The 72,089-nt window shown below is 36.9% G+C and overlaps 2 protein-coding genes and 1 long non-coding RNA gene across 4 annotated transcripts; 2 read left to right on the top strand and 1 right to left on the bottom strand.

The window, feature by feature from the left end:
• Positions 1 to 16,194: 16,194 nt before the first annotated feature.
• On the bottom strand, positions 16,195 to 17,620 carry LOC147496784 (uncharacterized). The gene is made up of 3 exons (XR_015196659.1): positions 17,391 to 17,620; positions 16,714 to 16,789; positions 16,195 to 16,419 (listed from the first exon to the last, which is right to left on the bottom strand). It is a non-coding gene; the product is annotated as an uncharacterized LOC147496784 (long non-coding RNA).
• Positions 17,621 to 38,528: 20,908 nt separating this feature from the next.
• LOC147496783 (clast3-like protein) lies at positions 38,529 to 48,593 on the top strand. Of its 2 annotated transcripts, none has more exons than XM_086559663.1 (7): positions 38,529 to 38,681; positions 38,753 to 38,912; positions 38,998 to 39,056; positions 40,987 to 41,105; positions 41,191 to 41,425; positions 43,038 to 43,161; positions 48,211 to 48,593. In XM_086559663.1, the coding sequence occupies exons 1-7, from the start codon at positions 38,616 to 38,618 to the stop codon at positions 48,288 to 48,290; spliced, it is 843 nt and encodes a 280-aa protein (XP_086415789.1). In that variant the 5' UTR covers positions 38,529 to 38,615; the 3' UTR covers positions 48,291 to 48,593. The 2 variants fall into 2 exon arrangements, with proteins under 2 accessions (XP_086415789.1, XP_086415790.1); XM_086559664.1 differs by having other exon boundaries at positions 43,025 to 43,161.
• Positions 48,594 to 49,399: 806 nt separating this feature from the next.
• Positions 49,400 to 55,656, top strand: LOC147496782 (wall-associated receptor kinase-like 14). Its single transcript, XM_086559662.1, has 3 exons — positions 49,400 to 50,479; positions 53,787 to 53,861; positions 54,229 to 55,656. Exons 1-3 carry the CDS (start codon positions 49,741 to 49,743, stop codon positions 55,506 to 55,508), a joined length of 2,094 nt encoding a protein of 697 aa, XP_086415788.1. The 5' UTR covers positions 49,400 to 49,740; the 3' UTR covers positions 55,509 to 55,656.
• The last annotated feature ends 16,433 nt before the right edge of the window (positions 55,657 to 72,089 follow it).

Raw genomic sequence — 72,089 nt, 5'->3', positions numbered from 1 at the left:
TCACCCGAGTCACTCAAACGCCAATAACTATGACTATCAAACACCATACCAACCGGACCCACACCACCAAGCTTCCCTCGCCTAACAACATTCGATGAAATAATGGCCCAAAACAAAATAATACTTCGGGAAATAAACCGGAACCTAAAGATACTAGGTTCACCCACATGAACATTTCTACCATGCCGGAGATCGACACTATTCCCATAACTAAACCCGGTCAACCTAGTTCACACCTACCCTACATTTCATGAACCATTACCTTTAGAAGACCCTCCCATTAACCATGATATTAACTCCACACCCCACCTAGATGAGGAAATTCTTGTAGGCGACTCTTTAGGACTAGTTTGGATGACCACTCAAACTTGAGCGATGTCTCGAGGAACTTCCAGCGATCCACCGACGATGAATATAATGATGACACTTTAGAAGATATTTATAAAGGTGTGATGAAGGAATAATTTGATAACTATTGGCATTCTCGTAATATGGACCCTCTGTTGAGCATGTCCGGGCGCTTTGAGTTTGCTAACCGCACTCGGCTGGATGATGTCTCGACACATTCGAATGAGGCCATTGAGGATACTTGTAGTGTTTTAGAGGAAGAGGGTGAGGACATGGAGATTAACAATTCAAATCTAAGGCATGAACAAGTTAATGTGCAAGAAAACGAGGAAGTTACATCTTTAGAGCAATGTGAATCTCAATTCAGGTTTGGCGGTGAGGAAATAACAAGGAAAGAAATAGAGGAAAATCTTAAAGATAAAGCCACGAACCACAACCTTGTGGATTCAGCTAAGCCAGATGTAGAGTTCTTAAGAGCATGTGAGGATCCACCACCCGATGAACCACCATCCACCTGAGTTACCACCTCCTATAATCCAACCATCTACCACAACTAAGCCATCCATTCACCCACCATTTAAAGGGAACCTCGATTTTGCCCTTGAGCCAATTGCCTCAGAGACCATCTATAATTTTTTCAACCCTCACAGTGAAGAGTGTTTGCCTAGCACACAATCCCATGAGTACACCATTCCGGTAATTGAGAGGCAAGCTCTGACCGAGTGTAGTGAGAAACCTAGTTTGTCTTATTTTTCCTCATCTGAGCTTCATGAAAGACATCAGGATCCACACTTCATTCCCTTCTCACCTAAAGTATCGCTAATTCATCTTTTTGGTCATTCCAACTATTTAAAACAATTACAACATGATGGTTTGCATATGTTCTTTGATAGGATGCATAAGTTTTCATTCCTTCGCTTACATGTTTGCTTCCAATTATACAACATTATTACGTTTGGGGTGCATTTAGTATCATGTTTTTATAGCTAGACCCCAACTCTTTCGACTATTTGTTTATAGTTGACCACGCATCATCCACTTTGTGCCACCCCAGTTTCATGCTTGTTTGGGGGTGTGTAATGCGATCTAGGGAATCGGCGTAAAATGACCCCACATTAAGTCTCGGGAATCGACTTTAAAAGACCCATCGTTTTAAAACAATTTTTTACAAACCTGTTTTCAAAAATTTGTTTGGGGGTGGGGTGTTTGGTTTTTCCATTCTTGATCACTCAAATTCCTATTCTTACCCCCACCTCGCTCCCTTGAAGAGTAGCTAGATTTCTTCTTGTTTGTTGTTTTGATGTTGTTTTTTATTATTTTTAGTAGATAGGATGTTATGTTGTTAAATTCCGTAGTTAACTTTAAATTTGGTAGTTAAATGTTGTTTGAATTTCAATTTTAATATAATGTAGTTCTTTTCAAATTGTGCATAGATTTTATTGTTAATCCCACCTTCCCGAATTGTTTGGGGGTGGTATTATTTATTCTATCATGATTTGTAGAAGATCCTCCATTTTAGAGTATGTTTTGGAGTGAAGGTTGAGAATATTTTCGTAATTGGCATACCTATAATTAGATGTGGTGGTAGGATGAAATCTAAGAGAGTTTAGAAGTTACTAGTCTAAATCCAGTATAAAAGATATTAGGGTTGTTATAGAATCAAGAATATGAGTTGTTTCCGTTTCCGGTTTTGGAAATTTCTGTTTCCGGCAATTGCCTTAAAACGTTTTGGAAATTTCCCGATTCGTTTGTGGAAACCTAACCCTATATAAACTTCATTCATTCTCCACACACACACATCTCTCACATCCATCCCTCATTTTTCACTCCCAATTTTCGCTTAATTTTCCTTCGCACTTCGGCACTACGGCACCTCGAGTGCACCTGCGCCCTAATTTGTCGCGGAAATTCTACCCGAAAGCACCTCCGCCCCAAGTTGAGCGACTTCGCTACCAAAACACTGTAAATCCAAAAACACCCGAGCGCACCTACGCCCAGAACTCAGTAGACGCGAAATTTCCGATTTTTTGCGTGGGTTGTTCCAGGATAGTTGCAGCTATTCCAGAGAGTAGTTTTGTGATGACATCCCCGCGTATCATACCGGAACAGTCTTTCGAAGACTTGTTCCAAAGTGACACCTATGGTGCTTGGTTTCGCGAAGTAATCATACAAGCAGGATGGCAATCTTTAATGGTAAGTTTTGATGAACTTTACTCCCCTGCACTTGCCTCGTATTTTTATAACCATTGTACATTCTTTTATCGGATGGAGTGTTCTCCATCAACATTGATGACGAAACAATGGAGATAACTAAGTCCCTGTTGGCTTTTGTTATTGAGATTCCTATGCCTACTAAGATTCAAGACCCATGGGGCTACATAGTTGATAGTTTCTCTGCCTACAACTATGAGCTTTTACATGAGAATTATGGGTCTGGCATTTTCCGTGTAGAGGACCAAGGGACATATAACGTAGCCCTTGGTAGCTTGTCCCTTAATGTGATACGGTAATGTTCTTTATCATGCTAAACATATTAGGGGAGTGACATTTTTCTTCCGCGAATGATGCCACTTGCGATGTTTTCCTTGCTTTAGGCTGAGGCGCTGCTATATATGACCTTCCTAAGACCTTAATGTCTAGTTTAGCACGAGCCCATAGCATGAGGCATAAGTATCTTCTTATGCCTATATTAGTTTGCCGTATTATGCTATGTTTCTTCCCACATTTTTTTGTGCCGTTTCGCACTGGGTTGGGTTAAGTCGACATTGTGAGACCCACCGATTCTATTATTCGATCTTTTCGTGCAATGACTTGGCAAGGGTGGAGGATACAACCTCATCAGGTTGCACCTTACACCCCATCCGACCAAGTGGGCTTTAACAAGTTAGCATCCGTAGATGATAAATGGCGCAAGCTTGGCAAATTATAATGGCATGGCGGGGATCGAAGGAACCTCACTTCTTTATAGAAGAGGAGGATGGCGAATAATTATTTGGAGTGGAGGTAAGTTTTTAGTTTCAGGTTAGTGTATGCGCTTATGTCCCAAGCAATTTAATTACGTTAACCCCATAATGGGTGAAACTCTTATAGAGTTCGTCCGCTTTTTTTTATTTGCTATATTAGTATGTTCTAACCTTGTTTTGCGGATGTTCGAATTTCACGGCGTTTCTATGGTATTTTTTACCCTCTTTATTTAAATGCTTTGAGGACAAAACATGCTTCTTGTTTGGGGGCATAGAAACACGTGTAATTAAGGCATCTGTTAGGATATAGATATGTATAATATGCATTTGTTTTCAAGTTAAAATTTCAAAAATATAAATAAATAAGTTTATGCTATACACTTAGGAATATTGGTATTGTTTTCTTTCTCTATGCTCTTAACAATCTAGAAGTCTCCGTAGCTTTTGCATCGGGATGATTGTTAGAAACTTAGGTTAATATGTAGGTAATAATCTTTGCATCTATCTATAAATATATTACATGAGTATCTATGATTGTTAGCGATAAGTTTATGAAATCTAGGCTAGAGTACTTATTCTACAAATCTGTGAGAATATAGCCTAAAGCCTTATATGAAGCCGAAACATTTGAGAAATGACACAAGGGAGAAGTAAAATCGGATAGAGAAATCACCGCGTCCACTTGCTTGATCACTATGTCATATCTAAAGCGAGAATTTAGGCCCTCTTTGGATCGATATAGCCAGAAATTCAAACCTATGAATTATTTTCCGCTAGTAAGCCCTCCGAGCCTTTCTTTAGCCTTCCATAAACTACAATTCCTTTACCCATTGTTAAAAAAAAAAAAAAAAAAAAATCAACTTACCCAATCTAGAATAAGTCGAGAATAGAATGAGTGAAGAAAGAAGAAGAGAAAACACTGTGTAAACAAAAAATTAGTTAGTTGCTTGAGGAAAAGAAAAGAAGTTTCCATCAAGGAAAAGAAAAAAAAATAGAAATAAATAAAAACTCCAAAAATAGAATAAAAGGGAGTCAAAAGCCAAAGAAAAGAAAAGAAAAATATGGCTAAGGATGGAAACAAAGTATAGAAGCAAAAGAAAATAACAAGGTTTTTTCTAAGTTACATAATATGAAGACTCTATTATCTCAGACTTGTCCTTTTGAATATCCATTTCCTTCCTTCTTAAACCATCTCCTAATCCCCGCAACACCTAATAAAGACCTCTAGCTCAATTAGGAATAGGTTAGTGTGATAGTAAGTGGCAGATGTATTTGATCGACTCCGGCTTCCTTGTTTGTCATTGAGATTGTAAGGTAAAGTGTGCCCACTGCACACTGGAGTAGCGAAACTTGAGCAGAAAAATCATAGTGGTTTTTGTCTTGACATTTATGTGAGGACCTACTTAAGGACGCTATTCCGAGTTTTCAGAAAACGAACCTGCTATGCATTTCATATTATTACTCATAGTATATATATTTGTATCATAGATGATTGATTATTATGCATATATTAGCTTAGGTTTTTGACTTGGTTATTCTTATTCATTTGCTAGTGAGATGTATAGATAGTTGAGACATGAATGAGGAAACGATAGTTTTATTTCTTAGTTGTTGTAGTATAGATGAAGTTTGTGAGTACCTTCACTGGAAAACTCTCACGAGGCTATAACTCGTCCACTAGGGAATTCCTAGTGGTTTAAGGCCTTATTACATATGGTAAATGCAATCGCACTCAGCGAAACGAGAGTGGTTAGAACTCCATTTTTGGTCACTTATTCTAATTTCTCATATTTGCTTGAGGACAAGCAAAATGCTGTTTGGGGGTGGTTTGATAAGAGCCCAAAACTGTAGTTTTAACCCCTTAACAATCGTACTTTTAAACCAATTATGTGAATAATAAGTAAGAGTTAATCTCGACACGTGTTTTTATGCATTTCAGGCTTCAAAGTCCATTATGTGCAGAAATGTGCCACTTTAGCGAGTTAAAGGAGCAAAGGTCGGTTGCTAAGGAGTTTTGTGATTAAAGGCCAATTTTCAAGAAGACAAAGCCTCTGTAAAGCCCGGTCAAAAGATGAAAAGTCAAAGTCCACGCGGCTTGAAAACAAAGACAAAGTTAAGAACTTAGAAGACCATATCTTTGGACTTAGACCTCGGAATTGGGCCTACCTTACGTCAAAACGACCAGCTCGGAAAGAGCTTTTCAATGGTCTAAGCCTTGACCCAATCAGAGGAGCAGAAGTAGACGAAACGTTTGTCAAAGCCAATTGCAGCTGAAAAGCCCATTTTCGACTAAAGAAATTGGGTTTTGGGCCCGATTTTCCTGCCCAAAACATGGCTCCAAGCCCATGCACGATTTTTGGATCTAAAAGTATAAAAAAAAAGCTTGACTCTTTGTTAATGGTAGATAGTTAGGTTAGAAAATAAATTAGGTTAGGATAAGAAAAGTAGCCATTAAACCTTAGTTCTAGATCTAGTTTTAGATTAATTAATTAGTTTTTATTCTTGCCTTAAATTCAGTATTAAATTATTGTTATTACTATTCATTAGATAAATAAAGTTAATTAGTTCTCCATAATCTAGTTTCATTTTCATTTATTTATTAGCTTAAATCCTTAGATTTACTTATTTGTCATTATCAGTGTAATTCAATTATTGCATGAGTAGCTTCGAATTGAGTTTAAACAAGTAAAGTTCAAATCTTTATATTATGTCTTGTTTAGATTCCATGAGAAATGATAGTCTTATGATTCTCGGCTAAACCTCCATTAGGGGTTGAAAAACCTTGATGAAGCTTGATTTCGATTAAGCGTAGAATAGTCGTAATTTCCCATTCAACTCTAGAAGTAATTAGTCCACCATGAGAATGGGGTTGAATACTTCACATGCTAGATGTTAGTTGGTAGAGATTACCATGAACACTAGGGATTAGGAAGAACCAATTGTTAGCGTAGCGATTCAATTTCGGATTACGACGATTCGTCGTTAGTAAATTAAGTCGAGTTAGGGTGGATTCAAATCCCCCCTAATTCCTTATCATTGAATCATTTTAGTTCATACCTTGTTATTTAAATTATCGCGTCTTGTTAGTATAAATTGAATCCGTAGTATAATCGTAGAATAGAAATTTCACATAACACATTACTCTCACCATTGTTCTTTGTATTTGTTCAATTGAATTTGTTTAAGTCTTGAGAGTTAATAGTGGAACGATTCTGTACTCTATATATTGCATGAATATACATGTGAGAGTAGGAAATAAATTATTGATACCGTAAGAATAAGGTTAGAGTAATCTAATTGAGTTTTTACGGGTTATCATATCTCATTGTCCATCATATACCGAATTCGAGTGTACTACGGGAAATCCTTATAATTATGAACCTCAATTTTCAAACTTCCCGAGTACCCAATACACTCAAGAGTTTTCTAGTCATGCCGACAATTCATGGAGTTCCACCACAAATAGTCAACCACCATTCCAATATCTATATGGTCAGTCAGAGTACGTCTTCACCCAAAGCCATTTACCATTCACATCATATCACCATCTATATCAAATTCATATTCCACTCTAATATATGCCTTTTGCTACGTTAGAGATTTGAATCTCTTCTTTGGCGAAAGTGCGAATTCAAAGATATTTTTCCTTACTCATGATCTTCGTGTTCATATAAAATTGGAGTAGGGATTCGAACCAACCAAAATTTCTAGGACCACTTACAACTTGGTTTTTACTCTTTTAGGGAACTAGTGAGTAAGTTTAGCTATGATTATATTAATACTACAGACTTGGTTTCTTTACTACACAAAAGTTAAAAAACATTAAGTTACGTAATCATACAACTAAGACACAATAAAATTTTACTAAAACAAAAGTGGAGAGTTAATTCTCCTCATGTGAAGATAACTTTTGTTATTTGATTTTTGTAAGTGTATTTTTATCTTCCTAGAACTCATACACAAGTCCTACTAAAAGAAAACTTCATCCCTAACATGTATGACTCATCTCTAAGCTCATACATGCTAGCATGTGGAACCAAAGCAATGACTTATCTCTAAGCTCATCACTTGATCCCTAACTAGACTCTACACCAACTATCATTTTGGGATATGATGTAGGTCTAGTTGTTCTTCCTAAACAACTTACTGAACCAAAATAACAAGAATTTTCCCTTACATGAGTATTATTAACTCCCCACAAAGGGAAGGTTTAGCTCATGATCCTTGGGCTAAAACTAAAACAAGAGTGGAATGTAAAAAGAGAGAGAGCAAAAAGAAGAAACTATCTATTTATAAACTCACTTGCATGAAGAAGTGAGAATTTTTCAAGAGGAACACAAGGTTTTCTCCATTAAAACTATTACAAGCTATTTTTTTCAAAACTAAAAACTAAATAAAAACTAAGGCTAAGGAACTAAAATAATACATGGTAAAGGAAAAGAAGTCAAGGGAGTAAATGGATTGTCCCCCCTTGTTTTGTTTTCTTCTCCGTTTGAGAGAAATCGCATGTCCTCCCACGTAAAACACCAAACCACAATTACTTCATTTTTATCCACCACATTAAAACAAAGTGACACCTTGCCTTTTTTTCACTATTAACACCTAATCTAATTAATTACATGCAAGGTATCAACTTTGCACCAATAATTTGGCATTTTTATCTTGACATACTCCATGATTGATGACTCATCAAATCTTGCAGGCCTACATAGTGGGTCCACGTGCAGTCCAGTGGCGGTCCGATCTTTTGACAATTTTATAACTTCCCGCCTATGCGTAGAGTTCATCACCCTGATTGTCTGAGCAGCTCACTTGTCGCATTCGGAGTCCTGGTTCAAGAGGTAGGAGCTTCAAAAGTTTGATGCTTATGTGCGGATTTGTTGGGATTTACATGGCTGATTTGAAAGAATTCATATACATGTCGTTCCCCGTGCTTTAACGCAGGTTTAACCAATATTTTCATGTTTACTGCGAATACATGCAAAAGTACGAAAATATATTTATTTCATGATTATTAAACACATAATTAACCAAATTTATATGTCTCAATGGGGTTTCATATTACATTTTTGGGTGCTTATCACACTACCCCCAAACAGCACTTTGCGTGTCCTCAAGCAAAGAAGAAACATTAAAACAGATAAGTGGCCAAAATGTGTAGTCCTAACTAATTCTCGTTTCGCAGAGTGCGGTTGCATTGACCATATGCAACAAGGCCTTAAACCACTAGGAATTCCCTAGTGGACGAGTTATAGCCTCGTGAGAGTTTTCCAGAGAAGATACTCACAAACTACATTTATACTACAACGACTCAGTGACAAAAACTCATTTCCTAAATTAATCTCAGATATCCATACATCTCCTTAGCAGGGAACGACGATTGATTTCTTTGAAACTCAAGTTAATATGCATCCAATAATTAAAACATCTACATATGATAATTCATACAGTGAACTTTGCATTGAAATGTACTAGAAAGGTCGTTTCTGGATCCTTTGGAGAGCGTACCTAAATGGGTTCTCACAGGTATGTGTTGAAACACAATTCCAATCAAAATTTTACCACTCAGGTTTTGTTAACTCCAGTGTGCAGTGGGCACACGTTTTCTCACATCTCAATGACAGTCAGAGGAGCCGATGTCGATCAATCACGACTACTACTTATTATCACACCACCCTACTCCTAATTGAGCTAGAGGTATTTATTAGGTATTGTGGGGATTAGGTGATAGTATACAAGAAAATGGAAATGGATTATCAAAATTTACGAGTATGAGAGAATATGGTCTTTAAGATATTTATACTAGAGAATTCCTTGTTTTCTTTCCTTCTTCTAACTGAGTTTTCCAACCTTGTTCTTAAGCCTCTAAATACTGATGATTTTTTTTTTTTTTTTTTGCTTAAGAACATGATTCTATTTTTCTTTCCTGAAGCAAGTAACTGACTTTTATTTGGTTTAATAGATGGGTAAGGAATTTTTGGTGAAAGTGAAAGGTTTGATGAAAGGTTCAGTGAAGTGACTAGCGGTAAAATTTGTAACAGGTAAGAATTTTTAGCTATGTCGATCCAAAGAAGGCCTAAATTCTCGCCTAGGGTTCGGGTGGTGATCAAGTAAGTAGACGCGTGATTTTCTCTAATCGGAAAAACTACTCCTTTCTGTCATCACACACAAATCACTCATGTCAAGGTTTTTGGTTAGATTCTCACAGGATTTATAGTTTAAGTAACCAACCGTTGGTTCTAGAAACTTACTGCTATGTATAATCAATGATACTTAGTGCATGAATGTTCATGAAAAGATATATAAACTATTGCATACGTATTATCTTAAGTTTCTTAAAACAAATCCTAATTCGAATACTAATGTGAGATTTCTAGACAATTTTCATCATTGAAAAGGAAACCAGACTTTGTCACTAAGTACAATTATTAACAAGAAAAAAACTATATACAGGTTACAATTTGCCTAATTTTTGCTACCGGTTAAAAGCACCCCCAAACAGAATAATGCTTAGTCATCGAAGTATCAATAAATAAAAAGAGAAATTACCTGAGAACCGTGAGCAAAATTAGGACTAGATTGCTGGAACAGAAAGGTTGGATAACATAATATATTATTCAGAAAGAAACAATAAAATGTTCAATAGCACACGAAACATAGCACACGGAATAATGAAAGACAATAGCACACTGATAAGCACCCAAAACTGTAATATGAAACCCCATTGAGACATATAAATTTGGTTAATTATGTGTTTAATAATCATGAAATAAATATATTTTCGTGATTTTTTGCGGTATTCGCAGTAAACATGAAAATATTGGTTAAACCTGCGTTAAAGCACGGGGAATGACGTATATATGAATTCTTCCAAATCAGCCATGTAAAGCCCAACAAATCCGCACAGAAGCATTAAACTTCCGAAGCTTTTACCTCTTGAACCAGGATTCCGAATGCGACAAGTGAGCTGCTCAGACAATCAGGGCGATGAACTCTACGCATAGGCGGAAAGTTGTAAAATTGCCAAAAGACTGGACCGCCACTGGACTGCACGTGGACCCACTATACGGGCTCGCAAGATTTGATGAGTCATCAATCATGGAGCATGTCAAGACAAAAATGGCAAATTATTGGTGTAAAGTTGACACCTTGCATGTAATTAATTAGATTAGGTGTTAATAGTGAAAAAAAGGCAAGGTGTCACTTTGTTTTAATGTGGTGGATAAAAAGGAAGTAAATGTGGTTTGATGTTTCACGTGGAAGGAAATGAGATTTCTCTCAAATGGAGAAGAAAACAAAACAAGGGGGGACACTCCATTTACTCCCTTGACTTATTTTTCTTTACCATGTATTATTTTAGTTCCTTAGTTTTAGATAGTTTTTAGTTTTTGGTTTTGGAAAAAAAAACTTGTAATAGTTTTAATGGAGGAAACCTTGAGTTCCTCTTGAAAAATTCTCACTTCTTCATGCAAGTGAGTTTATAAATAAATAGTTTCTTCTTTTTGTTCTCTCTCTCTCTCTTTACATTCCACACTTGATTTAGTTTTAGCCCAAGGATCATGAGCTAAACCTTCTCTTTGTGGGGAGTTAATAACACTAATGTGAAGGAAAAGTCTTGTTATTTGGTTTAGTAAGTGTTTAGGAAGAACAACTAGGCCTACATCCTATCCCAAACTGATAGTTGGTGTAGTGTCTAGTTAGGGATTAAGTGATGAGCTTAGAGATAAGTCATTGCTTGGTTCCACATGCTAGCATGTATGAGCTTAGAGATGAGTCATATTTGTTAGGGATCAAGTTTCTTTTAGTAGAACTTGTCTATGAGTTCTAGGAAGATTTTAATGCACTTATAAAAATCAAATAACAAAAGTAATCTTCACATGAGGAGAATTAACTCTCAACTTTTGTTTTAGTAAAATTTTATTGTGTCTTAGTTGCATGATTTCGTAACTTAATATTTTTAATTTTTGTGTAGTAAGAAACCAAATATTTAGTATTAATATAATCATATTTAAACTTACTCACTAGTTCCCTAAAAGAGTAAAAACCAAGTTGTAAGTGATCCTAGAATTTAGGTTGGTTCGAATCTTTACTCCAAACTATATGAACACGAAGATCGTGAGTAAGGAAAATCTTTGAATTCGCACTTTCGCATAAGAAGAGATTCAAATCTCTAACGTAAAAAAGGTGAATATCACACACGAAACATAATTTTTAGCTAGATATATGTACAATGACAAGCTCAAATTTACCATCCAGCGGGATGTGTAGGTCTGGCGTCCTCAATAAGGAAATGCATTTCCTTAGCATCGCGCCAAAAGATAATAGTCTGCCAAATTTCTGCCCATTCTTTGTCTCCGAATTTCCTCAAATGTTTCTTCATATTTTCATCCGTCGGGTAACAACAAACATGCCTCAGGTACCGAGCGGGACGCTTCCATTGCCTAAACCTTAATGAACGAATGATTTTGTTTGCTGGGCACATAGAATCTACCTTGACCCAGTCATGAAAAGTAGCTGCAAACTGTGGGAAATGTGTTTTCATGATTCGACAAGCAGTTACAGATAAAAGAATATACTGATCCTGAAAAGTGCGAGCTCGTTTCAGGTTGGAGATAACACAACCTAAGATGTTAAATAATGTATGACCTTGAGCCAGTGCACTGAATACTACGCAGGCAGTCTCATTGGCAGTAGAAAAATGCCAATCTCCCATGATGTTTAGGAGTACAAACAACATCGCAGTCCCCATGTTCATGGTCATGCTTGCTAAGGGAATGGTGATGTCGCGCCATGATACATGGCCGTCTCCTTCTCGTTTAATCTCAAGACCATCACCATAAGTTTTGTGAAACACTTGCCACTGAAAGGAACGGTAAGAATTATGATAGATGTAGTGTCATGATGCGGCCGGTTCGTGATATGGAAGATCCAAAGTTAGGGCAAGCTGTTGTTCAAAAAAAATATGATGTGTGTCACCAACTAGGATTGTGAACCCGTCTAAGTAGAAGCCATACACATGATTGAATGCTGGTGTGTCCTCCATATTAGCATAAAAGTATGCGGCCAAACTCGGAGAATAAGTTTGGTCAGGTTGAAGAACTAGGGAAGACCACCCAATATTAGTGATGTAGTCACGGAAGAGATGGCCATAAGTATTGGAATCCATCATAGATTGAAAGGATTGCTCAGGAATGAGTTTTGGAGGTGTCATGTTTGATGAAGATGCAATGTTTGATGAAGATGCCATGGTGGATGAAGTAAAGAAATGGGCAATGAGAAAGGCAATTGGATGGATAAATGAGTATGGAAGAAAATAAACCCTCCTGTAATGACATTGAAAATCATATGTTAAAATTAGTTAATCACAACGTAAAAGATTCTAGCAAGCATTTCTTACAAAATATGACACAAAGATAAGAACAAAATTAATAATACGACAAAAAACGTAATAATATATACGATTATTTATTTATTCACTTAGTATTATTATTCTATTTTTATTCAATAAGGAAATCATGGATTATTATGATGCTACTGGAGACGCATATCGTGCACCACAGTGTTTAGTTCTTCAATTTGTTGTCTGAGCTGCATCTGAATGTCCCCTTGGCTGGCAGAGAGTGTAGTTTGATTTTCTATTAGGAGAGCGTGATTTTGCAAGGACTAAGAATGATTTTCCAAGATTTCCTCCTGTTCAACATCATGCATTGCTTGATGTTCTTTGAATTCCTTAAGAGTTGTAATGATGATATTCTGACGAGCGTATAGTTCCCGCATGCCGTGATGAAGAAATTGAATGCCTTCCATGGGATTAAAAATGTTTATCATGGCATTTTCATCAAAGAAAAGTTCAGAGTTTGAGCTTGGGTCGTTCTGTTCATCTGTCAGCGTGTCAGGAGTCCAAAAACCAACGGAGTAGTCTGTTTGGAGCACACTAATATTTGCTCTTTGAAGGGGTGTCTCTGGAGAAATTATTAAATAACTCCAACACATCATAATCTGCGCGACTAAAGTAGGTAGAGGTGCTGACCTTTTTGTTTTCCTGGTGATCGCGTTCCAGAGGTGTTGCATTAGACAAAAATCATCCCTTTGAATCTGCAAAACCCAAAGTAGGTGAAGTTGAGACTTTGTGACTTCTGATTGGTATGATGTACCTACCACATTGTGTCCCAACCAGTGGAGCACAACTCGTTGATTCTGTTTCAAAGAGCGTTGAAGAACAACGTGATGTCTATTTCCGACTTCGCCATGGGATACGGTAGCTCGTAGTAAAGTTTTGACGGAATCAAATGATGACTCTAGAAAAAGGAACTCCTGGGTATTCATTGGGATTTGAAGTATATCGGAGATAATTTCCCTAGTCAATTCCAATCGTCGTCCATAGGCATTGAAATAACATTTTTCATTTTCAGTTCCGCTAAATTGGTAGAACATCATAACCAGTTCTTGGGAATAACCAGCTGCTGAATGATATAGAAGAGGCATCCATCCTCGACGTACAATTTCAGTGTCAAAATAAGGAGAAAACCGGCCATCTTCAAAAAAATTCAAGTAGTCTTTCTCAGGCGTTATTTTTCTTGGTTGATCCATTTGGAAGTATTACGGAGGGAAGTATAGTGAAGAATGCTTGAATGGGAATGGCTGAAAAGAAGAGATTTATAGGCAATCTATGAGTCTGTACCAATCAGGATTCCAAGTTTAGGTAAATCCAAAATTAATATATGAAAACACAAGTGACTCGTGTGTTGTTGTGACACCGACCTTTATGAATAGTAACAATGGGTATCCATAGTAACTCTTTTCATGTCAGATTTCCACAAACAATTAATGAGATGTTAAAATGATAGAAAGTATGGGGGAAGGTTTCACATGGCAGTTAGACCTACCCATAATTTCAGAATTTATGATCATGCCTCAGTAATAAAATATGGATAGAATAATCGAGTTGCGTGTGTGACAAGTGTTATGCGTACCGTATAGCGTGCGCGATATTCTCTGAACACCATGAGTAGAGATAGAATTAGATGGTAATTTCTTTGTTATGGTTTTCTTAGTTGTTTATTTTTTTTGTTTTTTTTAATAGGTAAAAATACAACTAATACACACAAATATTTAATACGGACTTCTCCATTTAATACGTAATCCATACAAATGGTGGAGAATTATTTAACACACCATAGTAATATACAAAGCGACAAAGGGAAAGAAAGATGTCGGTTACATAGATCTAGATATTCTGGAGCATGTTATGCATGAGCGACAGTAGAACAATGATAAACACGGTTATCATGAATATTATTACAGCCCATTCGCGTTGCTCTTTTTCCCATCGCTCAAGTTGATTCATTATGTTGAAGAAAATGAGAATTTGTGAAGAGTGAGAGAAGGGGATGAGTGAAAGTGGAAGAGGAGAGTTGGATTTATAATGGAAAATCTGACCGTTGGGCATCTGACCGTTGGTATCTGACCGTTGGGATCAGTCCATTGGGTTTTGACTCGTGATTTGGGTCGGGTTCTAATTTTCGGCCCAAGCCCAAATGATTTCCAGAAATTCCCCTTATGTCCTGAAGTGTCCCGAAATTTCAACCGTGAAATTTCGCTTTGTTTTAACTCCAAATTGAATGAATGAGATGTGAAAATGATCGGCATTAAAAATGCCATCCAATGGAGTATGGCTAAGGCATATTCAAACCTTTTTATTTTTATTTGGGGTTGAATCTTGTAAAAACAGAACGCAATCCCCCATTTTTTTTTAAGAAGTTTTTATTTATTTACAAATTTGATATACAAATGTACAAGTCGAGAGGAACGTGTCGACAACACCGGCAGTCAAAAAAAACAAAACATCACAAACAGCTTAAATCAGGCAACTTTCATGTCGGCTCTGGGGCGAACCCAATCCAGCCAAACTGTGGCTTAACCTTTATGTTTTTGGAGCCTAGGGTTCAGGACGGTACCATCCCTGACTAATGTGCAATGGTCTAATAATAATATTACCCTTAGTACATATGGTATAGCCTCAAACCACCCCGAAATACAGTCACATAGAAAACCGATCGGGGTTGGCCTGGGTGGAATCCATTGCCTGCACGAACTAGGAAATGTCTGATGTTGCATATCACGACTCTCTTTGGGCACCATGCTTGGTGCTAAAGGAAAGATAAAAAAAAAACGAGTATATACATGTTGAGTCTTTTTACGTCAAATCCTCAAGACGAATGCGAGTCTTTTAACGTCAGATCCTCAAGACGAATGTGAGTATTTTAACGTCAGATCCTCAAGACGAATCCCAACCTATGGGAGCAACAGGACGACGACGAAGTTTATCCTGCTGAGCTGGTGTCAAACAATAATATACCTTATACAGGCTCATATCGGATAGTAGATCAAGACCTGGACAGAAAGGTGTTTGACAATTCATACACCACCCCATCCTTTTCGCCTGTCGCTTTCGAGCAAAAGTACTATGACCATTACCTCACTACAAGAAAAAAGGCTTTATATCACTGTTAAAAACAGTGACAAAAGGTCTTTTGTCACTGTTTTTTTTTTTTTCCAAAACCGTGACGGAGTAGGGGTCATTTTTTTTTCCCCAAAACCGTCACAAATATTTGTTCCAGACTAGCCTATTTCCACTGTATAAAACAGTAACAAATAAATAAAAACCGTCACAAAAAATCAACTCTTTTGTGACGTTTTGGAAAAAAATCTTTGTATTCATCTTATAACCGTCATAAACAAGTCACCTATTCATGACGGTTTTGTTAAAACAGTGATTGTTTTTGTCTTTTTTTTTCAAAAAAAAATTGTGCTAATAAATGAGAACATTCCACATAGACCATAGAATTGGACCTGTAATATACTACACTCCTGAATATAATCAATTAAACTTCAAGTAGCATTCATAAAGTACTAATTCCATTCATTCCCTTGGATAACCAATATATATTTTTACTTAATCATAAAACATAATGAAGTAAATAACGCATTTCCAATCTAATACATATAAATTTAATCAGCCTAATCCAAATCCAAATAAAAAACCTAATCTCGCATGAAGCGCATTGGGCATGAATACTCATTGTTTCCTGTCTGGTTGCATAGGGCCCTGAAAAAAATGAAATTGAATTAGGGATTTTATACTTCATACTTCAACATCACAGTTCCCACAAACACGACTTAAGAAAGTGACAATACACAAAGCTAGGGATGCTCTAGATAAGCAAGAACAACAAGTATCTTGCTGACCTGCACCTATCAAGTTAAACTTGACCAAGAACAAGAATTTCCTTCTCGTTCTTAAACTTGAATCTTCCAATCACCCATTTATTTTAAAGTGCACAAGCATGTATACCATTAGACAAAAAGATTAGAAAGCATCCCATAGTTTATAAGAACTAACCTTTATATTTGGAGGTACGCTTGGCAAATGGGTGGAAACCGAAATTAATAGCACCCCAAAGTCGCTGATCTAACATCTGCAAAAATAAAAAATGTGTTCAACATGCTTAAATCCATATAAATATACATTATACTCTATACCCTATACATATATGCAACTTATATATTGTGACAATATATAGTCTATCCCCTATACATATATCAGCTTCAGGTGTTCGTAAATCAAGTAGTTAAAGCCATCCATGGAGAAATTTCAGACCACACACATGAGACAATACCCATTGACTAATAACTAGTGTAAGAAAATGGGGCTCAAGGTATGATACATCTCTACCACATATGTCTATGTTCAAATCTCCAAATCCAAATATGAGGCATAGATAAAGGTCCCAAGTCATGCACTATCAAAAATTGAAATAAACATTGATAAAACCATAACCAAATATCCATCCTTGCACATATAACTATAGCCATATATCGACGACTAACGATGAATAAACCTACAATTAGAATGGAGCCATTAGCAGATGAACCAAATGAATGTAGACTAGCTGAAAGAAGAAAAGGATCCGCATAAGTTTAGGATGACAGGCTTACAACAAGGCTTATATATCCATGAAAACATAATTTGATGCAAACCAGAAAACCAGAAAGCGAAATAAAGAGGCCAACATGTACATTGAGTGTACATCGAAGTCCAGTTACCATCCATGATCTGAAACATATGTTGTAACACCTTTACCTCCACCACCCTCCATTTCATATCCTCCATTGACCAGCCAGTAACACAGTCGTTCATGGTCGAGTAGTGAGAGTACTGCCAGATACTTAGTCGTCTTATCTACCTCGCCATTAGCTCTTGCTGCCTTCAAGTAGAACCTATAAGAAACTCTTTATCACACTTTTGGTCGTGGCTAGGATATAAACAAGTGGCAGTTTATTCTATAGTATGTAATTTCAGATTACACTACAATAATTTCTATGGACGAGAAAGCTCGTTTCATGGAAGTATGTAAAACACTTTCTGACATATGTGCTCTGTTCCAAGTAGTTGCCATGGAATTGTGCCCCATTCTATAGATACCAAGTATAACAGAAAAGTTGTAGTTATATTTTGAAATAGCTCAAAATTCAAGAGAGTTCTAGGACTTACAGCTCCAATCTTTGATTTAACTTCCGAATCGATCAAGGGAAAAGGTTATGGATGAAACATTCACAAAGCATACTCCACCATCGGCGTCTTTGATCGAAGAACAGTGTCATCGTCTTCCATGTATGTACCAAGTATACCCCTAGTAAAATCAGTAAAAGTGTTGATGCACCTATACACAACGTTAGAAACTTTAGAGTAACTGGAGGAAGCTAGTCCAGGCAGTCTTGAAGTTGCTTTGTAGGAAATTTAAGAGAAACGAAGGATCATCCGCTCTTTTTGAACAAAGTAAGTAATCGCCCATGATTGAATAACCATCACCAAGTGCATGGTTCAGCTTGAACACTATTGTTCCAGCTGCATTAGATGTTAGGTAATTAAACAAATGCATATTAATAACAAAAAAAAAACTAACTAAAAAACCACAATTCCAATAATATCCATACCTTTGTCGCCGCATAAAAGTAAGGCTTAAACTTATACTTACACTTAAAATTTGATCCATCCTACAATAAATAAAAATAAACAAACTTATCAATTATCCCTTCAGAATATGATTAAACCTTACCACTATTGTGCAAAACTCACATCTGAAACCCGAACTTGACATGAAACCCCCAAACCTAGAACCAAACCACGTCTTCCTATATCAAAAGAAATATCACCTGCCACACCATCTCAAACCAAAAGAAATATCAAAAGGTCCTTTTTTAAAAAAAATTAACAATTTCCAAATCCCAATTGCGCTCTTGTTCGATGGTACATCCAACCAGAATGTAGTAGTATCAAACTTCATTGAGAATGGTCAATGTACAATGGGCATTTCCAAATCCCATAATACGCCAGCAAGAACTAGTACTTTGAATTTCCAAAATGGGCATAAAAATAAATAAAAAAAACGAAAACCTTTTAGTATGACAAATTCAAAGGCGAAGAGAGAAACGAGAACTAACCTTATCATCAAACCACAACGACTATTGGAGTTTGACTGAAAACTTGAACGGTTATTAGAGTTCCCAACCAACCAAAAAATCTTTCTGAAATTGGAAAACCTAACAGCTAGAGTGAAGAGAAAGTGGGGGTTGTTCGAACCTTTTTTCTTTTTGTGTAAAGGAGAGCGAAGTGTTTCAAGGAAGCGGGAGTCTGAACATGGGGCTTCACTGGGCTGGGCTGGGCTGGGTTGGGTTTGTGTATCTAAGTAGTTATGTTTTAGGGGAGTCGTGGGTGCACGGGACCGAAAACTAAATGGGTCATATAAATTATAAAACACGGGTGACATAAAGAGGGGAGCATAAAGAGGGGAGCATTTTCTAGAAAATGGGATTTGTGACAGTTTTAGATCAGACAGTCACAAAAAACATTTCAAAACAGTCACAAAAGCCTATTTATGCCATTTGTGACCATTTTGAACAGAATAGTCACAAATAACATTTTAAAACAGTCACAAAAACCCTTTTTTCTACTAGTGCCTATTCAAGATGGGTGAGATTTACACCAAATGATGAGCTGAAGTTCGCGAGGAAGAGAATAGAAAAGAGAAGAGAAGGAAGGAGTTGAAATTTTTGGTACCCAGTGTTTACCAGAAGGCACGTTTGCTCGATTAACAGAAGACATTTATACTCAGTTCTGAATAGAGTTTTTGTGGACTAAGGTTCCGGCGCTTGCAACCACACACTCTAGGGATTTTTAGAAAAGAAAATAGAAGAGGGCCCGGCTACCCTAATGGCATACTTTCCCTGTTTATATCACATGGAAAAAAGTACACCAGTGAATTTATTAGTCTGTGTAGACTGGATCTTTGAGAAGAGTCTCTTCGATATCTGGAGAGCACAACTCATGATAATGTTTAACGCGTTAGCCATTTACTTGAAATTCGCTGTCATCATTTACGTTTTTCAAAGATATAGCCCCATAAGGGGTGACAGCAGAGACAATGAAAGGACCAGACCATCGAGTTTTTAATTTTCCTGGAAAAATGTGTAATCTTGAGTTGTACAACAAAACTTTTTGACCAACTTTAAAATCTTTTCTCAATATGTGCTTGTCATGCACTCTTTTCATGTTGGCTTTATAAGATTTTGAGAGATCATAGGCATCACTCCGAATTTCCTCGAGCTCATTTAACTGCAATTTTCTCTTTGCGCCTGCCGCATTAGTATTATAATTGAGGCTTTTGATGGCCCATAGAGCACGATGCTCAAGTTCAACCGGCAGGTGACAAGGTTTTCCAAAAACGAGGCGATAAAGAGACATCCATATAGGTGTCTTAAAAGCTGTTCTGTATGCCCACAAGGCATCAGATAATCGTAGAGACCAGTATTTTCTAGATGGATTAACAGTTTTTTCCAAAATGGATTTGATCTCTCTATTAGAGACTTCTACTTGGCCACTGGTTTGAGGATGATACGGAGTTGCCACTTTGTGCGTGACTCCATATTTCTTTAATAATGATTCAAAAATTTTATTACAGAAATGTTTTCCCCCATCACTAATAATAGCTTTTGGAACGCCAAATCGAGAGAAAATATTTTCTTTTACGAAAAAAACGACAGTTTTATGATCATTAGCACGACATGCCAATGCCTCAATCCATTTTGACACGTAGTCAACTGCTACCAGTATGTAAAGGAAACCATGAGAATTTGGAAAGGGACCCATGAAGTCGATGCCCCATACATCAAAGATTTCCACAATTAAAATGGGATTTAAGGGCATCATATTGCGTTGAGTAATGCGTCCTAGCTGCTGGCAGCGGTTGCATGCTTTGCAATGCTCATGTGCATCTCTAAACAGTGTTGGCCAATAAAATCCACATTGTGGAACCTTGGCCACTGTTTTCTTACCACTAAAATGACTACCACAAGATTGTTCATAGCAGAATGATAACACGTCATTGTGTTCCCAGTCGGGAATGCAACGACAGATTAGTTGGTCGGAACAATACTTGAAGAGGTAGGGATCATCCCAGAAATAAAATTTCACAGTGGATAAGAACTTTTTTCGGTCATTACGAGACCAAGATGAAGGTACTTCCTCGGTAACTAAGTAATTTACTATGTCAGCGTACTAGGGGGACAAAAAAATGGAATATAAGTGTTCATCCGGAAAGGAATCATAGATAGGTTTGGTATCAGTATCAATATCACTGACAAGTCTTGATAAATGGTCAGCAACCACATTTTTGCAACCTTTTTTATCTCTAATTTCTAGAGTAAATTCTTGCAAGAGGAGAATCCAGCGGATCAACCTCTGTTTTGCATCTTTTTTCGCTAATAGGTAACGAAGCGTCGCATGGTCAGTGTAGACAATTGTGGAAGAACCCACTAGGTAAGGACGAAACTTATCCAAGGCATATACAACGTCTCAGTGGTTGTATAGTTACGTTGAGCTTCATTAAGGGTTTTACTTGCGTAGTAAATGACAATTGGCTTATCTTCTCAGCGTTGCCCTAGATGCTAGACTCTAATAGCATAGTCACTTCGCGTCACACACATTAATTCAAAAGGTTTAGACCAATCAGGTGGTTGAATTATCGGAGCGGTAGTTAAGGCGGATTTTAAAGTCTCAAAAGCTTGTTTGCAATTGAAACTGAAGTAAAAAACGGCATCTTTAAGCAAGAGATTGGTTAAAGGTCGAGCAACCTTTGAGAAATCTTGAATAAATCTCCTATAGAAACCTGCGTGTCCTAAAAAATGCGAATGTCGCTTAACTGTTTTGGTATAGGAAGTGAAGCAATTTTTTCTATCTTAGCTTTGTCGACTTCGATTCCGTCTTTTGAAACGATATGTCCTAAAACTATTCCTTTTTTAACCATGAAATGACATTTTTCCCAATTAAGAACAAAGTTTTTCTCTTCACAACGTGTAAAGACCTTTTCAAGATTTGATAAATAGCTATTGAAAGAATCTCCATATATTGAGAAGTCGTCCATGAATACTTCCATAAAACGTTCAACCATATCACTGAAAATGTGAAGCATGCAGCGTTGGAAAGTACCAGGTGCATTGCAAAGGCCGAAAGACATTCATTTATATGCAAATGTACCAAAAAGGCCAATTGAGCGTAGTCTTTTTCTTGATCGCCAGGATCTATGACTATCTGAAAATATCCCGAATAACCATCAAGAAAAACAATAATACGCATGACCGGCTAACCATTCAAGCATCGATCGATGAAGCGGCGGTGGAAAGTGATCCTTACGAAGTTACTGCATTAAGTTTTGCGATAGTCAATGCATATTCGCCATTTTATTGGAATACGAGCGGAGATGCATTCATCTTTATCATTGCGCACAACTGTAATGCCAGATTTCTTTGGAATGACGTGTACTGGACTCACCCAAATACTATCGGATATAGGGTAAATAATATCTGCATTGAGTAATCTTAAAACTTCCTCCCGTACCACATCTTTCATGGTTGGGTTTAAACGACGCTGCGATTCACGCGACGTCTTAGCATTTTCTTCAAGATGTATGCGATGGGTGCATACATTAGGGTCAATGCCTTTAATGTCATTGAGGGACCATCCAATAGTAGAACGGTGTTGTTGAATGACATCTATTAAACATGATTCTTGATCATCAGTCAATTGAGATGATATAATAATTGGATGACTACCATCTAGATCAAGATGTACGTATTTTAATTCCGAAGGAAGAGGTTTTAAGTCAGGGGCGGGTGGAGTGGGTATTAAAGATTCTTTAGGAAAATCGTTTTGCATAGAGTAAATAGATTGATGTTCCTCCAAATCACTAGACATCACGGTCGTAGGGTCAAATAATGGTATTGACTTTAATAATTCGTTTACTTCTTGTCTATAATCATCGTCCTCAAATTCAGAATCGCTAAAGGAAAGAAATTGGTATACTTCATCTTCAGGAAAAGTGTTTGTTAAATACTCTTGCACAATGCTATCAACCCTGTTCACCTCACCATCAATGTCAGTCTCTGGAATTTGTTTCATCATTTTGAACACATTTATCTCGACCGAAAAATTTCCGAAGGACATGGTCATGGAACCATCCCTACAGTTAATAAGAGCATTAGCAGTTGCTAGGAACGGACGTCCTAAGATGATAGGAATATAATCACATGCAACTTCAGTATCCAAAATAACAAAGTCGACAGGATAGAAAAAGTCTTGGACTTTTACAAGGACGTTTTCCACAATTCTTTTTGGATACTTAATGGAACGATCGGCTAACTGTAGAGTCGTGGTGGGTTTCAGCTCATGAAGACCTAGTTGTTTAAATAAGTAATATGGAAGTAAAGTTCACACTAGCTCCTAGGTCTAGTAGCGCAGTAGCCGTATATTTGCACCTAAGGTGCATGTAACCGTTGGTCTACCAGGGTCCTTGTATTTGACTATACCATTGTGTTCAGTGATGGATGGAAACTGTTCGGTGAGGAACGCTTGTTGAGGAACATTAGTTCTCCTTTTTGTGGTGCACATATCTTTCAGAAATTTTGCATGTTTTGGCAATAGCTTTAAGGCGTCGAGAAAATGTAAGTTGATTGTCAAATTCTGAAAAGTCTCTCGAATTTCAGCAAAATTCTCATTAGGTTTATTCTTTTGCGTCGCGAAGGAAAGCGGTGCCTTAGCATGAATTTGGCAAAGGGGTCCGCTTGCTTGTTTCCTAAATTCTGAGATGTTGACTTTGTTGTATTTGGTGAATCCTCCGTAGGTTCATTATTGGAAATAGATTATTTGGAACCGTCGGATTCCTTTGGTTGATCATCTGGCATACGTATTTGATTGTCTACAATTTTTCCAGATAGAAGAGTAGTGATTGCATGCACCTCACCTTGGTTGGGAGTACTTGTACCAGGTGCATTGGTGAGTTCAAAGGCAGTGTTTGCTGGCTTAGGGTTTGGAACTGCTTGTCTAGGAAACACGCCTTTCTGACTTTTTTCTTGCGCCAATTGTTGAAGTGATTGTTGAATAAACGTTAAAATTTGAGATTGTTGGTTCATGTAAGCTAAGAAAGTCTCACTTGTCCTATCCGTAACGAGTGGCGCAGGTTGTGTAATAGGTACTAGATCACAATTATTACTGAGAAGTTGTTGATTATAGTTGGGATTTGGATTGGCTGGAACAAGGCCACGGTTGGTTTGATAGTTAGCATCTGAAGTATTTTGAAATTGATTATGACTTTGTTGGTATTGTTGATTGTTTCCTTGGTGGTATGGAATAAAGTTGTTGGTTGGTCGAGCAGTGGATTAAGCTTAAACCTGAAGGAGCCCCGGTACCGTTGGTTATTCTGGCGCAAAGTTTAAATTCGGATCTTGTCGCCGCCAAGGTGCATTAGGAATGTTGAATGCACATGCCTCTTCTGATGGTTGAGAAGGGGAGGCATATAACAAGGGACAATAAGCATCAGGATAGTCAGGAGTGAGACAAAGAACACATGGGGATGTGTCAACGTTCATGACCTGTTTTGGGAGTTGATCGTTTACTTGAACTGCAAGGGCATCTACTTTTTTAGTTAGGGATTCTATCAAATTTTTTAATTCGGGATCGATTTTTACCTCAAAAATAGATGTAGCCTTTGTTACAGTATCCTTTGATGATCTAGACGACTCAGTGTTACCCCAGTGTGTACCTTTTTTCGCTTGTTTTTCAAGAAAAGTATATGCTTTAGTAGCTCCTTTGTCCATGAAGCAACCACCGTTCATTATATCAAGAGTTTCTTTTTGGTGATCAGAAAGTCCATTAAAGAAGGAACGAACAAGGACGACTTTGTCTAGTTGGTGATGAGGACATTCTAAAAGAAGATCAGTAAAGCGACTCCATGCTTCCGTAAAGGATTCATGAGGATTTTGACGAAAGAATTGAATTTTTCAAGCATTTGGTGAGTTTTTCTTTTGAGTGTAAAATTGAAGCATGAAAGCTTGAACAAGTTTATTCCATGTGTCTATGGATTGTGGCTATTGTCCTGCAAGCCAAATTGACACTTTTTCTTCTAAAGTGAATGGAAATAGCCGAAGCAAGAGTTGTTTCTTAGAGACAGCTGGATGGTGAAATGTTGTGGCCACTTGTTGAAGCCTACGAAGATGATTGTACGGTTTTTCGTGATCCAAACCATGATACACAGGTAACAAACTAAAAACGTTTGGCGGGATACGAAAATCACCGACAATGTCCTCAAGTTTGATGTAGGAAGAAGGTCCTTCCTGTAATGTAGTATAGAAGTCCGACAGGGGCTTCTCAGTTGGTGGAGGATCGTCGACCATTACGACAAAAGGTAATGGCGACGAAGGATCTTGATGAAGGTAATTAACAGAAGAAGAACAATTTTTAGGTGAGAACTTGTACAATTGCTTATCGTATTTTTTTCGACGATAGGTATGTTCAAATTATTTAGTGGAACCAGACCTTAATCTCATGCAAGCATAAAATTAGATCTAATTTATAGAAGGAATTTATTATTACTTGAGTTTTATGATTCTCTTGAAGTATTAGAGTTGGACAACGTAGGCCTAAGCTGCTGCTAATGTAGCAGTGAAGCGAGGAATAAGTGTGCATAAACCAACGACCAGGTTACAAGAGAGATATGAGAGAGGCTTTCCGTGCAAGCACGGTTCTAATTAAGTAACCTCGATCTGTCAAGTTTCCTAGACACCGTTAGAATATGATTAAGATTTATGGAATTAAAATTTATGCAAGGTCGTTCTTTTTTTTTTTTTTTTTTTTTTTTTTTTTTTTTTTTTTTTAAAGATTTATGCAAAGGTGAAAATACAAGCATATAAATACGATCTACTCATACAATACTAGATGTAGTAGCTTGTGAAGATACTCTACTCATACGTATAGCTATACGAATAGGCAATGTTGTATCATCGATAAATATTTCCATAATGAGGCAAATATACATCGAATAACGTGATATGTATGCGCTAATTTGTAAATCGATATTGCGTAGGCGATATCTACGATTCTGAGCAAATTTATTATTACTCATAATTATTTAGATACGGTAGCATGTGAAAATATTATACGTACACATATATATACTAATATGTGAAAACGTAAACTAAACAGGCGACGTATTTTACCTAGACTAAAATACGACTCTTGTATTGCATAATAATTCGATTTCGTTAATACTCATTGAGATTGCAAGTGTCATATAGAGAGCAGCTTCACCCCTTAGGGTTTAGAAACAACTTACCCAACTCATATTTTAACCCTCGTTGGAATGTTCTCCTCTTTCATGACAAAATCGACTTATTAAACAACATAATTTTCTAAAATGATAATTTTGGAGGGGAAAACAGTTGATTTTGACCTCAAAAAAGACCTCCACTGAGCAAAGCTAGGTGGTGACAGCGTGCGCGCCGTCGAGATCTTTTCGAATTGAGCTCACACGCGTGATTTAGAGAACCGTAGCTAAAGTTATGGCCAAAATACCAAAACACACCCTAATTACTATGTATAACTCCTAAGTTATATATGCCAACATGCAAATAACCACTCATACAGTAATATATATGCTAAACGTGTGACTTATATATATATATATATATATATATATATATATATATATATATATATATATATATAACCATGCAAAACATTACCATTGTGTATATATATATACATTAATATGTAATTCATGACTACTTAATCATATATATATATATATATATATATATATATATATTCACAGGCGTATTCACATGATTCATGCATAGTACTAAACTAATACGCAAAATATAGTCAATTAACTACGACATAATAACTACATACATGTGAAGCATGCAAAAATATTGAAAATTTGGAACCTGCAATCTTCTCGCAAGTCCACCAAATAAATGAAACGTGCACATCAGACCAAATGTTTTACAACAAGCTTAGTGGTTGTTGTAGCCTAGTTTCCAGGTCCTAGTATTTGGAACCTGTCAGTACAACCAAAACCAGTATGCGGATCAGTAGCAAAAACGAGGGAAATTTAAAAAAAAAAGAAGAAAACATAAGAAAAAGAAATATATGAAAGGATGAGCGTGGGGGCTTCCCCTTGGAAGAATTCCAGTTTGCAAGCACAGGTCCTTGGGTCTTTAGAATGGCAGCGGCGCCATTTTGATATATGTCTTTTGCTACGTTAGAGATTTGAATCTCTTCTTTGGCGAAAGTGCGAATTCAAAGATATTTTTCCTTACTCACGATCTTCGTGTTCATATAAAATTGGAGTAGGGATTCGAACCAACCTAAATTTCTAGGACCACTTACAACTTGGTTTTTACTCTTTTAGGGAACTAGTGAGTAAGTTTAGCTATGATTATATTAATACTACAGACTTGGTTTCTTTACTACACAAAAGTTAAAAAACATTAAGTTGCGTAATCATGCAACTAAGACACAATAAAATTTTACTAAAACAAAAGTTGAGAGTTAATTCTCCTCATGTGAAGATAACTTTTGTTATTTGATTTTTGTAAGTGTATTTTTATCTTCCTAGAACTCATACACAAGTCCTAATAAAAGAAAACTTCATCCCTAACATGTATGACTCATCTCTAAGCTCATACATGCTATCATATGGAACCAAAGCAATGACTTATCTCTAAGTTCATCACTTGATCCCTAACTAGACTCTACACCAACTATCATTTTGGGATAGGATGTAGGTCTAGTTGTTCTTCCTAAACAACTTACTGAACCAAAATAACAAGAATTTTCCCTCACATGAGTATTATTAATTCCCCGCAAAGGGAAGGTTTAGCTCATGATCCTTGGGCTAAAACTAAAACAAGAGTTGAATGTAAAAAGAGAGAGACCAAAAAGGACCAAAAAGAAGAAGCTATCTATTTATAAACTCACTTGCATGAAGAAGTGAGAATTTTTCAAGATGAACACAAGGTTTCCTCCATTAAAACAATTACAAGCTATTTTTTTCAAAACTAAAAACTAAATAAAAAGTAAGGCTAAGGAACTAAAATAATACATGGTAAAGGAAAAGAAGTCAAGGGAGTAAATGGATTGTCCCCCCACTTGTTTTGTTTTCTTCTCCATTTGAGAGAAATCTCATTTCCTCCCACGTGAAACACCAAACCACATTTACTCCATTTTTATCCACCACATTAAAACAAAGTGACACCTTGCATTTTTTTCACTATTAACACCTAATCTAATTAATTACATGCAAGGTGTCAACTTTGCACCAATAATTTGGCATTTTTGTCTTGACATGCTCTATGATTTATAACTCATCAAATCTTGCGGGCCCACATAGTGGGTCCACGTGCAATCTAGTGGCAGTCCGGTCTTTTGGTAATTTTACAACTTCCCACCTATGCGTAGAGTTCATCGCCCTGATTGTCTGAGCAGCTCACTTATCGCATTCGGAGTCCTGGTTCAAGAGGTAGGAGCTTCGGAAGTTTGATGCTTCTGTGCGGATTTGTTGGGCTTTACATGGCTGATTTGGAAGAATTTATATGTACGTCGTTCCCCGTGCTTTAACGCAGGTTTAACCAATATTTTCATGTTTATTGCGAATACCTGCAAAAGTACGAAAATAAATTTATTTCATGATTATTAAACACATAATTAAACAAATTTATATGTCTCAATGGGGTTTCATATTACAGTTTTGGGTGCTTATCACACTCCACCATCCATCACAGACCAACTCTACCAGGAAATGGCCAAGCAAACAATACTAACTCAGCAAATAGCAACTATCTTATGTTTTCTCCAATCCGATTCAAAAGATGCCACATCTGAGACTAATATTCTTCCCACCAGGCCAGAACCCAACCAACAAGAGAAACAAGGTGTTACTATAACAAGCCCATTGCTAAAGCCCATCATGATATTAATGACCAATTAAAATCCCATCACCATCCACCTGACTATCGTGAGAATTCCATATCTTATGGCGATGACTATATGCCCAAAGTCACAGTTTCTCTCACATGTCTTAATGCATCATCACCCATAAATGAGAAAACTCCGACAGAAGAAACTCAAGAACATGTATTAGACTCGACACATTTGGAAAATGGCATTGAGAAAATTTATGAAGATCTAGGCAGAGAGGAAAAAGAAAGGAAGTGCTTAGAGAAGAGGGAATAAAATATATGGTGGAAAGTAGATTTCAATTTAGTTTGGTCGTTAAAGACTTATCGATGGAACAAATTTATGACATCTTTACTATTGCAGATATGAACCACAATCTTATGGAAACGCCAAAACTAGATGAAGAATTCTCTGAGTTCTCGAGATCATATGAAGAACCACCACCCAACCATCACCATCCCAAATTAATATATATCTCTTGAAATCCAACCTCCATTCATAAAAAATCCACCAATTTCTGAGGACTGTACCATGAAACCAATTCAAAGAAACCTCAAATTTGTACTTAAGCCAATTGCCTTTGAGATCATTCATAATTTTCTAAATCTTCCTAGTAAAGAGACTTTGCCCAATACACAAACACAAGAGTCCATCATTTCAGTAGTAGAGAAATCTGATATGTCATATTCCCCATCATCTGAGCCTCATGAAGGACATATACTACCAACCTCTCACTCTTTTGGATAATTCAAACATAACAGGTTATTGCATAAATTCCATGATGGGTTACACAAATATTCTCTTATCATTATGCATCTTACACTCCAAATACATCATTTCATTCTATTTAGGGGTTTATGCTTTCATATATTTTTTTATAAAGATCCCCAACTGTTTAGGCTATTAGTATATAGTTAACATCATATCATCCATCTTATGCATAGTCTTGGAGAATCTAACTTAAAACGACCCCACGTATAGTCTTGAATATCTGACTATAAAAAATTCATGTTTTGTTTTCTCGATGCATTCCATGAATGGAATCCTTAAGGTAACCGGACTACTTCACTTGGAGTGTGTGGTTGTAAGTGCCGGAACCTTAGTCCACGTATATCTCACATTTTCTTTACACTTTTACTCGTCGTTTAAGTAGTGTACCCCTATGGAGCGAGTATACAATTTTCTTTTTCTTTATTTTACAATTCTTTTTCAAAATAGTTGTTTTTCTCCGTTCTCAGTATGAAAGTTTCTCGATACATCAATAGTTATGTGATTTTTCCAAAAACAAAACGGGCAATGGATTCCACATAGACCAAGCCTTAGAAGTACGTAATCTCCATTCTTCTAAGGGCGGTTTGAGGATCAGTTATGTGTTACTAGGGGCCACCTATATCACCATGCACTTTCTGTCTCAACTTAAACCACAAAGATACCAATTGTCCCTTGCTCACTAACATATCATCACATCAACCATCAATATGTACCTACAATAATCAGAACAGAGCATTGGTTCCTATCCCATTTAACCAGAACTACCAAAATCCACCAAAGAGACCTAGTTCCACCACCCACTAGTGTCCAATCAGCTAAACTCTTGCATTATGTCTTGCACAGCAAACCCCCAACACACATAACTGAAGCCACAGTTTGACTGGATTGGGTTCAATAAAGAGCCGACACGAAAATTGCTAGAGATACCTGTTACAGTTTGTTTTCAATCACTGCTTTTGAGTACGAGTCTCTTTATAGCATCTTTACATAAGTTTTCCAAACCTGAGGATATATATATAAATGAAATTAAACGTCCCGGAGTAACCAAAATGATACTGGATTAACGTATAATTTTATCTTCTTGTCAAAATCTCTATCTGGTTAGAGATACCTTTAGATTGAGAAAAATAATTTTTGTTTAAAACACACACACACACACACACACACACACACACACACACACACACACACACACACACACACACACACACACACACACACACACATATTTCATATGTGTCTATATAGATAGTTGTTTACATACCTTACATGCATGATTATTATTACACTAAAAAGTTTGAAATGTAAGGTATATGCATGTTAGATTTTTCTGCATTACATATGTTTTCAAAAATATAAAAACCCAAAAAGATTTTATAGTAGAATAAATATCCCTAGTATAATAAACCATGTATTTCTCGTTCTAAATCAAAGAACCAACGCCCAAACTTATTTGGGGGTGGCGTATTTTCATCATAAAGAACATAATACAGGTGTATCGCCATTTTTGCTCATGTTTCTATGGTAATCTCTTTCATTATCTCTTCATACTTTGACAAAGTATAGTTCTATTTGAGGTGGTATAGTAACATTTTGCAAAAACTATGCATTTTATACATAGTAGTATATTTCTTCATTTCTAAATTTTTTTTTTGAAAAAAGACCAAAAAATATATTTTTCTGTTTAGTATTAAAAAGTCTTGTTTTCTTTTTCTATGATGAATAAAAAGTTTAGAATTCTCATCAGAGCAATAGAGTTAGGATTCATTCTTCATACTTAGACTAATATACATACAATAGTTTATGCATCTTTTCATGAATGACATGCATCAGCATTTGTTTGTATATAGCAGTGAGTTTCCGAGACCAAGGTTAGAACAATTAAGTTTCATATCCTGCGAGAATCTAGCTAAAAGCCTCATCTGAATGATTATTGAGTGATGACACAAAGGATGTCCGGATAGAAAAACCACACGTCTACTTGCTTGATCACCACGCCATATCCTATGAGAGAATTTAAGCCCTTTTTGGATCGATATAGCCAAATAAACGTTAAAAACCCAAAAAAATAGTTTTACTCTAGTTATCCCTCTTGAGTTTTTTACAATTTTCTAAAAGCCTTTTTATTCTTCACAAAAAATTCCTAATTCGTTACGACACATAATAAAAAGCTTACCCAGCTGACAAGCTGATCGAGAACTGGATAGAAAAAAAAAAAAAAACCTTGTACAAAAACAGAATAGTTGTTTGCTTCAAAAAGAAAATAAAGATAAGAAAAGAAAAGAAAGACCCATCCAAAAAACCAAAACTCCAAGAAAATCAAAGGAGTCAAAAATCAAATCTCCCAAAAGTTCAAAATCAAAAGGAGATGATATCAAAAACAAAAGAAACAAAAGTAAAGTTAGAACTCGCAAAAATTCAAAATCATATGGACTCACAAAGCTAAAGAGCTAAAAGAATGTATCATAATTCAGAAGCAAAGAACAAAACGAAGTTCTTCTCTAGTTATAAGTATCTTGAAGACCCAGTTTCTCAACTTATCAGATTTTGTTTTCCCTCCCTTTTTCTTTCTAAACCATCACCCTAGCCCCGTAACTCCTAGTAAAAGACCTCTAGCTCGATTAGGAATAGGATGGTGTGATAGTAAGTGGTAAGCGTGATCAATCGACCTCAATTTTTTGGGCGTCATTTGAGTATGCGAGGAATATAAGTGCCCACTGCACTTGAGAGAACGAACCTTGAGTGAATCTATCAGAGAGTTGTGACTGCAACACACCCCTGTGAGAACCCACCTTAAGAACGCTCTCCAAAAGTCTCAGAAACAACTCTGCTTTTGCATTTCATTACTCATATTTTGCATATTTATCTTTAGATGATTAAATTTAATGTACATATATATGCTATTCTAAGTTCAAAGGAGCATGACCTTATTCACCGCTAATGAGATATATGAACTTCTGAGAATAAATAAGAAAACAAGACCCTTTGTACTAAATAGAAGAAGTTTGTGAGTACCTTCACTGGAAAACTCTCATGAGGCTTAAAGCTTGTCCACTAGGAAATTCCTAGTGGTTTAAGGCCTTGTTGCATATGGACAATGCAATCGCACTCTGCGAAACGAGATTAATATAACGTATAATAAATCACTCATTTGTGATCTTAGTTTTTTCTCTCATCCTTGCTTGAGGACAAGCAAGATGTTATTTGGGGGTGGTGATCAGCTCCCAAATGTGTGTTTTATTACCCTTATATTACTGCATTACAACCCGTCTTACGCTTAACGAAAAGACAACTCATAGCTTTTTATTACCTTTTTTAGGGTATGGAGAATTTCATACCACTTATCATAAAAGATGTGTCTTAGCACCAAAAAGAGCTTTAATCGCGCTTATTATGAAGACCAGAAACTGTTATGGAAAAGTGCTGAAAAAGTCAAAGCCAACGGTCAAAGCCCTCAACTCAGAAGACCAGAGATGGAGGCTCTTATCTCAAATTATAACATTCTCCCAAACCTACCTTGGTCAAGAAAAAATCAAAAAGCAAAAGCAAAAGTGAAGTATGAGGTGTCTCATTTGTAATGGAGAAGGGCAAATCTATAAAAGGTAAAAGTAGGGGTATATAATCTAAAAGGTAGGGAGAGAGAAAATATCCATTGCTTTAAGGTCCAAACCATTTGGTTTAATTTGTTTTAATTTCTTGTCTAATTTTTAAATTCAAGTCCTTTACTTTATTGTTCTTCATTTTCTTTTATTTACATCTTGTTATTTTACTTTGTTTGATTTCAATCTTCAATCTTATCTTGTTGTTCTTATTTCAATCTTTAATCAATACTTATTTTAATGTTTTCATGTCATTTCAATACCAACAACTTGAGTTTTCATGTTTTCATTAGCTTAAACTAAACAATTTATATCAAGAGTCTACCTTTCTTCTTCACAACTCTCACACTTAAACTCCAAACAATTTAGAATGAACCTCACTTCTTACAAACTCTTTGAAGTTACCACCACTAACTAAAGCTTCACTTATCTAAATTTCTTGCAACGTGAAACCCCACTCTCTATAAAAGAATGAACCTACCCATGATAAAACTTTTAGATGGACTTCTTTTTGTTGGTTAATAATAACAGTTTGATTGAAGTTTTGTGAGAATACCCAATGAGATGAAGATCATATCGAAACTGCTTGAATAGCAATGCATTCCAAATTAGATGAAAAGAGATATCATTGACTAATATTACTATTCAAGCAAGTTGAACAAATACTTTCATTTCATTTCAAGTATACTGAAATAAAATTTCAATGTGAGAGAGTACTAAATTATTATAAACAAAATAGAGAATAATTATTAATAGTGGATTGATTGGGGTGGCAAGGCTTGTGTACACACATAGAGGGGATCAACAGTCCAAGGTGAGCAGGCTTTACTAAACTTATCTTTTTTTCCACATCCACCACCCCCAAAACCCTATTCCTCCGCCACCTCCACCTACTCCTCTAGGCTTCTCCCTCATCATATATTCATAGCCATATCTTTTGAATAGAATTAGTAGAACTAGCTCAAGTGCAATACTAATAACAATGCTTGACAACTTGATTATGGTTTCTTTCATCCAATTTTCGAACTCCATTCAGAATACCTCTTAAGTTTTCTTCCAAAAATACTTTAAACACCTATCGAATTGTTTATCAACAAGCTCTCTTACATTAGAAAAACTGATATTGTTATCTCCAAAAGTTAGAACATGCAATCACTCCTCTCACTCACACCAACTACTGATAAGAGCCCAAGACTGTAGTTTAAACCGCTTAATAGTATTACATTTAGACCAATTATGTTTATAATAAATAAGAGTTAGTATTGTTTACGTGTTTTTGTATATTTCAGGTCTTGAAGCTGTTTATGCGCTTAAGGACGTCGTTTTGCATGGAAAATGAGTCAAGATGATTTTTAGAAGAGTTCTATGTTTAAAGCCTATGAATCAAGAAGAAAAAACATTTTCAAACCCAGTCAAAGTCAATTCGGACAGAAAAAGGACAAAAATCCATCAAAACTTCAAAAGGGCGTATCTTTGGACTTGGGCCTCAGAATTAGACCTACTTTATGTCAAAACAACCATCTTAGAACGATCCTTCCAATGGTCTTGGCCTTGCCCTAATTAGAGTAGTAAAAGTGGACGAAAATGGTATTGCAGTAAATTCCAGCAATGAAGATCTTTTTGGACTTAAGTAATTAGGTTTTAGGCTTAACTTAGTGGCCCAAAACACAGCTCCTAAGCCCATACACGAAATTGTAACCTAAGGCTCTATTTGGCATCGTGAAATTCTGTAGTACCTGGCGATGTTTAGGCTATGTATAATTTGTGGTGGATACCCCATAAGTAATCAGTTTAGAGACTGTTTGGTCCCTCAGATTTGTCTGGTATTGTTCTTTATTTTTTTTATTTTTTTTTTTATCAATTCTCCAAATTGAATGAAAATAACATCAAATTTTCCAAAAAAAATAACCCACAAATCAACCGAAAGATAACTTGGATTAGTAATTTCAAAATGACACCAAACTTCAATTCAACATAATTTCAACATAATCTCCCTATTACTTGAAGTTCAATAAAAAAAATTGATAATTCAAAAGTACTGCACTAGATTGTGAAAATAGAGAGAAGATTGAAAGTATAAAAAGGAGGAAATTGTGAAGATGGTTCTTCTTTGAATACCCAAATTTTATTTGTGGGGTAATACTTTGGTTTTTTATTTTTTCAAATACACAAAAGAGAAGATGGTGGGAGTTAGAACTTAAAATGGAAGAAGTGACAAATATTTGCAGTGGTCGATCGAGATCAGAATGGAGACGGTGGAGAAGAAAAAGCCATAGAGTGGGTGAAGAAGAAGGCTTTCTTCTGCAAGTTCTCATTTTTTTTTCCTCGTGTGATTAAGTTGAATGAATATCATTATCTTACCTTTCCCAAGAGATAACATAATCCTTGTTATTGGGCCATTTCTGTTCTCCTTATTCATAAATTGTGGCCCATATTCTGAAAATGGACTGGACCAAACAACTAAACACCTTATAAGGGGTCTTATACATTATACAGGCTACCCAAACCATGCTGCCAAACAGGCCCTAAACCTTTGCTTTATAAAGAGGTTTAGGGCAAAGCAAACTCTCTCGCTCCCCCCATTAGTTTAGAAAAGCCTTCCAAATCTTGTAAATTTTGGAAGTGGTATGGCAAGGCTTGTGTACACATAGAGGGAATCAACAGTCCAGGGTCAGCAGGCTTTACTAAACTTATCTTTTTTTCCACATCCACCACCCACTCCCAAAACCCTATTCCTCCGCCTACTCCACCTACTCCTCTAAAGCTTCTCCTTCATCATATATTCATAACCATACCTTTTGAATAGAATTAGTAGAACTAGCGCAAGTGCAATACTGATAACAATGCCTGACAACTTGATTGTGGTTTCTTTCATCCAATTTTTGAACTCCATTCAGAATACCTCTCAAGTTTTCTTCCAAACATACTTTAAACACCTATCGAATTGTTTATCAACAAACTCTCTTACATTAGAAAAATTGATATTGTTATCTCCAAAAGTTAGAACATGCAATCACTCCTCTCACTCACACTTACTACTGATAAGAGCCCAAGATTGTAGTTTAAACCCCTTAATAGTATTATATTTAGGCCAATTATATTTATAATAAATAAGAGTTAGTATTGTTTACGTGCTTTTGTGTATTTCAAGTCTTGAAGTTGTTTATGCGCTTAAAGACGCCGTTTTGTATGGAAAATGAGTCAAGATGATTTTTAGAAGAGTTCTATGTTTAAAGCCCAAGAATCAAGAAGAAAAAGTATTTTCAAACCTAGTCAAAGCAGGAAAGTCAAAGTCAATTCGGATAGAAAAAGGACAAAAAACCATCAAAACTTCAAAATGGCGTATATTTGGACTCGGGCCTCAGAATTAGAGCTACTTTATGTCAAAATGACCATCTTAGAACGATCTTTCCAATGGTCCTGGCTTTGCCCTAATCAGAGTAGTAAAAGTGGACTAAAATGGTATTGCACTAAATTTCAGCAATGAGGATCTTTTTGGACTTAAGTAATTAGGTTTTAGGCTTAATTTAGTGGCCTTAAACACAACTTCCAAGCCCATACACGAAATTGTAACCTAAGGCTTTGTTTGGCATCGTGAAATTTTGTATCCTGACCATATTTAGGCTATGTATAATTTGTGGTGGATACCCCAAAAGTAATCAGTCTAGAAACTGTTTGGTCCCTCAGATTTGTCCGGTACTGTTCTTTATTTTTTTTTATTTTTTTTTTATCAATTCTCCAAATTGAATGAAAATAACATCAAATTTTCCAAAAAAAATAACCACAAATCAACCGAAAGATAACCTGGATTAGTAATTTCAAAACGACAACCAAACATCAATTCAACATAATTTCAACACAATCTCTCTCCCTATTACTTGAAGTCCAACAAAAAAAAATTGATAATTCAAAAGCACTGCACTAGATTATGAAGATAGAGAGAAGATTGAAAGTATAAAAAGGAGGAAATTGTGAAGATGGTTCTTCTTTGAATACCCAAATTCTATTTGTGGGTAATGCTTTGGTTTTTTTTTTTTTCAAATACACAAAAGAGAAGATGGTGGGAGTTAGAACTTAAAATAGAAGAAGTGACAAATATTTGTGGTTGTCGGTCGAGATCGGAATGGAGACGGTGGAGAAGAAGAAGCCATAGAGTGGGTGAAGAAGAAGGCTTTCTTATGCAAGTTCTTTTTTTTTTTTTTTTTTTTTTTTTTTTTTTTTTTCCCGCTCGCATGATGAAGTTGAATGAATATCGTTATCTTACCTTTCCCAAGAGATAACGTAATCCTTGTTATCGCGCCATTTCTGTTCTCCTTATTCACAAGTTGTGTCGCATATTCTGAAAATGGACTGGACCCTTATACATTATACAGGCTACCCAAACCATGCTGCCAAACAGGCCCTAAACCTTTGCTTTATAAAGAGGTTTAGGGCAAAGCAAACTCTCTCGCTCCCCCATTAGTTTAGAATAATTTAGGGTTTATGTTCTTAGCCTAAAACTCCATTAAAACACTTCAAGTTCTTAGTTTAATATAATTTCTTATTATTACTATGTATTCTTCTCATTCTTATTTGCATGATAGTCTAATGAATCATAGTTAAACCTCCATTAGAGGGATTTTGATTGAAGCTTTGATGAGGACTTGATATAATAGTGTGGAGTAGTTGTTATAAGATCTTCAAGTCTAGGTTTCTCTACTTAGACATAAGTAGAATTAACCTAGACTAGAGGATAGTTAATCCGCCATGAGAATGGGTTTAAACTTCCTCTCATGCTAATTATTATATGACTAGAGATACCATAAGTAATTAAGGATCATTAAAGGCCTAATCTTTATGTTTGAACCTTGTGTTTAAACGTAAAGATTAGGGTTTTGCAACAACTCTATGCTAACATGTTAAGTATTAATTAAAGTGGATTCAAACTCCCTTTATTTTATTATGTATTTGATTATCATATTTATATTGTTTAGTTAAGTTAGAATAAGTTAATCATCATAGTTAAATTCTCATATCATTATTACTCTCACAATTGTTTCTTTGTGATTTAAATAGTTAAATTCTATTTAGTCTTGTTAGTTTAAGAGTGGATATATATGAATCTTTACTATATCTATATTACTTTTTTTTTGGTTAAACTATATCTATATTACTTGATAGTATAGAGAGAGAGAGTAAAATATTGACATAATCACGTGTTTGTTAGATTATGTATTAATGTTTATGCATTAATACTGTGTTTATATAAATTTGTGGTTATCAACTACCAATGTCAACAATCCTAAATGTGATTGAATCCGAGGATTATATACTTGATATTTCATAACAATTAAAACATATATCAAAACATCATGTCATAAAATGTTGCATAACAAATGATAGTATTTCAAAGAACACAATTACTATATTTAACAAACAATATAGAGAATATGTTTGACTAGAGAGTTATGTAAAATCAATTGATAGCATTCAGCCTAAATTATCAGTTTTGGTTATCGATATTCCGTGATATTTCGTGAAATAAAGCAATAGTTATTTACTTGAAAATGCAACAGAGAGTTTTAAGGACAAGGAAGAAGAAGAATGGAGTTTGTACTCGAAAATAATGATTCAACCCCCAACGACAACAGATGTTCAACTCTAATTCTGGTAACTTATTTCGTTTTTGTTATTGAACTCGTGTGTTATTATTAATAATAACATGGTGTTGTTGTTATCAGCCTGCACTTTCAATTGGGAATGTTGGGCAGCTGGCAATTGATCTTTTAGTGTCTTCTATGAAAGCCCAACGCATTGGTTATTTAGATGATCCTAATGTTCTTCCTTGTGTTGGTAACGACGCTTATGGGCCCGGGGGAGTTCTTGCTTTGCCCCTTGAAGGTATTATTTATTATTTTGTTTCAAGAATTCATTTTTTGTTACTATATACTGAAAACTGATACATAATAATCCAATTTTTATACAGCTTATGAATCTGTGTTTAATGACTTGACTCTTGTCCAACAACGGTCTCCCGTTGTCAAGGTAAGCCTTTTATCGTTTTGGTTTCTTGCACACTCATTAGTAAGGCAATATATACATATGCCACACTCCTATATGAGGTGGTGCGCTTTTTTTGTTTTAAGAAGAAATTGTCTTTTGTCTTAATAACACAATTTAATGAACTATTTTCATCCTGTGTGGTAACCCCAACACTTTGCCCCATAAATTGGAATTAGTATTTTGTATATATGGGTCGTGGGTAAACACCCCACCAGCATCATCAAGTCATGGTCCATAATATGTGTACTAACAAGAGTGTCAAAGATTAAGAGCCCACCCTTTTATCTTTATCTGGACATATGGTTTGGATTTGTGTGTTTATACTCTTAGACCTACTTCTCCAAAGTTTACACACGATGAGCCAAGCTCTGAGTGTTTACTACTGTTAGTGTTAAAATGTAGAATAATGAAAATAAGTGTAAAATCTGACAAGATAGATAGCTCGCAAAACCAGAGAGGATAGGCGAGAAAGATTGAGGCATTGAGATGAGAAGTAGATAAGGCAGAAACCTTTGGACGTGTTTGGCAGACAGGATAGTATACTCTTTCCATTGAACAAGACACGGAATAGGCTATTATGTGGTGTTTCCTCATTGATGTGAATACCACCGTTGAAACTTGGTAAACAGCACAAATGAAAAATGGGGTCTGTGGTGCAGGTGGATGTGTCACGTTCTTTAGGAACATGGTTTTTTACACAAGAAAGAAAAAAATGTAGAAAGTGGTATATGCATCTTCTTGACCGTCTCCATTCAATGCTCTAGAGTCCCCAGTTAGACTCTTCCCTTCCACTCTTACAAGCCTTCTTCCCCTTTTTACTATATTTTTCCCATCAATGCTCAAAATAATTCATTTTCAGATGTTTTGAAAGATTTCCCTAAATTATGGTTTTTAGAAAACCCCCGTGTTGAAGTTGCCGATTTCAAAAGGAATGAGTTAATCACTTTTTAAAAGTAATTTGGTTAGTTTATTCGATTAGGAATACTTTTCTATGTCAGCCTTCAATTCATTGGTGAAGAAATGCATATGTTATAGATTCATCGTTTCCTTTCTTCTCCCTCCCTCCTCCCCTTTATTGTGGAGAACAGAATTTATTCCAAAAGTCTTCAATTCAGCTCGAAATTTCTTTCTTTAGTGGAGACAGAACGATTTGAGGCGTAGGTGTTGATCAATTTGTGATAACTCTTGGTATATTCTATTGTTTGATTTCAATTCATGGGTGGGAGCCAAACAGTCAAACAAGTTAACCATGTTATGCGCAAATGTCAACCTGGCTAATTATTGGGGTGACTTTCATAACTTAGTGGTGGTGAAGTACTACCAAGGCTGGCACTTCCAAAAGGGACCTTAGTAACAGAGCATGGAGGTGGAGTATGCGCAAATTTTGTAGTGGGAGTGCAAGTTTTAGATTTTTAACTGTAATCTCATTCTGATCTGCAACTACTGCAGAGAGGCTAGAGTAATAGTGGGAAGAGTGCAGGAATCACATTCCTTTAACTACTGTGGCTTAGTAGTTGGAGATTCATTTTCTAAATTAGATACTATGTTTCGGGTACAAGATTTGCTTTAACACAGTGTGAGCCGGAGAAATTTGTGTCAGCCAAACTACTTAGTGTCACCCTTGTTTGTTTTTTTCATTATTTGTGATTGAGAAGTGTGAGTTCGAGTATCACTATTCGCTTCACCTTAATGTATGAGAAGAAAATTAAATGAAACAACATGATTGTTTAAAAATGTATATCTCCGTCTTTAAACTTTTAGTATTTAGAAGAGCCGTTTACCTGGATTCTCCCTTTAAGTTGAGATAGTTGATGCTGTTAAGTTTTATATTTTTGATTAACTCGTATATGTTGAGCTTGACATGTCTCACTACAAATCAAAATTGATTGATGTACACCGCACTGGTTTACAGGGAATGATGATTGAATTTGCCAAGAATTTAGCCTCTTTCGCTGCTACCAGTGGGAAGAAGCATATCATTGTGCTTTCTAGCTTAGATTCTGGCCGGAGGAAAAAAATTGATGTGTCAAGGTATCTGAAATAGAGTTTAGTCATTGATGGACATTAATGCTTCATCACTGTTGCTCACGATTAATGATTTTGGTTTTTATTGCAGCGATACACAAATATATTATCTGTCAAATTCCAAACCAGATGGAAAAGATGATCATTGTGAGAGCCTCGGGTGGAAGGTACTCCAAGAATACGACCTAGAACAAAGGCGATGGAAGTATCTAAGTTCTTTAGCTGCAGGAGAATCTGTTGAAGACGGTTCACTTTTTGAGGATGAACTTCTCGATGAAGATTACATCCCCAGTTTACCCTTTGCTGCACTATTTTCTTATTGCAAGGTATTTTTTCTGAAAACCATCACTAAGTTATACTGTTCTACCACATTTCTAGTGAGTCCAATTCTTTTTGTCCTTTAAGTTTTCCATTGAGTTAAAGACTTAAAGTCACCATTTGACCACGTAGATACCAAGGGCAACCAAACCAAATCCTTCTGTAATCATCTTCCCTCCTCCTTTCCCAAGGGAAAAAGGTTAACAGAGCCTTTAAGACCGCTCTCTGAATTCGCCTCTTCTCTAATTAGATCAGTCTTAGTGTGTTGTAAATCCAGCCTTCCCACAAGGGAAAATTTCATCCAGGCTCTTGTCTACAAAGTTAGCAGGAATTGTAATTGTAGTAGTCTCACCTTTTTTGCTCGGGGTAGGAAGAGTGGCCCAGTCCACAGCTTGATTCATTCCATTCTTAGCTTTGGCCACATTTGCATCTGTTTTTTTTTTAATGTAGCTTCCTTAATCTGGTTTCCAGTTGCTTCGTCAGCTATGCGTTTGAAATTTTGTCGAGCACCTTGGCTCGAAGTCTCAGCTCTGTCACTCGTACTAAGGTACACCGCTTGGTACCTGCCGTTACCAAACCCAAAAGGGACAGCTTCCATGGTAATAAGATCCACGTACTCAATCACCTTTCGCAGGGAGAAATATCATTTGACAAGCCTAAACCATGATTTGCGAATCAGTTGGGGTCGGTTCTCAAAAACGATTTCTCTCAAGGAAGCACAAATTCCCCGTTGATTGACCTAGACCTTGTTTTCTAAATCAGGATAGGTATCCCCTCAACTGAGATATCCACCTACTTGGGTTTTGAAGGTGTAGAGAAGAAGGCGTTGGTGGTTAATAATGGTGGTTCCCTACAAAAACTTAGTATAAAAATGGCTTGAAGAAACTTACAAACCTAAAGAAGTTTACCAAAAACTTCCCTAAAGAGATAAGATTAAGTCACTTCTACAGTGAATGTCAGAGCATGATGGAATTAGTATTATTTAGTATTTAGTAGTACTAAGTATTTAGTAACTTAGTTTATTTTAGTAATTAGTATTCTAGTAGGATTTCTTCGTTTTAGTAGTTGGTTTCTAATTAGGATTCTTTGGAGATTGTATAAATAAGACCTTTGGTCTCACAATTTAGTTGGTTGATTTAATGAGAATTTAGTAGTGATTTTCGGATTAAAAGTGTGTAGATTTTGGGGTTTACTAAAATCCCCTTTTTCCATCAAATTAAATTAGACTTAGTTTATCAATGGTGTGTTGATTAAAGTTGCTTCCGCCTTTAATTCACATCAGAGCATCTCCGTACTTCTAGAGAGTGAAGATTTATCATGCAGTAGAATTTATTTGTTTCTGGGATTTTGGGGAAATATACTCAGTACATTATTCATTTGACTCAACTTTTTGTCTCATTATATGCTATTACACTTTAGTGTGGTTGTGCGTCATTTCTTTTATTGTGATTTAACAGTGTGTTAATGGCGCATAAGCTTTTACTCTATGAACATGTATGAACAATCAAACATCTCTGTGTTTTGAACAGAGGATGTCTTACTGTTTTTAATATAAATTTTTTAACCTTAAGCTTTCTCTTACCAAAATCTGTCCTAACATACTTCAGTTTGCGTTGTTAGGCAAAAGGTTTGAAGGTGACTTGCATATTATGCTACTGTTCAGAAGGAGACAACATACCAGATTCTTTTCAGTTGGCAGACGCTACATGCAGGGTTTTGGGGCTGAGCATTAACAAATTATGTGGTTAGTCTCTTGGTTTTAGTTCTTCATGCCCTTTTTCTATAGGCCTTTTTGTGACATAGAGAACTAGATCAGAGCTAAAGAAGCTATCTTTGATTAGAAGCTTTTGTTATTCAATTATATTCTTAGTACTTGGAACTCTAAATGTCTTACCATTTTGTTGATAAGTTACATTGACATGGATGCATGTGTCCGTATTCAACACGGACACGAAGTGTCTAACATGGCGAAATATCGAAAACTGAGGTATATCACATACAATGTGTGTCCATGTCGTGTCCGACACAGTTTGTTTTTAAAATATAGTGTGTCTGTGTAACATAGCTTTATTGGTACCTTGGCTTCCAAGTATGTCCATGTAAAGTTGATGGTAAGATGAACGCATTGAAGCCTTGAGTCGCCAAGCCTCAAAGGCGATCCGAGGAATGTCCAAAGAAGTGTACTTGAAATCCAGAAAGTGTAACAAATAAATATATAATATGAGAGACAATTTTATTTGAAGAAAATAATCAAAACAAACTTAGAACTTAAAAATATTAGATGATATGAGTGGAAAAGTATAATGCACTCAAACAAAACTTAAGTGTCTCTCATCGTTGCACTACCTGTGGGGCTATAGCCTACGGTGTGATTTTTGAAGGCTCTAAGGCAAGCAGCAAGTCGTAAGCCTCGATGTGTTCTTTTAACATCGTGTGCTTTGTAAGGCGTCTGGTAGCAATAAGCCGTGTTCTACAAGGCAGACCATCTTATGACCAGCATATTTTGGCAGAAGACTCAATCAACATCTGTTCATTATGTGGAACTTCATTGTAGGTGCCTCTATGCCATAATACGAGATACCACGTCCACCAGACCTGTTGGACTATTCTTCTGGTCAATCTTCCCATGTGACAATGCTTGACATCCTCAACCACTGACCAGATCTACAAAATTAGGGATATTGATTTTGTTTTCACCTTTTTGATAAAGATTAGCTCAGTGCAGTTAAGGTTATTTTCAAAAGATATTGATGGTAATTGGAATCTTGATTGATTGAACAATATGCGAAAGTTTGTGCCCCCAAGGGTGCTAATGATCCAAAGCAGGTTACTTGTTAGTGTGGTGTGGTAACTAAAATAGGATAGTCATGTTCACTTTGATTGGAGTTTAGAGATGATCTTGTTGGATATATTACAAAGTCTAATGGGTTAAGTCACTACAAGTTTCAGGGGTAGGGCACTTTGGGATGAGGGCAATGTTGGTGTGATTCATATGTTCAAGTGTGTGACCTTTAGAGAAATTCTTTTTGAACTTGTCGCAAACGTCCTTACCAACAATGTCTCAAGACTGATTATAGAAGAAAGTTGGGAACCCATCTGGCCCTGGTGCTTTAAGAGCACCTATACTAAACACCACTTCCTTGACATTCTTTCCATAGTAATAGTTAGTGTTGTAGGAACCGGAAAAAATCGCGGTTTAACTCGAACCGTGAGGAAACTGAGGCAACTCATTAGCAGAACCGGAAATTCACAAAACCACATTGAATCGGATGCAGTTTGTGTAAAAACCACAAATCGAGAGTTAACACTAGAATCGTACGGTTTGTGAATAACTCAGAGAGAGAGAACCACATGATATCGAACATGGAGAAAATCTCAGAGAGAGAGAAAGAGATAACTCGAGCTTTTACTTACAGATTCGTGGTCGGAGTACTTGAGAGAGCAGAAGTAGAGAAGAGAGAGGCATAAGGATCGAGTGGTCGGAGTGCTTGAACTGGAGAGAGAGAGGCAGATCAAACCAGAGAGAGAGAGGCAGAACTATTGGAGAACAAGACTATCCGATTGCTTTATTTTCTAAGCCGTAGTGGGCTTTTTTAATTGGTATTTGGGCTTGTAACTTAAATGTTTAATTGGGCCTTTATATTTCTTTTTATTTTGGATAGACCTTTTATAAACAAATTGGGCCAAAAAACTTGGAATATTGTTTTAAACTATGCAACAATTACAAACCGGGCGGCCCTCTTTATTGGGCCTACTTTAAAGGTTTATAAGTAACATGGTTTTAAACTTCATCCATGTATAAGTTTCTAATCATACATATATTTTTTGAAGTTTAAAATACTTGGGGAAAAAAATCTTACAATTTACGATACGGTTTAAGATTTAATCTTTGTTTTTTTGGGTTAAGTTATAATAGGGTCTTATAAGATCATGTGTTATAAGAGGGTCTTATAAGATGGTCTTATAAAGTGGTTTGTTTTTCATTTTAAGTTCCTCTTATAAGCACTTGTAAAAATAGAAAAAACAAATATATGACATCCTATAGATGGTTATTTGACAAATATAGCCTTGTTTTACATCACATTTAACTTGAATAGATTAATTAACAAGCGTATAGTTTGATTTTCGGTTTCAAATCAATTTTAATAATTAGAATATCGATTTTAGGAAACTACCTTAATTGGCGGTGGTGATGAGATTGGTCTTAATAGCACGGTGGTGGTGGTGGTAATAGTCTTAATAGTACGGTGGTAGTGGTGGTGGTGGTGGTAGTAGTAGTGGAGGTGATGATATTAGTCTTAATAGCATGGTGGTAGTGATGGTGGTGGTGGTAGTAGTAGAAGTGGTGGTGGTTTTAGTAACACGGTGGTGGTGGTGGTGATAGTCTTAATAGTACGGTGGTAGTGGTGGTGGAGGTAATGATGGTGGTGGTAGTGGTGGTGGTGATGATGGTGGTGGTTTTAATAGTTTGGTGGTGGTGGTTTTAATAGTTTGGTGGTGGTGGTGGTGGCTAGGGCAATGGAGTTATTTGGAGAAGACGATAATGAAAAGGGAAGAAGAGAGAAATGAGACTAGGGGTATATAGACGGGGGTGTTTGAGTCATTTTTTAAGTTATAAGACTTATAGAATTGAAGTAGATCCAATTTTAGTACTTATAGAATTGGAGCCTCTTATAAGACATTTCTAGTAGAATGCCTCTTATAAGAGGCAAAAAACAAACAAAAAAAATGTTCAAAATCACTAGGCCACATCTTATAAGAGGTTATAAGACCTCAAGGTCTTATAAGAGGCAAAAACAAATGGCCCCTTAATCTGACTCTTAACCTCTACGGTTTAAGATACGAGTTACGATTCGACTGGTAATAGTATTAAAGAAAATATCAGTTGAAGATTCACTAAGCTATTATCAGACAGAAATTTTTGAAAATGAGAGACCACAGTAAGATCAATGTCTTTAGAAGATGAGACTCAATTATCTTCAGAATTTTTGAAGATTCAATTTGTTGAATCTCTTGTGGCTAGGGGTTTTAATGTGGAAATAGTGTGTGTTTCTATCCCCTTCCACTGTATTATTCTCTCTAGATTTTTGTTTCCACCATTTCTTTTAACTTTCTAACATATTTTCAAGCTTAAGGAGGATATTGATGTTCCAAACTCACATTTTCTTTCATTGATGTTGTACTTTGAATGTTTGCAAATTTATTTTTGAGAGCTGAAATTTGTTGGAGAATGTTTTTAAATGTAGTTTTATACCAAGAATTGAGGGCTTTTTTTGGTAGACGAGAGATTTTTTGGATTAGAATGGTAGTGGGGGGTGTTGGGTGGTAGCCTGGTAGGTGAAGTCTTTGCCATGCGTGTGAAATGAGTTTGTGGTAGTCATTATGGTCCATCCACATGTGGTAAAATTTGAAAGATTTTGGAGAAGCTAGTGGTGAGGGATTTGTGTTGAGAAGTGCAAGAAATGGTCTGATTCTATGGCAGGGAGGTGATTGAGGGTGGATTCAGGAAAACGAATGAGCCTTTTAGAATTAGAGAGTGCTGTGTGAAGCCCTTTTTTTTTAATGTTGTCACTGCCTGTCCTTTTGTTGGCCCAAGTAAAAGGTAACCTTTTGAAACCTTAGTCAAGGACAGCTTGGTCTCTACTAATTTTTGGGCAGGTTAGCTATCTGTGAATTCATAGTCTTTCCCTCCTTTCTTTTCTTCAACAGATAAGATTATGTTCATATGACCAATAATAAGGGTGGGTTGAGTGTTAGAGAGGTTGTGCAGCTGTCTTATAGGATCCCAACTGCATGTTCTATTAGGTTTGGAATTTTACTCCCATAGAAAAAACATGCATTTTATGCTGTAGATTGACAGCCAAAAATAGTGGAAGTAGTGATGTGATGTATGGAAGGAGCAGAGAAGGGTGATTCTAAATCAGCCTTTCACATGAGGCAAAAACCACCAGCAGTATTAATAGAAGTGATGTATTAACAGAGACGTGATGGGGGTTGTTGAGGAGGGCAGATAGGTGTTACATGTAATTGGAGGAAGCTTAAGATTTGGAGATGAAGACCATATTTGGATTTTCTATAGAAATCAAATATATCAAGTGTGTAATTTTGGAAGGATCTCCACATCCCCTAATGTTTGAACTTATAGTCTTCATCTATAAACTTTTGCTATCATGTGGGCTTTGTGGCTGGAAAGGAACAGGAGACACTTTCATGGATGTGCGATGACTAGGGCACAAGTGATTGTAGCAATCAAGGGATTCGTCTTTCTCTGGTCGAAGTTCTGGGAAGAGTGGACAGATACATCATTCGGGGACCTTATGTTCGGATCGGATTCCTTGCTCGGCTATGCATGATTGCATCCCTTTGTTTTAGTTTTCTCTAATAGTCGTAGTTTTTTTTTTCTAGTATCGATTTTGTATTTGTCTTTTCCTTTGTTGTATCTGAGTAGGATATCTCATCCTACAAACTTTGAATTTATGATTATATATACACATCACATTTTACCGATAAAAAAAAAAAAAAAAAAAAAAAACTGCTCCGGTCCAGCCACTAATTCCAGATCTCACAATGTATCTGTTCTACTTTTTTGGAAGTGTTTGTTTGTTTGTTTGTTGATTTATTTTTTTGTATTTTGTATTTTTTTTTTCTTCAAGTAAAGTCTGGAATTTCAAATGACTCACATTTCTTCAAACCTAATATTTTGGATGTAATCTAGATTTTGCATAATAACTAACTGGTTGGGGCATTAATTGGAGACGTAACATGTAATATGTTTTGGTGTGTTATTGTTCAGGCACTGACGAAAGTGGATGGATCATTCCACAGTCATGGAAGACAGTGTACGGACCTCCGCCAGATATGTCCCTCTTTTAAGACTGCTGGAATTTTAAAGCTGTTATCTTTTGCTTGTAAAGTATGACGGGAGTCGATAGTTTTTTGAGTTATACAAATCGACTGAAACACATTTGAATCTGAGTTCATTGTAGCAGGAGAGGAAAGATATCAAGTGAAGGTGGTATCGCATGGAAGGGAAAGAAAGGGCTGGAAATCTTAAAAATGTTGTTAGATAGTTGTCTTGTAGACTTACGTTATTGTTATGAGATAGTTTTCTTGTTGGCTTACCTTATTGTTACTTAATCTGAGTTCATTGTATCCTCAATTTCCATTTTCCCGTCATTAACTGCATATTTCATTTTGGCTTTAAAAGGTGTTATAAAATACATGTTTCTGTTGAAACCCACATCTTCTATCTCTAACTTGACAATTGACAGAGAGTTTTGCTACATATGCTTTTACACCAAGCGTTGACTGAATCACAGATCATACCCATTCTATAATTTTGTCCATTAGTTACTACTCACTAATGCTAAATTGGGTATCTTTTGCTCTTACAGTTTTTCCTTTCCGACAGAGCTTACACCATCTTCTTTAACTTTATCTCAATCCTGGAAGAATCTAAATTTACCTTCTAAATCATTAAAAATGGCGACATGGCGTGGCTGCTGGGCCTTCGGTTGTTATTGTGGCTGTTATTGAAGAGACCTATTTTAGGAGTGAAAGCAAGAAAAGCAATACCGGTATTGAGTAGACACATCCCTTGGAGGTCCATCACTTGTTTTATCTGTGACTTGCCTCCTGATCACGTCAAATTAGTAGTATGTGTTCATAGTTCATACTCCTTAATCACCCATAAAGAAATGTTCAAGATACTGTTTGAGGCAATTGTTACGATTTCAAGCCCAAGCTAGTCCAGTTCCATGCAATTTCATCTAATCCCAACTTTTTTTTGGTAACTATCTAATCCTAACTGAAATTACGGCTTATGTGAGGACATTTTTGCCAATGCAATCTGAAGTCTTGCCGTATACTTTCCTTTTGGACTTTGGTCTTGATAGTGAAATGAATAATTTGAATACAAGGTGTCTGTTTCTTCTCCGTGTCTATTTTTAATGGGAAGAGTGCTCTATTTTCTCTCCTTTTTTTTTAACTTACTTTCAAATTTCAATATATCCACAGCTTAATAGTCCATGTCTCCATGATATGAAGTGGTAATATATTAGAGGATAGATTATCTCTTACTAGTTGTACGGATGGAAAATTAAAGAAGGGAGCTCTTTTCTATGCACTATTATTGTGAAGAGTAACAAATACAGGCATGCTCACTTGATCAGCTTGGAATTATTTGCTATTCTCTCTGTATGACATACCAAAAGAAACATCAAATACAGAGCAAATTTTTTGTCCTCTTCAGTCCATTTACAAGCTCTTTAGTCCTGCTTCCATCATCAGCTTCTCACATGGACATGCTGTTTTGAATACAAGAATGATAAGAAACAACCCTGATTTCGTCTTGGATCTCTTAGTAGTGATACTCATGCTTTCTGTAATCACACCTCAATCATCTGCCCCTTGCAACCAATCCTGCGGTGCAAGTCGTCATGCTGTCCGGTATCCGTTCGGCTTCTCTGAAAGCTGTGAAGTCCGTCTTAACTGCATCAATGGAAAGATCCAGATCGGCAAGTTTCTTGTCCAGAACGTTTCATCAGATTTTATCTTAGTCAAACTTCCTGCCAAGTGTGACCGTCCTATACAAGACTTGTTACCTCTCTTCAGTCGGAATTATGCACTTACATGGCTAAATGGATTACTAGTCCAAAACTGTAGCACTGAGCCTAAAGGTTGCGTCGTACCAACTTCTCTTTTAGATTTCCAGTTCAATGTCTCATGTTATGATCACCCTAAATGTTATTCAAAAGATAACTCTAAAAGAGATCAGAGTACTTCAACAGAGATCATGACGTTTGCTAACGTGAGCGAGAGCACTTGCCAGTTCGTGTACTCTTCTATAGCTCTTGATGGGGCTACGAACAATTCCATTGTGTCGTTGGAGTTTGAGATAGTTAAGTTGGGATGGTGGTTGGCAGGCAATTGCAGCTCATGTTCTTCAAATGCTAACTGTACAAAGGTCGTTCTGCCGGCTAACAAACAGCCTGGATTCCGCTGCCAATGCCGCCAGGGGTTCAATGGAGATGGATTCAAGGCCGGTAGTGGTTGCCATAAAGGTAAGTTCATTTCCAGTGAATTAATCTGTGCTTTGTTTAATAATTCAACTAGCTAAACTGTATTATTAGTCGACGGTCTTTAGTTTCTTTATTGCTAGTTGATCAGAAATCAATACTTCATAACAGTCTAAGGTTTGAAAACACACTCAGCATATTCAGGATTCACTGCCTGCAGACTGCAGTTGTGACTTGTGAGCGTATCAGGCCGGCCAATTGCAAAATATAAAACTAACAAAAAGAGTCGTTATAAAATTTCAAACTAGGTCGCGACATTTTGTACTGATGTGGGACTGTGGGTCCTGTTACATTCTATTTTCTTCAAATAACATTTGGTCTTTAACACATTACTCTTAATATATTTGCGGTTTGGAACTATAATAAGAGAGTTAGGAGATTAATCTAAAGAGAGAGCAGTCATAAGAACCGATGAATAAACGACGAATGCTAGTAGGCAACGCACTTTTTGAGTTGCATGTATGCACCTTGCTTAGTGACTTGTGGACCAATTAATTCTGTTTGATGCTCACTAGACTGTCCAATTTTGAAATTAGGGAGTGACTCTCAAGGACAAAATTGCCGAAAAAGTAACTCTCAAGGACACCTTTTTGTTTTCGTAATTCACAAGGACCGGAATAGATGAAAGGTCAAGTATACTCTTGACGTGAAATAAAAAACGGATCGGATGGATGAAATGTCAAGTATACTCCTTATACGAAATAATTAACGGTCCGACCCAGTGTATTTAGTATGAACATTGAATGTCATAGTCCTTTGGGTATGAACATTCAATGTTCATAGTCATTTTGGTATGAACATTGAATTAATGTTCATAGTTTTTGGGTATGAACATTCGATGTTCATAGTCTTTTGGGTATGAACATTGATTGGGTATGAACATTGAATGTTCATAGTCCTTTTGGTATGAACATTTAATGTTAACACATCAATATATTGTATAAGGTATATTCACCTATTTGGATATGAACAATCATTGTTCATACACCAGCAAAAAGTATGAACACTCATTGTTCATAGTAAAAATGACAGAAAGGATAAAACCAGCAAATATTTATTTTAAATCCGAGTCATTTGTCCTTGAGGATTATTTTCACAGAAGGGTATAACTGACATTTAAAAAAAGTAAAGAAGTCAGGCCAACTTATTTTGTCATTGAGGGTTACTCATAAAAAACAGTGTCCTCTAGAGTTACTTTTTCTCCAAATTGGTCCTATGGACTATTTTCTTATTTTGAAATTCCAAAACCAAAAAAGTGAGAGGAATTTAGTGTAATTTTGTTTGATGCTAACCTTTTAGACCTACTATTGGGTTGCATTGCAATACACACATACACGTATTTCTATGTAAATCAATGATTATGACGGTTCAAATAAGTGGGTCAGTCCGTCAGTGTAGTATTACCGCTCACAAAGTTCTACGTGGAGAAATTGTGAGGAAAGGAGAAAGGATTTTTTAGTATTACTCTCTTATTAGATGACCCAATTAGGATTTCCCCCAATTAGATGGGAAAATTAGGATCTCCCTCGTGAGTACACACAAAAAAAAAAATCAACTTGAACTTGACGTGTTTAATTTTGGGAGTACGTGGCATATGAGAAGAAAAAAAGTCAAAAACAATACTTCTCTCTCTATTTCTCTCTCCTCTTTATATTTTGACCTTTTTTGAGAGGTTACAGCCTTCTTCTTCATTGTTCATTCTTCACTCTTGCCTCCATTGCTAATTTTATTTGAGTTATGATTATGAATAACTAAGTTGGATTGATTTTTTTTAAAAAAAAAAAAACAGTAGCTGTGTTTATTATTGAATTTTTTAAATCTTCTATTTCACTAATTGATTACTTATAACAAATTACTTTACTGATGATATTGGACTTAAATTCATGATAAAACAATAAAACCTAAATTTGAGATACCAATTTGCTGATTCACTCTTCGAAGTTGGAATTTATAATAGTTGTTGTTAAAAATATATTAGGGGAAGGAACTTCATTTCACAACCTAACAAATTTGCTTAGTTAATTTTTAATTACTTCACATGGAAATGGAAAAGGAAGAAAACAAAAAATACTCTATTCATGAGGAGAGAGAGAGATAGTGAAACCAAGCAAATGTAATTTTAGCTTTAGTTCATCCTTTGTTTTTGGATTTTGGAGAGGGGAGTGATTAATGAAAAAGACCTGTAGCCAGTTAAAAACAGGAGTAAAGACAATTGAAAGAGGAGAGAGAATTGGAGAGAAGTATTGTTTTTGACTTTTATTTCTCTCATGCCACGTCCTCCCAATCAACCAATGAAAACTGACTTCGTTGTTTTTGGCCGTCCAGGGCCATGTGTGATAGTCGTTCCCTTGTGTATACTCACAGGGAAGACCCTAATTTTCCCATCCAGTGAAATCTTAAATTGCTAATCTAGCAGTGAGTAATACTAGTTAACCCAAGGAGAAAAGTAGTTAACTATAGGAATGTTATGTAACCGCCCCCTCCTACACGTAATATCCTTATCACTAATCACTATCCTGTCTACTATGCTTACGCGGTCACAGTTGTAGATTATAAAATGAATTGCTGTCAATTCACGCGGAATGAAGATGTTTACGCTGATTTGACTATAACATTAGTCTCTGCCGGACAAACGAAACATGACATCCAAAAATTATGTCAATTGGTCTTGGAGTATCACCCAATAATCAGGAAAAACAAAAATAGATTGAGTATTTTGTGGAGGCCGATCGTCCTGTCAAAAATAAAAAAGTAAAGTATTGCAAATTTTCTAACCTTGTCCTATAAGGTAGAATTGTTATATGAAATCGACAGCTAAAACCTGTTGCATTTATCGTTGAATGGGTGGATTTCTGATTTTTCCACTATGTTGACGCCATTTGTTAGTTCGTACTTCAGGTTAACGATTATTAACCCCACTAGACGAGTCAATTAGATTTTGTCCCTATTAGATGGGAAATTAGGCTGCCCCCTACCCCACTCTCCAAATACACCAAAAAAAAAATCAATTTGGATTAACCATGTTGTGTGTATTTGAGGGGAAGGATTCTAATTTCCCCAAGAGCAAATCCTAATTGACTCATCTAAGTAGGAGGGGATAATACTAGTTAACCCGTTCGAATATAAGCAACGTTTAGACTTTCGTATACACAATGTCAGAGCTAAAACAACCATTAATATTAGGGAGTGTAATAATATATTTTGCACTACGTATTTTTAAGTTCAAAATTCATATTCCGACTGGAGCCTTAGAAGCTGTATTAACTTTTACTGATATATATCCTTTCAACAGGTGGCCATTGCCATGCTTTGCGGTTCTTGACTGGCCAATGTAGTGGAAGCACTGGAATTGGTGTTTTAGTTGGAGGTAATTCTTCGACCAAACAAATTAAAACTCCATACTTCTCTAGAACATAATTACAAAGTAAGCACGCATCTAAATTGGACCACATTAGCTACGTCTGATTTTCTCCCTAAAACTATGGTATACTAATTCATTTTTCAGTGTTTAATTAGTCGAAGTAAGTCAACTTTGATATCACACTTTGCATCTCTTAAATACAGTAAGCAAAATCTTGGCTAGATGTTAAAGATGTTCATGATTATGTGAAATTTGTTAGCTCTTTCAAATATTCGCTCGTGTCAAGCAGCATAAAGTATAGAGTTTTTGAGTTTCCAGATCGATATGCTTTGTCTGAATGTACTAATGTGACTCAGGAAAATATGTCTGTCAGGTGTACTGGCTTTAGTGACTGCAGGTCTAGCCATTCTTTGTTATAAAATTAGACGGCGATCCATTGCGCATAAAGCCCGAGACAGCACGAAAAAGCTACTATCAGAAGCTGGCGGCTGCTTCACTGTACACTTGTATACCTACAAAGAAATTGAGAGAGCCACATACCACTTTTCGGAGAAATATAAACTAGGATCTGGGGCATATGGGACAGTGTATGCAGGCAAGCTCCACAATGACGAATGGGTCGCCATAAAAAAGATCAGGCGCAGAGACAGTACTGATGGGACGGTGCCAATCATGAACGAGATAAAACTAATCTCATCGGTCAATCATCCTCATCTAGTCCACCTCTTAGGATTCTGCTTGGAGAACGGAGAACAGATCCTTGTTTATGAATTCATGTCAAATAGCACTCTTTCTCAGCATTTACAGAGGGAAAGAGGCACAGGCCTTCCCTGGACAATTCGTCTGAATATCGCGACTGAAACTGCTCATGCCATTGCTCATCTTCACTCTGCCATGGACCCTCCTATATACCACAGAGATATTAAGTCCAGTAATATACTCTTAGACTATAACTTCAGTTCTAAAGTTGCGGATTTCGGCCTTTCTAGATTTGGTATGCCAGAATCATCCCATATCTCAACAGCCCCACAAGGTACTCCAGGGTACCTAGATCCTCAATACCAACAAAATTTCCACCTTTCCGATAAAAGTGATGTTTACAGTTTCGGTGTAGTACTTATGGAGATCATAACTGGAATGAAGGTGATAGACTTCTCTCGGTCTCAGAGCGAGGTGAATTTAGCTTCCCTTGCCATTGAAAAGATTGGGAAAGGTTGTTTACATGAAATAATAGATCCACTCCTTGAGCCACATAGAGACGCCTGGACACTTTCATCTGTCCTCAAGATGGCTGAGCTAGCATTTAGATGTCTTGCTTTTCACAGGGATATGAGGCCTTCCATGATGGAAGTTGCAGCTGAACTAGAAGAAATTAAGCTCAGTGGTTGGGCGCCATTGGAGGAGAACGTTTGCACAACGTCATCAGTAGCTTCTTTTTATGCATCTCCTTCGAAGGGAAGCGAGACATCACAAGGTATGATGACAGCTAAGAAAGCAGGGGTAGAGAATCAGAGAGTACATGTGCCCCAGATAAACAACCTTGTAAATTCATCTAAGAAGAAAGATTTCTCTCCAGTATCCGTACATGACCCATGGCTCAGTGGACAAAGTTCACCATCGACGAATAGCTTCTTGAGTAATGCAACTCACTAAAAGATGTGGTCGTATAGATCGATATGATACTATTCTTTTGTCTCTCTCTCTCATTGTTCAGTCTAGCTCCAAAGTTAAATCTCATTTAATCTCTGTCCCTACATATATATATAATCAAGTAAATGATGTAGATTCCAGCATTAAACAAGTAGACTTGTACATGTATTAAGGCAGAATACTTAGACGTAAGCTGTACACTCTAAAATAAAAGTGTGCTGTTTACTATTTAAGCAACGCCTAACACAGCCTTATTAATTAGGGCAGAGGCATAACCCTCTTCTACACTTTCACGGGAGAGTTTATGCAGGCAAACTCCAGAATGATAAATGGGTCGCCATAAAAAAGATGAGTTACAGAGACACAAATGGAACAGAGTCAATCATGAACAAGATAAGACGTACGAATATCATCTGTTTATCAACCTAATCTAGTCCACCTCTTAGATTTATGTTTTGAGAAGAGTGAGCAGATACTTGTTTACGAGTTCATGCAAAATAGCACTCTTTCTCAGCATTTACAGAGGCAAAGAGGCATATGTCTGCCTTGGATGATCCGTCTGGTTATCGTCACTAAAACTGCTCATGCCATTGCTCATCTTCACTCTGCCATGGACCCTCCTATATATCACAGAGACATAAAGTCCAGCGTAGAGAAAAAAGGGTGTTCTTTCTCTTTCTCGTGTAAGGCGCACCTTGCGCTTGGATTTGCTTGGCAAAGGGCGCGGTGCGCACTCATGCCTTGGTCGAACTCAGCGCACCCTGCTCTCCCTTTTGCATGGACATGTGCGCGGGTCGCGCTCCAACGTATTTCAGCATGAAAAGACTATTTCGGAAGTTTTTTCTGAAACAGTATAAATATAGGTTTTTTTCTGTAGAAACCTAACTTAATCAAAACCAAGAAAGAGAGAGATTATAAGAGAACAATTCTTTGTGAGTTGAGTGTTCATTCTTTGTGAGTGAATTGAGAGACTTGTAATCTGTTACTCTGGCCATCTAGTTAAGCTTGGAAGTCGCAGTGTGGACGTAGGCAAATTGCCGAACCACGATATATCTTGTCTTGTGGTTTGTTCTTCCTTTACATTAATTATTTTACTTTAGATACTTGTTTATTTGATATTGAGAAGTGTTGGGATTACTTTGGAGGGTGTTGAAGTCTTGTCTAGTGAGAATGATCGATCTTTGTGTAGGATTAATCTATTTGTTGTGGGTAACGTTGTTTCCGTATTATACTATTCACAACAATTGGTATCAGAGCGTAGGTTTACGACCTAGGATTTTGAGTTTTGATAAAGAACCATATGCAATAAAATTTCAATAATGCGTAAACAAAATTTACCGCACCCTTTTAGAACTCTCCACGCCTCAAGTTTTGGAATTTAGTTTTATGACTGATGATGTCATATGTTAGGTGGGCATTTATTGAATGTATCATAAATGGCCCGTTAGCGTTATATAAGGGTATTCATTGAATGTGCCATGAATGACCATATTGTTTAGACTGCCCTAAAGAGAAACTAAGGTATTCGCCTTGCGGGTTAGTTGTATTCCTTGAGTGTACGGGAATGTAGGATTGGGTATTCCTTGAATGTGGCAGGAATGACCCAGGGCATTCATTGAATGTGCCATGAATGGCTCGTTAGTGATATGATAGGTATTCCTTGAATGTGGCGGGAATGACCTAAGGTATTCATTGAATGTGTCATGAATGACCTGAGTTTTTGTGCCCAAAGAGGCTGTGAAATATGTGTATGAAAGCCCAGAGGTGGCTATGATATTGTGATATTCAGTGGGAAAGAGGCACACAGGAATGTGTGATTTGGCAAATGTGTGGAGTGCAAATTGTGGAGTAGGTACTAAAGGGTGAGTGTATAAGAAAAGTAATTGATTAATTGATAAGAGAAATTGATTTGATTATGCGAGTGTGGCTGGGTTTACTTTTGAATATATATAGGATATCTACCTAGGATATATATACAAGTTCTAACTTTCTTTTGCAGGAGGGTAGGACTTAATAATATTTTGTCTTGAGGGGCCGGTCCTACCCCTTATCTGACAAGAATGGATATTGGTAAGTATTAATTCAAGTATTTAGATATTAAAACGAGTTATTAAAATGAGTTAATATAATGGAAGTTTTGCTTGGGAAGAAACTATGCCGGTTGAGATGACGGAACTACCTTTCTTCCCAGCTGAGAATGATTAGGTTATGATAGAGTTAAAGCGTTAGTTGGATAAGAAAAGATTTTAAATGTTTATATGTGGTTAGTCTACTCATACCAGCAAATTCCATTTTGCTGACCCATGTTTGCTTTGTTTTGGCAACGTGGGTGTGTTCTTGGAAACATAGGTGGAAGGCAGTGGAACCGCGGCATGTGATTGGGATTCGTGCCTGGAGCAGTCCGTTAGTTTTCTTTTAGGTCTGATTCTTATTGGAAAGATGTAATAACGTAGTTTACCTTTTGCGTGGCATGAGAACATGGTAGTGAGGAATTTTATTTTGAGAGTTTGTTTGATGTTTTATTTGGACAGATGATATCTTAATAAAGCAATGGCGGATAATTATTGGGACTATTTTAATTTAAGTTGTTTCTTTTATGACATGGCTGTTAGGGTTTTGTATGTGTAGTATCCTCCGTCATAGTCTGGGTTTTTAAACAAGTGAACCTAGTGATGTTTGAGATATTTATATTTCAAATATTCACTTTGTTATTGTTTAGAAATTCGGGCTGTGACACCTTGCCAGACATCAAAGGTACACATTTAAATAGATGCACTCACTATTTGGTAGGAAAGCAACACAGGGTGTCTTTCCAAATATTCCCGTCTCACAGAAAGCTAGAAAGGACAATGTCCTTGAGCTAGTTCACACTGACTTATGTGGTCCTATGAAAGTAAAGTCCCACGGGGGTGCTTTGTACTTCTTGACTCTCATTGATGATGCGTCAAAGAAAGATATGGGCATATAATCTGAAGACCAAGGATGAAGTACTTGGCGTGTTCAAGACTTTCCATATGATGGTGGAAAGAGAGACAGGGAAGCCTTTGAAGTGTATTCGCTCAGATAATGGGGGTGAGTACATAGGGCCGTTTGAAGAGTATTGCAAGAGTCATGGGATTCGTCATGAGCAGACCGTTCCCAAGACACAGCAACAGAATGGTTAGCTGAGAGGATAAATCGTACCATTATAGAGAGGATGAGATGCATACTATCTCACTCTAAGTTACCTAGAAGTTACTGGGTAGAAGCCATGAGTACAGCCGTGCATGTGATCAACCTATCGCCATCAAAGCCTCTGAATAGTGATTATCCAGAAAGAGTATGGTCAGGCAGAGATGTTGATTATGGATACTTGAGGGTATTTGGGTACAGGGCATTTGCTCATATTTCCAAGGATGAGAGATCCAAACTTAATGACAAAGCCAAGCAGTGCATTTTTCTGAGTTATGGGGATGAGAAATTTGGCTACAAACTCTATGATCCGATTAACAAGAAGGTAATCCGAAGTCGAGATGTTGTGTTCTTGGAACACCAAACCATAGAAAACTTTGAGGAGGGTGAGAGAAGCTACAAGCTTTCACTAATGATCTTGTTGATTCAGAACCATAAGTTCCTACTGTGGAACGTGCAGAAGGCATTGAGAATGCAGAGAACCATGGGTTTGAAGCTCATAATGATGATTTTATTGCTCATGATGGGATAGAACCTATTAATATAGAAGATGCAAATGAAGTGCATGTACCACCACCTGAGCAAGCATAAGTGTATCCTCCTGAGGCACAAGAAATTGGGGTAAGGAGGTCTGACAGAGAGAGACAAGATTCAACCAGGTATCCACCACATACGTATGTTTTATTATCTGATGGTGGAGAACCTATGTACTATCAAGAGGCTCTTGAAGGTACAGACAAAGAGAAATGGTTGAAGGCCATGCATGATGAGATGGATTCTTTGCATAAGAATCACACTTATGACTTAGTTGAGAAACCGAAATGAAGAAAAGTTCTCAAGAATAAGTGGATCTACAAAGTCAAGCATGAGGAGAATAATCCACACCCAAGGCACAAAGCTTGCCTTGTTGTGAAGGGATTCGGTCAAATGAAATGTATTAACTTTGATAAAATTCTCTCTCCTATAGTGAAGATCACTTCTATCCGGGTGGTATTAGGTCTGACCGTAAGTAAAAACATAGAGGTTGAGCAGCTAGATGTTAAGACAACTTTTCTTCATGGAGACCTTGAAGAAGATGTCTACATAGACCAGCCAGAGGGGTTTGAGTTCAAAGACAAGGAGCACCTATTATGCAAGCTGGTAAAGAGCTTGTATGGGTTAAAGCAGGCACCGAGACAGTGGTACATAAAGTTTGATTCCTTTATGGCAAAGCAATGATACAAGAAGTCTGCTTCCAATCATTGTGTGTTTGTTCAGAAATTTTCAGATGGGGATTTCATAGTGCTCTTGTTGTATGTGGATGATATGTTGATAGTTGGCCCAAACATCAACAAGATATCCAAGCTGAAGAAAGACTTGAGTAAGTCCTTTGAGATGAAAGATTTGGGTCAAGCAAAAAGCAGATACTTGGGATGTGGATCACTTTCGTGAGAGAAAGAGTGGGAAGTTGTGGCTTTCAAGAAAGCTACATTGAGAAGGTGTTGAAGAGATTCAACATGGATCAAGCGAAGCGGTCCGGTTAATCCGCTTGGTAGCCAGTTCCGCATGACCAAAGAGATGTGTCCAAAGGGTGAGCATGAGCAGAGTCAGATGGAAAAGATTCCTTATGCATCCGCAGTGAGCAGCTTGATGTATGCAATGGTGTGTACAATACCAGATATTGCTTTCGTCATTGGTGTTGTAAGCCGATTTCTGTCAAATCCAGGTAAGGAGCATTGGAAAGGTGTTAAGTGGATATTGAGATATCTCAAGGGCACTTCCAAATCGTGTTTGCATTTTGGTGGAAGTAAGCCCTTTCTTGAAGGCTACACTGATGCAGACATGGCAGGTGATGTTGACTCCATGAAGTACACCTCCGATTATCTGGTTACTTTTGCAGGGAGAGCAGTTTCTTGGCAATCTAAGTTGCAAAAGTGTGTTGCCCTCTCCACTACAGAAGCTGAGTATATTGCAACCACTGAGTGTTGCAAAGAGATGTTATGGATGAATAGGTTCTTCGATTAACTAGGGTTAAAGCAGAAACAGTTTGTAGTTCTATGTGACAGTCAGAGTGCCATCCATTTGATTAAGAATCCGAGTTTTCATTCTAGATCCAAGCACATACATGTGTGTTATCATTGGATTAGAGAAGTACTCGAAGACAAGCATTTGTGTATTGAGAAGATCCATACCGACAAGAACGGGTCGGATATGATGACCAAAGTCTTACCGAAAGGTAAGTTTGATGTTTGTTGTGCTACTGCCGGAATGGTAGCACACTCCTCCTGTTGATTTGAAAATTGCATGGAGGTATCCACCCTTGCTGTTCGGGAATGGGAGATTGTTGGAGTTATCCCTCACATGAGGAAGAAAAAGAAATCAGTTCGTGCGTGCTTAGATTGGTCTTGCCCAAGGCACGCCCGCGCCCATGCCGTGAACAAGAAACAGTACGTTGAGGGCGCGCACGCTCGACATTGGCCTTGCCGAGAGCGTACCCACACCCATGCCTTTTTTCGACAGAATTCTATTTTTGTGAAACCGCGAGTTTGCAATATAAGTTGGGATTTTTGGCAAAACCCAACACACGAACCAAGGCAACACAAGAGAGAGAAAACCCAATCTTGAAAGCAATCAAGATTGAGAGATAACCTTTACAAAGAGACAAGCCTGTGAAAAGAGAGGGGTGATTTAGGAAGGTGAGAGAGTGAAAGGAGTGATTGTAATCGTCCTTCCCACTTTATAAATGATTAGCTTTTGTGGAAGTAGGCATCATTGGCCGAACCACGTTACATCTTTGTGCTGTGATATGTTTGTTTTTCTTATTTACATTATTATTTGTTGTTAATAGTTGTTTAGAAAATTGGGCATGCTAGGATAGTTGTAGCGGATATTTAGAATTTGTTTGGAGTAGTAGTTGGTTCAAGTACAAGTTGTCTGTGTAGTGGGGATCGATTGGTAGAGTTAAGAGAATTCACCTTACTGGATTGCTCGACAATATCAAATCAAGAATAACTGGATGGCGAGGAAGGCATCTCTCTCTTCAAGGCAGGTGTGTTCTCATTAAATTAGTTCTCTCCCGTATACAAGTATACAACATGAGCATTTATAAATGGCCATCCAACATCATCATTAATTGTGAGAAAATTCTTAGGAATGTTTTGCGGACTGGAGACCCCTTTAAGGTTGAAAAGACTACAGTTGCATGGGATAAAAGTTGCAAACCTTCAAGTGAAGGTGGACTTGGTCTCCGAAGAATGAAAGAACTCAATATTGCTTGTTAATGAAGCTTGCTTGGCAAGTATTAACTACAGATGACGACTTCTTAGTTTTTATCTGGCATAAGTTTTTTACTTATGATGGAGAACAAATTCAATACCACGTACACATGCTCTTCTATCTGGAGTGGTATTACATGGGCTCACTTTAAAGTGCTTCCTTATGTCAAATAGATTATATATTGGTGATGGTCGAAAAGCGGATCTATGGCGAAGCAGTTGGGATGGTGCTCACGCTATTAAAGATGAACTTCATCTTAGAACTGAAGATCTCAAACACTATAGAGCTAAAGTCCCTAGTCTCATTGTCAATGGGATTTGGAACATACCTACACAAGTCAGGGATCTTATTCAGCTCATCAGAGTTTGATGTGATTCGCTCCCCGCACCTGATGTTAATGTCAATGATTTAGCCGTTTGGACTCATGACCTCAAGGGTAAATTCTCTATCTCATCATCTTTTGATTGTGTGTGGAGAAAAGCTAATAAAGTAAGTTGGGCAACCATGCTTGGAATTCATATATTTTCCCAAGAACCAGAGCACTGGCTTGGAAACTTTGTCACAAGGTTGTAGCCACTAAAACTTCAGCTTAGAGAAAGGGTGTTAAACTTGCATCCATGTGTCCTTGCTGTCGAAACAATGTTGAAGAAATCACTTATCTCTTATGGGAATGCTCACATGCCAAGAAACTATGGGACTGTGTCTTGTAGAATTAAACAACTAATTAAAGAGACAAAACACAAGAATTTATAGTGGTTCGGTGCCAATGCGGCAGCCTACGTCCACGGGAGAAGAAAGGCTTATTGCTTGATTGATTTAGGGTTGAGTTACAGGGAGTTATATATAGCACAACATGAGTGCACACTTGTCTCTCTTATTTCTAAAAGAAAGGAGACTTTCCTTTATAGAAAACCCATGAATTGATCGAACCTTTGTCACTACCGACTAGGGCGCGCCCGTGCCTTCATCATGAGCAACATGAGCGCACTCGCGCCTTCACTTCTCCCACACTCCCCCTCAAGTTGGTGCGAAGATATCTAGCAAGCCCAACTTGGAGAGTATATCATGGAACTTGAAAGCTGGAAGTCCCTTGGTAAAAATGTCTACAAGCTGTTGGTCACTTCGAACAAAAGAGGTAGTGACAATGTTAGACTGCACTTTTTCACGCACAAAATGACAGTCAACTTCAATATGCTTAGTTCTCTCATGAAACACCAGATTTGTAGCAATATGCATAGCAGCTTGATTATCACAGTAAAGTGTAGTTGGCAGATGCAAACCAAAACATAAATCCTTCATAAGAGCTCGAAGCCATATGATTTCACTAGTGGTGGAAGCCATAGCCCTGTACTCAGCTTCAGCACTAGAACGAGCCACTACATTCTATTTCTTGCTCTTTCAAGTGACCAAATTACCTCCCACAAAGGTACAATAACAGGAAGTAGACCACCAATCAACTGGACATCCTGCCTAATCAGCATCTGTATAAGCAGTAATAGATATATGCCCATTTTTCTGCATCCAAATACCTCTGCCTAGTGACCCTTTCAGATACTGCAGTATTCTAGAAACTGCATTCATATGTGGAGTCCTTGGAGCATGCATAAAACGACTAACCAAGCTTACTGCTAAGAAATATCTGATCGGGTAATAGTTAAATATATTAGTTTACCAACTAATCGCTGATACTGACCAATGTCAGTAAGAAGATCACCAGTGTTGTCCAACTTGACTCCACTATTAGTAGGAGAATCAGATGGTTTTACCCCCAGCTTTCCTACTTCACTCAAAAGATCCAACACATACTTTCTTTGATTAAGAAATATGCCTCTTTTTGAATAAGCAATTTCAATCCCAAGAAAGTACTTCATAATACCCAGATTCTTGATGGCAAATTTCTTGTGCAATAACTCCTTGAGCTTAGAGATTTCAATATGGTCATTACCTGTGATAACTATGTCATCAACATAAATAAGAACAACAACCAAGCCTGACTTGCTAGTCTTAACAAATAAAGAAGGATCAGCATCACTCTGCTTAAGACCAGTCATAGCTAGAACAGAATTGAGCTTGGCATACTACACTCGTGGAGATTGTTTAAATCCATAAATAGCCTTTTTTAACTTGCATACTAATCTAACCTTAGTCTCCTTCGGATGTCCAGGTGGGATGCTCATATACACTTCTTCTTTAAGATCACCGTGTAAAAATGCATTTTTAACATCCATCTGAAACAATTTCCAGTATTGATTTACAGCTAGAGATACAAAAACTCTAAACATGTTCATCTTTGCAATTGGTGCAAAAGTCTCCTTGTAGTCATGACCATATGTTTGGGTGAATCCCCTTGCAACGAGTCGAGCTTTAGACCTCTCTAAGGAACCATTACTGTTGAACTTGTTTCGGAACACCCAACGACAATCAACTGTTTTCTTTTCGTAAGGTAGCGTAACAATCTCCCAAGTTTTATTCTCGTCAAGAGCACGAAGTTCTTGCATCGCCTTTCTCCATACTGGACGAGAGTTAGCTTCTGTAAAAATTTTGGGTTCTTGCACATCATTGACTGTACTCAAGAAAGCATGATGAGATGAAGTGATATTGGCATACGTTATATACTCCTGTAGAGGATATGAAACGTCATGCAATAAATAAAAATTCCTGTGAATCACTGGAAGATGCAGTTCTCTATTAGATTTATAGTAATCCTTGAGAGTTCTTGGGCGCCGTCTCTCGTTCGATTGTCGAAACCTGGAGGTCTTTGGAGTATTTGGAGGAGCTAGAGGCGCCGCCCTTAGTTGCTTTCGGCATGGAAGCCGCATACATCTCATGTGTAAAGTACATCGTCAGTAGTGACGGGGGGCGCGCCCCTTGGTTGCTCAGTATGTGAGCGCGCCCGCGCCTGTCTTCTGTAGAACCTATAACTTCAGTAGGTTCAATAACTTCTACGGCAGGAACTATATCTTCACCAACCGCTAGGACAGGAACTATATCTTCACCAACTTGAACTACATCTTCACCAACTTCTAGGAGAGGTGCCAAATCCGCCATAACTGCTGGAAGAGGTGCCAAATCTGCCAAACACTCCCCCTGGGACCGATTCCCAAGCACAGTTGAATCCTGGAAAAAAGCTTCAGATTCCACAAATCATACATCACGAGAGACAACAAGTTTTCTTGTCGCCAGATTGTAACATATGTAGCCTTTCTGTGTGGTAGAATAACCAACAAAAATACATCGAGTAGCCCGAGCATCGAATTTATCTCGATGAATAGCTTGCTGATGCACATAACAAACACACCCAAACACTTGCAGATGAGAGAGATCCAGCGGCCTAGATTTGAGCACTTCCAATGGGGATTTAAAACCAAGAACTCGACTGGGAAGACGATTAATCAAATAAGCAGCAGTTAAGATGCCATGAAACCAGTATTGCTTAGGAACATTCATGCCCAACATAAGAGCACGAGTGGTCTCCAAAAGGTGTCTGTTTTTTCTTTCAACCACGCCATTCTGCTGAGGTGTGCCAACACAGCTAGTTTGATGAATTATCCCCTGGTTACGAAGGTACTCATGTAACAGACCTTTGCAAAACTCAGTGTTATTGTTAGATCTAAACATCTTGATTTTTGCACCAAACTGATTAGTAACCATAGTATGAAAATCTTTGAAAACATTCACAACCTCAGTCTTCGATTTCAATAAATATAACCATGTAGCACGAGATATATCATCAATAAACAACACAAAATACTTGTAGCCATCATAAGAATTAACGGGAGCAGATCCCCATAAATCAAAGTGGATTAACTCAAACAAATTATTAGACATAGTATGCGAGCTTGGAAAAGGGAAACGAGTTTGTTTATAAAATTGACAAACATCATCAGAGTTTATAGAAACATGCGGAAACAAATTTGACAAGACATGACTAGATGGATGCTCAAGTCTTTTATGCAAAATGCGACTCTCAAGTAACCCACTAGCTTGACACGCCATTTTATTTGACTTCAACAAATAAAGCCCATTGGAATAAATTTTTTTACCAATCGTCCTCTTCGACTTTCGATCCTGAAAGACGACAGAGTTAGGAGAAAAAATGACATCACAATTTAAAGAATTTGTAAGTTTGCCAACAGATAGAAGTTGGATAGGGAAAGAAGGAACAACTAGAGCGTCACTCTTGGGACTTTGATTAAAAAACCCACTTGACCACTACCTAGAATGGGAACAGTGGATCTATTGGCTATGGAAAAATTATGTTTGTCGGTTTTGGATACAAAATTATGGACAGAGGCAGGCCAATTAGCCATATGATCAGTAGCCCCTGAATCAATTATCCATGAGTTACTATTTTCTGGCATAGTAAAATAGGCATGTAAATTACCTGACACATGAGTTGAGACATACTGACTTTTGCTAGATGGCATGGACTTAGTGAGTTGTTGGAGAATTTGACTCAACTGATGACTAATATCTGAGTTGGACATTGATGTCTCGGCTACTGCGGCATGCTCTATCTTGGACAGTTCATTTTCCTTTTTAAGATTCTGATATAATTCCCAACAACAGTCCTTGGTGTGCCAGTTCTTTCCACAATGATCATAGTGAGACGGTTTCCCTTTTTCCTTACCTTTTTCAAATCCCTGTGACTTCTTTCGAAAATCAATTTCTGCAAGTAATATAGTAGATTCAGAGATTGAGGACTTCACCTCGGAGTTCATAGTTTTCTTCCTTGTTTCCTCTCTCTGAATAGTTGTACAAATAGCAGCAAGTGATGGAAGAGTGTTTTCCATTAGAATATTGTTTTCCAGATTTTCATATTCTGGTTTAAGACTACGAAATACTGTGAAGATTTTATCGTCTTTAGCCCATTCCAAAAGAGTCTTAGCATCTATGGTGTGTGGACGATATATGTTTAACTCATCCCACAATTTCTTCAGATTCCCAAGGTGTTCTGTAAAAGTCTTCTCACCTTGTTGCAAAGGACCGATTGCGAGTTGAAGTTCAAAAACACGAGCATAATTATTCTGGTTTCCGTATAAATCTTCAATTGAATCCCACATCTCCTTTGCAGAATCAGAGAAAGTAAAAATTCCAGCAATAGTTGACTCCATCGAATTTAGCAACCAAGATCGAGCAAGCTGGTCATTGGAAACCCAATTCTCAAATTCGGCATCATCAATGGCAGGACACACATTTACACCATTAATGAACCCTAATTTCCTCTTGCCACTCAGAGATAACGAAACAGCCCTAGACCAAGGTATATAATTAGTTCCATTCAAAAGAATTGATGACAGCTTCCAACCGGGATTAGAATCAGTCTCTGTTGTTACAGTAGACTTTGGATTTGGTTTTGGATCTGTCATAGTGTTTTGTGTTTATTTAGGTTGATTTAGAAGAGAGATTAAGCACTCCGCTCTGATACCATGTAGAATTAAACAACCAATTAAAGAGACAAAACACAAGAATTTATAGTGGTTCGGTGCCAATGCAGCTGCCTATATCCATGGGAGAAGAAAAGTTTATTGCTTGATTGATTTAGGGTTGAGCTACAGGGAGTTATATATAGCACAACATGAGTGCACACTTGTCTCTCTTATTTCTAAAAGAAATGAGACTTTCCTTTATAGAAAACCCACGAATCGATCGAACCTTTGTCACAACCGACTAGGGCGCGCCCGCGCCTTCACTTCTTTTACAGGTCTCTAACAGGTTTCATGTCCAACATAACTTCAACTATTTACCGCAAGCTAAAGCCAAAATGAAAAATAGAAGCACCTTTCTTTCTCACATTTGGAATGCAGCCATCATTGGAGGCTTAATTAGTTGGTTTGTGGAAGCACAGAAATAGAATGATCTTTGAAGACAAGAAGGAAAATTTGGATTTCTATAAGAACGAAGTCTGGAAAAGCATTCGACAGAGTGGGCATCTCTCCAAAGACAAGGCACGGTAAAGAGCACAGTTGATCATGCAATATTGAGGGGGTTGGGGAGTTACAATAAAGCTTCCCAAAGCACCTCAAATCAAAACTTCCTTCTGGAAATCCCCTAATCATTACACTATCAAAATTAACTGTGATGGTGCTGCAAGGGGAACCAGGTCTGGCAACTATTGGAGCAACCTTTAGAAACTCTAATAACTCTAATAGAGATATTCATCTAGTTCTATAGAGGAGAATTGGTGTCAATACCAATTATTTCGTAGAATGTATGGCTATATTGGAGAGTGTAGAAACGACACGGGGAAGGAGGAAACTCTAGGAAGAATCTGATTCCAGTGCAGCGGTACAAGCGTTATTTAACTCAGATAAGTTACCATGGCAGATGCAACAGAGGTGGAAGCAGTGCAAAAAAACAATACAAGAGCCAAGGATCTCCAGCACTTGGAGAGAAGCTAATGTATCAGCTGACACAGCAGCAAATTATGCATTTACAATGACTAGCAATATGACTTTCTTGTTTGAAGGGAAGGGAAATGCTATTTGTGCCGATCTATAGATTTGTAAACTAACCCAGGGGTGTTGTGCATATGATTGGTAAATGTATATAGAACCTACCTAGTTGGGAAGGTATGCTATTTACAATGTGCAGTCCTCCCCTTCAACTAATCTGATGTGTAATGTACTTATGTATATTTCAATATATCAAAACAATTTGCTCACTTAGCAAAAAAAAACAGAGGTGATCATAACTGGTTTAAAGGTGATTGGCTGCCGCTTCTAGATCTCTAGGGCTCAAAGCGAGGTGAAGTTGGCTGCCTTGCCATTGAAAAGATTGGCAAGGGATCTTTAGATGAAATAATATATCCCCTCATTAAAGCACATATGGATGCTCAGAGGGATGCTTGGACACTTTCATCTGTTCACAAGATGGCTGAGCTGGCCTTTAGATGCCTTGCTTTTACCAGGGACATGAGGCCTTCCATGATGGAAGTTGCAGATGATCGAGCTACAATGAATTACAGTGCGGGTGGGATCCATGGGAGTAGAACTTCTGCACGGCATCATTGGTGGCATCTTTTTATTCATGTATGTCCGTCTAAGCCTCTAAGGGAAGCAAGTAGCCGCAAGAGATGATAGATAAAAAGGCACGGGTGGAGAATTAGACAATAAAAGTGTCACAGATCCATATACAATCTGGTATGATTCTCTTCGATAAACGGTTTGGCTGTTAATGCAACTTACTTAAAACATGTCTTCTAGTCTGTAAGAGGTCATTTAACTCATTTGCATTTAACTATTGTATATATTTATCTCTCATATATAGTTCGTAAAGATGATAAGTGTTCTTTACTTAGCACTGTAGCTTCATAGTTAGTTTCCGTAAAGTACTTGTTTGTACCTGGACTACTGAAACACCGATGTAGGTTCAAACGGGGAAAAAATGTTCTTGATCTTGAGTACACAGGGAAAATTTACGGACTCTCCCTTTGTCTAGGACGATCTCATCACATTATGTTTGTTTAGTCTTTGTATGATTCTAGGAATCCTAAACGTTATTTACTCTGATAGTCTAATTAAATCGATGTCGTAGCATTTAGAAATGTACTTACTGTAGCAGAAAATTTGTTTCTTTTATGCGACATGATTTAACACTCTTCTAAAATTGCATATACATGTAGTCAGACTTTCTCTTAAATGGACATGTTTCGTGGGGCAGCTTATATAGTGTCAGTCCCGATCTTAGATGGACTGTTCGCATACGGATAGGAAAGAGATATATTTAGGGAGGGGTTCTAGGGACATATTTTATCTTAATACGTAAACAAACTCAAAATCGTTAGGACATTTATAAGTTTTGGATTAGGCTAATTTTTTGTAAATATGATCTCCTAACTATTCTAAACATTGTCACAAATAATCAAAAAAATCAAAAAATTCTAAACTTGACAAATGTAGTTAACAATTTACAAAATTTGGCTAATTGTAAACCGTTCATTTTCACCATTTGGAGTTCTAGAGACATATTTTATCTTGACACTTAAACAAACTCAAAATCGTTAGGGTATTTATAAGTTTTGGATTATGCTAATATTTTGTAGATATAATCTCCTAATTATTCTAAATATTGTCACAAATAAAAAAAAATAAAATCAAAAATTTCTGAACTTACCAAATATAATATAAAAAATGGTGAAAATGAATGGTCTACAATTAGCCAAATTTTGTAAATTGTTAACTACTTTTGGCAAGTTTGATTTTTATTTTATTTTTTTGATTATTTGTGACAATGTTTAAAATAGTTATGAAATCATATCTGCAAAATATTAGCCTAATCCGAAACTTATAAATGTCCTAACGATTTTGAGTTTGTTTACGTGTCAAGATAAAATATGTCCCTAGAACCCCTCCCTATTTTTTTTTTAATGAGTAGGATCTACAACTCCACTTTAATAAATAAATAAATAATAGAACAAAAAAAAAAAAAATCGGAAAAAGAAGGGTAGGAATAAAGAAAAGAAAACCCACGCATTTCACAACCCATTCTCATCTCCTTATTCAACACTTCGTCTCCCACCTTTTATTCTCCAACTGTGATTCCTCCCATTTTTTTCCCTCTCTTATTTTAACGACTAATTATCTCTCTTTTGGTGCAAACTCTATAAAACTCAATCTTTTATTTGCTCTGTATTCTCGATTTTTTTTTTTTTTTTTTGTCTCTCTTGTGAACTTATTCCAATTATCAGTAGTCCAATGGAAAATGGAGAATTAGAAGTACATAGTAGAAATGTTGGTGAGCAGCTATGGTGCTATAGTAGGGCGGGGTGGTTGTACTTCGAAAAATAAAAGTGCTGGTGTTGGTGGGGAGCAACGAGGATCAGGTGTTGGTTACATGGGGAGTGGCTATTATGATGCTAACTCTGGTTATGTGAATACAACTTGGAGGTCCAATCCATTGTAAGGTGGGGGTTCTCCATGATCCACTGTCTAGCAGCTGCTATGATATATATACTTTTTCTAGTTTTTCAGTGGGCGTCTTTCCCTGATTGTCTATCAAATTGTAGTTCATTTTCCTTGTAGTGCAGAAGGATTTTATTTTGAATTTCTGAACTCCTGACTTTGTATTATGGTTTTAGTCTGGACAAGTTTAGCACTTAAGACAGTAATGAATTTGGGCTATTTGGTGCAATTAGTAAAATTATGTTCTTAAATATTTTCTACTTACCATTGAAAGAGCTAAATAGATGGAACATGGTAAGTGTACTCTTTACAGGGCGCTTCTACTGCTTTCTTGGCTGTATTCATGTTGCTTGATTGGATCACATTTCACAACAATAGAACTTACCGAACACATTGAATCAAAGAGACCCAAATTATCTGCATAACTACTAATCCTAAAACACCAACTTGAAACCAAAACTTAGTAACAATTATTAAACCATATAGCAAAACTTATTTGTAAGTCACATAATCACAACAACAAAAATGTAAAATTGAATATCAACTATTAACCTTGCCGCAACAAACATATGGAAAACACTTGTTGATAGTGTAATATTTTCTACTTAAAAGTTCGAAACAACTCAAGAAAAAAATATATATATTAGAAAGCAAAGAGACTAGAATATTTGTCGTAAAGGGGATCAATGATCAAAATCTTAGTCATGCAATCCTATTACCATCCCGCAATAAACATGCAATATGACGCAAAACTTGACGCTTATCATAGGATCACAATCAACACATTGCATCTATCCGTAGCAACCCACTAGCACTAATGGATATTGGTTGACTCGAACCACCATCTCTTAAGATGTAGTGGAGATCCACTAGCGTTCTCAAGCGCTCTACCGTTTGAGCTAAATTCCATAATGAAAAATAGCACACAGTACCAAAAATTATGTGTCGATACGCATAATGTCTTAGATTCTAGTTATCTTGCCATAAGATGCACGTGTCGTGTTCCTGGAATTCTTACTTGAAATTTGAATCTAACCACTTAATGAACACAAAAACCGTTTTCTATATTGACCTAAGGGGGCTACTTATAATGTCTTAGATTCTAGTTATCTTGTCTTACGATGCACGTGTCAATTTCACTTAAGGTTCTAATTAAATCCCAAAAATCACAACCAACTCAAAAACTCTAGTTAGTTTTAAATCCAATTAAACCACATCTAACATATATTCATAGCATAAATCAACAAAAAAGTTC

This window comes from Coptis chinensis, chromosome 5 (assembly GCF_015680905.1).
Source record: "Coptis chinensis isolate HL-2020 chromosome 5, ASM1568090v1, whole genome shotgun sequence".
Taxonomy (NCBI): domain Eukaryota; kingdom Viridiplantae; phylum Streptophyta; class Magnoliopsida; order Ranunculales; family Ranunculaceae; genus Coptis; species Coptis chinensis.
The sequence above is the reverse complement of the archived record's forward strand: the minus strand, read 5'-3'. Positions and strand labels throughout refer to the sequence as shown.

What these genes read in the sequence shown, in the direction of transcription:
- LOC147496782 (XM_086559662.1), top strand. Translation starts at nt 49,741, where the DNA reads ATGATAAGAAACAACCCTGATTTCGTCTTGGATCTCTTAGTAGTGATA. An exon ending in CGGTAGTGGTTGCCATAAAG is followed by an intron (nt 50,480 to 53,786) that starts GTAAGTTCATTT and finishes TCCTTTCAACAG; the next exon opens with GTGGCCATTGCCATGCTTTG. An exon ending in AATTGGTGTTTTAGTTGGAG is followed by an intron (nt 53,862 to 54,228) that starts GTAATTCTTCGA and finishes TATGTCTGTCAG; the next exon opens with GTGTACTGGCTTTAGTGACT.
- LOC147496783 (XM_086559663.1), top strand. Translation starts at nt 38,616, where the DNA reads ATGGAGTTTGTACTCGAAAATAATGATTCAACCCCCAACGACAACAGA. An exon ending in TCTTGCTTTGCCCCTTGAAG is followed by an intron (nt 38,913 to 38,997) that starts GTATTATTTATT and finishes ATTTTTATACAG; the next exon opens with CTTATGAATCTGTGTTTAAT. An exon ending in AAAAAAATTGATGTGTCAAG is followed by an intron (nt 41,106 to 41,190) that starts GTATCTGAAATA and finishes TTTTTATTGCAG; the next exon opens with CGATACACAAATATATTATC.